The 72089-nt window shown below is 42.2% G+C and overlaps 1 protein-coding gene across 7 annotated transcripts; it reads left to right on the top strand.

The window, feature by feature from the left end:
- The first annotated feature begins 15567 nt into the window (after positions 1-15567).
- Positions 15568-30580, top strand: LOC104588966 (uncharacterized). 7 transcript variants are annotated; one of them, XM_088894301.1, is made up of 8 exons: positions 15568-15735; positions 15958-16024; positions 16099-16124; positions 16336-16409; positions 16929-17074; positions 18456-18607; positions 26346-26421; positions 30242-30580. In XM_088894301.1, the coding sequence occupies exons 4-8, from the start codon at positions 16375-16377 to the stop codon at positions 30436-30438; spliced, it is 606 nt and encodes a 201-aa protein (XP_088750427.1). In that variant the 5' UTR covers positions 15568-15735; positions 15958-16024; positions 16099-16124; positions 16336-16374; the 3' UTR covers positions 30439-30580. The 7 variants fall into 7 exon arrangements, with proteins under 7 accessions (XP_088750427.1, XP_088750429.1, XP_088750448.1 ...); XM_088894303.1 differs by having other exon boundaries at positions 15930-16024; XM_088894322.1 differs by lacking the exon at positions 16336-16409 and having other exon boundaries at positions 15570-15735.
- Positions 30581-72089: the final 41509 nt, after the last annotated feature.

Raw genomic sequence — 72089 nt, 5'->3', positions numbered from 1 at the left:
ACTTAACGCTAATAGCATGTGTTGCTGTAGTGTAAGCTGCTACTTTAAACTTTTGTCAGCCTTGAACAAGGTTGACCTGCTCAACAAGTGTCTCAATAAGTAACTTATATATATCTTGTGTCCAACACATATTTTATTTTTTCATTATTGTTTCAAGACAGAAAGCCAGAAGAGTTTATTTTCGTTTCATGCCAATCAAATGAATAATGCAATTCAAATATGTACATCCATAATACTAATTCACATAAGGTATTTTTGTATAAATAGCAATAAGCAATTAATAAATTCAAACATCATAATCTATGTTATCTCCTCAGAACATTGTTAAGAATGTAAGGGTCTAATGCAACACCCTCCCAACCAAGTAATACTTATGTGAATTGAAAATTGAAAGTGCATGCACCAAGGATGTTTTGCATGGGGTAAGATTTATAACTTTGGAACAAAGCAACATCAGCAAAAGGAACTTTCGCGGGGAGGTGTGAGCCATTGATTGCCCCGACACAATCCTACAAGTATACTTAAGTATCTTATTATGCATTATTATGGGTGTGTATGTCATAAATTATACTTTATCACTTATATTTATTTGAAATATAGCAAAAAACCATGTTTGTTTCTAATTTATGGAGGTGTTTCAATACCACTTGATTGAATTAAGTACCTATCCTCCAAGCTCAACAATAGGGGTGAGCATTCGGTTTATTCATTTAAAAACCTAACTGAATAAATAAAAAATTTCAAAACCAAAAATAAAAAATAAAAACCAAACCAAAACCGAATTATAGAAAAACAGAAATAACCGAATCAAAATTTTTGGTTATTTCGGCTAAAATCGAATTTTAACCGTATATACTCTATAATACACACACACATATATATAGTAAAGTGATAAATGATTTTACAATGACTAGAATACCTCTTTAAACAACTAAAAATGACTAGTTTTAGGGTATTTTGAATAATTGAATTATTTTCAATTCCCATAAATAGCCATATTCTCTACCCTTCTCATCACACAAATTCAACAACTCTCTTCTCATACACTCTCAAGCTCCCATACACTCTTATACTCTCAATACTCTCTCTACCATCCAATTCTCAAGTTTCGACTTTTTCAAGTTTTAACAAGAAAAAGACTTGGTCAAGTATTTCAAGTAAGCAATTTGGGAGGCTTTAAGGCTTCGACCATTGAAATCAAGTTGAGATTCTGAACTGGGAATTTGGATAAGTGCAATTAAATTATTTTTTTTATAATTAAAAAATGGTCAATTCTTTTCGAAATCAATTCCCCAGCATGTTCAATGCCAACGATGTTTAGTCGCAACTTAATAGCGTTAGCATTGATATGGTTGCTACTAAAATTGTTGGAGTTTCCACCCTTATTATTACTATTGGAGTAGGAAAAAGAAAGGAACTAGATTGACTATCTCGATTTGGAAATTATTTAAAATAGAGGAGGTTGAGGGGAAGGGAAAAATGACCATTTTCCAAAAATGTAGGAGTGACTTTAGCTATTGTAGCAGGGTGGCTAGGCGAAATTTCAAAAATTTCTTTCTCCCATTCGGAATCCTATTCCCTGATTTAAAAAACACTGCATTTTTCAAGGTTCGCTTTTGAAACAAACCGGACCAAATCTAAAACCAAGATTGGAGAGAGGAATACTTGATACGAAATCCATGCAAAAAGCTCCTCCCAACATAGGTGTTCACGCCCAAATAGAGTACCAAATCCTCCCTCCACTAAAGATGACACAGCTTAGGGTGAAGTAGGATCAACAAGTGGTTCTTCAACAAGAATCAAATAGGGTAGTGGGCACAACTTCAAAATTGTTTCTTCCACCAAGAAACAATATCAAGATCGGATCTTTATCACTCCAAGAAATGGAGATTGAACAGGGTAAGGTAGCAAGAGAAGAAGGAGAGAGAGATGAATGCAGAAAACAGATGAATTATCTAACATTTTTCCAGTTCACCCTCCTCCTTTATATAGACCTTAAAGAGTTAATCTCCTAATCTGATTAGGAGTTTCTTGATCCAAATTTTTATTTGGACCTGAACTATTAAGTGATAAAGATAATCCCTTATCTTATATGCAGATCAAAATTAGTTACTCTTAATCAAATTAGAAGTTTCCTGATTCAAATCTCCATTTGGATCTGGATTCTTTATGTGGATAAGAGTTATCCTCTTATCCTTATCTATTGATCCATACCCAGATTTGCCCCTATTTAATCAATCCAATTAACCCAGTTCGAAATGGGCTTTAGGCCCATTTAGCTTTTAGGCTCACTTCCTTTTAATGATGGCTAACTTGACTCTCTTTGTATGGCGTGGGACCCTATCATTGATCTTCACATAAGCCACATGAGTTCAGCCGATCCTCTATTACAAGGCCTGGCCGAATTCACTACTGAATACAGTGAATCACTGAGTCCATCAGTATGGGTTCTTGGGCCCAACATTTACACTAAATGGTCCTTGGGTCCAACCATCTTATGAAGGCCTAATGACTGTGGGCAGATGTGGGATTAGTCCATCAGGTTTATTATCCCTAAATTGTATTACATTTAACCTCTCAGCTCTTAATGATCAAACACTGTTCGACAAAAGAGGACCTCTCACTCGGTTGCAAGGTACAGTGTTGCACTCTCTATTCACATGGATCCCATGAATTAAAACTTTTTACAAACATTTTGTGAAACCGTAATATATATGTATATATCTATATACATATATTTTGCAAAACAAATTTCAAAAAGTTTGAAATCAACTGCCAGCAATTTTGGTTTCCATCAAAGAGAGTGCATCCCTGACGATTCACTTTGTCTGACAAAGGGGCTGATCCTGTCACTATGATCACCCACTCAGATGAATTCTCGGACAGTCCCAACATACCCAGGTTTTGACCCCCTCTAAGGATCTCACTGATTGGCATATCAAAGGCAGCCCAATCCGACACCTAGTGCAGTATCATAATCGAGTCTAGGGTGCAGGTGTAACATTATAGTTTTACCCATTTATCTCCTAGGTCCAGAGCAATACTGGAATTCTGGTCCGGTTCGGGGTTTCAAGAAAACCCACACTGCATGTACCTCAGGTCTCACCCTGGCAGCTGAGACAAGCCACCCCAACCAACTTGGCGGCACATCAGTGTCAACCTTGGCAGGATAAATCTCACCAGATCTATCCAACGACTGTGAAGATTCGAAACTAACACGAGTCTCATAAGTGTCCAGGTTAAGGGTATTACACAGAAACACAACAATATAGCATGAATCAAATATGTACTTTATTCATTTACAATAAATGTCATGATGTACATCAAACTGATTAGAGCTATGGGCATACTCTGTCTAATAGTGACACCACGTGATGTATAATTTTTTCTAAAACCCAATTTTGCCCTTCATCCCTCTCCCTTCTTCTTCACCATCCCTCACCCCAATGGCAGGTACAGTGAAGATGTTAGCCACTGCTGCAAAGCAGTGATCAAACAGGGCCAAGCTCTAAATTCCTCCACCATCTTTCGCCCCCTCAAACTCTTCTAGCAGATCCCACCTCGTCCTCACTACAATCGTCGAGCTGGGGGTTTTAAAAGGGCTATCTTCAGTTTCTAACTTCACCCATCTCTCTCCGTTGGTGGGTTTTTAGTGACCGGTTATAGTGTCGGTAGTATTTTTGGGTTTCTTACTGCAAATTAATGCTCTGACTCTCGAAGCATTCAAGAGGCATCCGAGGGGATTCTATTTGTTGGTTTTGTTGAAGTTCTGGTTTACAGAACATTCCAGCCCAATTCGTTGCACTCCACCAACTTCACCGATATCCCCATCAAATAATTTGAGAAATCCCTCGTTGTCTGTACCGTTGGTGCTTTCCACTACGCCCAACAGAAAATTGTCCTAGCATAAAATATTTGTCTTGGCTTTGGATTTCTTTTTATGATTTTCTTTATGGGATTTGCAATTGTGTAAAGGTTATGCTGGGCATGATTTTATCCTCTTTAGTATCGTTTTAGCAGCTCTAATTTTTTTCTCTCCCTCTCCCTCCCTTCGTCCCTTTGTCTCTGTATGTGGAAGATTGCCGCCATCGCCACTGATGGAGGGTGATTTGACCCGACCTCCTGAGCAAACGACACGTGGACTTGATTCGACATAAGTGACAGCACAGCACGACAGCCTGGCTACTCGATGCAGCGAGCTCGTTAAAGCCCTCACGGGCCAGCTCGCTACATGACAACTCGTTACGGAACAAGCTTACAACGGCGCAAGCTCGAACACGTCGGTATGACAAAGGGGACACTCCAAGCTAAGTCTATCCCAGCTCGTGAGCTAGGACAGTGAGCTCGTTCCAATCCTTAAGCAAAAGGGTTGTCTCGAAGACCTCAGACGGAATCACCTTGGGACGCCTCCAGTAGCTCGGTACAAGGTAGCTCGCTATGGGATAGCTTGCTACAAGGCAACTTGCTATGGGATAGCTCACTGCAAGGCAACTTGCTATGGGATAGCTCACTACAAGGAAACTTGCTATGGGATAGCTCGCTACAAGGCAACTTGCTATTAAGCGACGTGGCATTTTCAGGAAGCTTCTTATCCGGCAAGACTGTACCTGCCAGATTGCACCCACATCTCCTGACTGATGGCGTAGTCTCTGCCAGCACCAGCGGCCTGCGCCCATGTCTCTCGACAGGTGGCGGCGTGTCTGTCCTTTCCGGGTCGTGCCTTTCACTTGATTGGGCAGTACCCTGCAATGGTTACCTACGCAGCCCTGGCGAATAACGGCTGCGGCAGAGGGCTAGAGACGGTTACATCCGATTTGACAAGGCATCAGTATTAAAACGACCCCGATCCCCAAGGAGCAAAGGTATTGAACTTGCGTCATCTGCACTCTTAGCTCTCTCTTTGCATTTTCTACAGTTCTTTCAGTTCTCTCAGAGTTCTAACTTAACCATCGGAGTCTTCCCACCGGGTGAGCTCCCCGGGAATTCTTCACCTCCCTCTTCTTCTCAGGTACCGTCTGTCACCAACTAGGAGCCAGGTCTTCGCCAGTTAGGAGTGTCCGGATCGCGCAGCATCATTTGGCATCGTCTATGGGAAGCGCATCAAGAAGCTTTTCTCCAATCTCTGCAACTCTCAGAACTCATCATCCATGGCTTCCCCCAATAATGCCGGACAAGATGCCGGACAAGGTGCCGACCAGAACACCTCTGAGGAGTGCCTAAGCTTCCCACTGTCTGCATTGGACAGTTCACCGTCCCCCTCTCTGTGGATGGAGTTCTCAGCCTGAATGTGCTCAGACAGTGGCACCTGTGCACGCTCCACTTCCATCCACGATTGGAACAACCTTCACTGAACCCTCCATCATTCCTCCGGTGACCAGCCAAAACCAGTTTGAAGACTTGGTGCAGTGCATGTGAGCTATGCAAGCTCAAATGCAACAGTTCCAACAGTTTCCACTCTATCAGCAGCAAGTGCTGCATCAAGTTTCTCAGTATCAGTATCAACAGTAGTTTCCTCCACTACCTCAGGTCCAGCAGTCGCTTCCTCCTCGGCATCCGGCCACGCAACAAGCTGAGCCTCGCCATCGGAACGAACATCCTTCTCGCCGGGGAGAGACCTCAGCATCGTCTCACGGCAGGAAGGAGAGACCAACTACCCCTACCTCGCAGCCTGCAGTCAGGTTGGGGGCCTCTTAGCCAGTTAGGCCAGCGTCGCCTCAACATTCGCAATTTGAGCTCCCGCTCATAGAAAATCAGTTCGAGGTACTAGCCGCAGATTTCAGGCAAGGCCCCTCAGTTCGCAGCTACCAGCAGCAGTTCGAGCTCGGGCCCATCGAGCTCGGTATCATAGAGGCAAGCAGTACTAACGCTGAGCCAGCAAAGAAGCAGCGGAGGCACCGCCGAACTCGCCGAGCTGCCACTCACGACCTGCCCGAGCTCAAGGGTAAGGAAGAGGTAAGCTCGGGCGAAGTAAAAACTACTCCGCTTCTCTCAGTTCCATCCCCCCTATCTCTAGAACTCCTTGTTGTTCCTATGCCCAAGGACTTTAAAGTTCCCTTGTTGGATAAGTATGACGGATCATTTGATCCGAATGACCATGTTGGTACCTTCCAGTCCCATATGCACTTGGCAAGGGCCAGCGAGTCCTGCATGTGCGTGGCTTTCTCCACCACCTTCAAAGGGGTGGCCCGCACATGGTACCGGAACCTTGCGCCCGGATCAATAAGAAGTTGGGCGCAGTTCGCGCAAGTCTTCACTTCTCATTTTGTCACCAACAAGCGGTGCCCTAGAACCCAGGAGAGCCTCCTTGGCATAGTCCAGAGGGAAGGAGAGTCCATTTGGCTCACTACGGCCAAGAGGGGCATCACGCACAAAGAATTCAAGTGGCATGTGGTTGTTAATCAACCCAAGACTGTGACCGAGTTCCTCAAGCTCGCGGATCAGTTTATAGGGACAGAGGAGGAGATTAACCAGAAAGGTGAACAAGCCCTCGAGAAAAGAAAAAGGGAAACAGAGTCATCAACTCAGGGTGATAGCAAGAAGAAGAAGGACCAAGCTCGGGGGGCAAGGCCAAGTCAGCCTTTCTGAGCTCCAGTAGTAGAGAGAACGGACTACACGCCCCTGAACGCGAAGCGGGCCGAGATCCTTATGGCGATCAAGGACGCCCCGTATGTGAAGTGGCCACCTCAGTTGAAGGAGGATCCTAGTGTAAGAATAAGAAATTGTATTGTAATTTCCATAAAGACCACGGTCATAGCACCGAAAATTGTAAAAACCTCTGCGACGAGATAGAGGAGCTCATCCGTCGCGAATACTTAAGAAATTTTGTACAAAATAATAATAATAATAAAGCATGTCAGTAGGGGGAGCAGAGTAGAGACGCTCCTGAATCCAGCAGGCAAGCAGAGAAGCCGTAGAGACATCCCCCTGAAGAAAGACTAGTTCAGGGAACTATTCATGTGATCACCGGAGGTTCGATCATCGCGGGCTACACCTCGGCTACAGCTCGGACATCGGCTCGCAAGGCCGCCAGGGAAGAGCAGAATCCCCCGAAGCGGCCAAGGATGGAAGACCCGATCTTCTTCACAGAGGATGATGCGTGCGGGGTCTACTACCCCCACGATGACGCGCTCATCATCGAGATAAAAATTATGACTTTGAAATCAAGCGTGTCCTTGTCGACTCTGGCAACTCGGCAGATATCCTTTTCAAAGCAGCATTCGACCAACTTCAGCTCTGGGAGAGGGATCTCAAGCCTGCAAGCACTCCCTTGGTAGGTTTCAGCGGAGAGGAAGTCAGGCCCCTGGGAAGAGTCACCGTACCTGTGGAAGTCGGCACCTGGCCTAGCATGGTAAGGCTCAACCATGATTTCTTGGTGGTTGTGACTCACTCCCCGTACAATGCCATAGTAGGTCGGCCCATCACCCACGCCATACGTGCGGCGGTCTCCACCTACTATCTGGCGATGAAGTTCCCTACGGACTTCAGAGTTGGGGTGGCGTGAGGCAACCAGCTTGAGTCCCGCAAGTGCTACATGGCCGCCCTCAAAAGAAAATCCAAGGTGGTAGACGACCTCGAGCTGGAGCGACCTACAGAGTAGTGCGAGGAGCGAGCTGCACCCACAGAAGAGACTGTCTCCATCCTGGCATCGACAGAGGACCCAGCTCGGACACTTCAGATCGGCGCTTCTATTGAGGAGCCTATGCGATCTCAACTGGTAAGTTTCTTACTTGAAAATTTAGATGTTTTTGCATGGTCCGCGGCAGAGATGCCCGACATAAACCCTAGCATCATAACTCACAAGCTGAATACTGATCGTGTAGTTAGGCCCGTTAGACAGAAGAAATGTAACTTAGCCCCAGAGCGTTGGAGAGCAGTTGACGAGGAGGTCGGTAAGCTCCTCGCAACCGACTTTATTAGGTAAGTCCATTACCCGAGCTGGGTGGCCAACCCCGTTCTAGTAAAAAAGGCTAACGGTAAATGGCGCATGTGCGTCGATTATATCGACCTAAACCGAACTTGCCCAAAGGACTGCTTCCCACTCCCCAGGATCGACCGTCTGGTGGACGTGACCTCAGGGCATGAGTTGCTGAGTTTCTTAGACGCCTAGTTGACGAAGAAATGACTGCCTTCATAACCGAGCTCGGCCTGTACTGTTACAAGGTCATGCCCTTTGGGTTAAAAAATGCCGGAGCAACCTTTCAGAGACTTGTAAATAAGTTATTTGAGCCATTGATTGGGAGAAAAATAGAATGTTATGTAGACGGCATGGTCGTCAAAACCCAATTTTCACATTATTTAATACAAGATTTCTATTCAGTTTTTGAAATTTTGCGTAAGTTTAACATGAAATTGAACCCGAATAAGTGTGTCTTCAGTGTTACCTCGAGTAAATTCCTAGGGTACATCGTTAACCGGCGCGACATCAAGGCTAACCCGGACAAAATTACAGCTATCCTAGAAATGAGACCACCCCGGAAATTGAAGGAGGTTCAAAAATTGAATGGTCGTGTAGTCGCTCTGAGCCGTTTCATGTCCAATTCGACAGATCGCTGCCTGCCTTTCTTTAAGGCAATAAAAAGCAAATGCTTTGATTGGACCGAAGAGTGTTAGCTCGCGTTCGATGAGCTCAAAAGGTACCTCGCCAGCATCCCAGTCTTAACCTGACCCGAACAGGGTGATGTTTTAGAGTTGTACCTCTCGGCAAGTGACAAGGTGGTTAGCTCGGTACTAATAAGAGAAGTAGATCGGGTCCAATGACCCGTCTACTATGTTAGTAAAGTGTTGCAGGGAGCAGAGACGAGGTATCCAGTGATAGAAAAGTTGGCCTACGCACTAGTCATTGCAGCCCGAAAGCTTCGTCCGTACTTCCAAGCTCACACTGTCATCGTCCTTACAAACAAACCTCTGAGACAAGTCCTGCTCAAGCCTAAGGTCTCCGGTAGGTTGATGAAGTGGGCCATTGAGCTCAGTGAGTACAATCTCCAATACAAGCCGCAAACTGCTATCGAGGCCCAAGCCTTAGCAGATTTTGTCGCAGAATGCACCTTTAGCTTCGAAGTCCCCAGGCCGATCGAACACGAGGCCCCCAGCTCGGGCGAGCCTAAGGTTCCCAGGCCGGTTGAGCTCGAGAACCGTGCAGTAGCAACCAGCGCGGCATCTCTCCTAGTAAGACCAAGTGCGAAATGGGATGAGGAGCCCTGGATCCCTCATGTAGATGGCTCATCAAACCAGTAGGGCAGCAGAGCTGGGATCGTTATGTATGGGCCAAGCGGTGTGAAACTGGAGTATGCACTATGCTTCGAGTTTGCGGCATCCAACAATGAAGCAGAGTACGAGGCGTTACTAGTCGGGCTGGCTCTAGCAAACAAAGTGAAAGCCAAACACATTATCATCTGTAGTGATTCTCAGTTCGTAGTCAACTAGGTTACGGGTGGGTACGAAGCTCGCGAGCCAACCATGATCGCTTACTTAGCCAAAGTAAGAAAGGCTCTACTCAACTTCCAGTCACACTTCATCCGGCAGATCCCAAGATCAGAGAACGCTGAGGCCGATGCCCTCTCCCGGTTAGCCAGCACCAGTGATAACACCATGAGAACCGTGTATATAGAGAACTTACCTCGACCTAGCATTCTCGGGGGGAGGGGGGGCAGAGGAGGTCACTCCTGTCGTTCAAGCAGAGCTGAGCTGGATCGATTCGCTCGCGAGCTTCCAACTGCACAGGACCCTCCCTGCAGATCGTAATGCCGCCAGAAGGGTAGAGCGTCAGGCGGCCAAATACGTCATAATAGACGAACGGCTGTACCGGAGGTCTTACACGCTCCCCTATCTGCACTGCTTACGACCTTCCGAGGCCGAGCTCGTGCTCCGTGACACTCATGAGGGTCTGTGCGGCGAACACTTGGGGGGTAGGGCCCTTGCCCAAAAAGCGCTACACAGGGGTACTACTGGCCAACGATGAAGGCAGATGCGATTGAGCTCGTCAGAAGATGTGACAAGTGCCAGAAGCACGCTAACATCCACCATCAGCCCGCTGCTGACCTCAAGTATCTCACTAGTCTGTGACCTTTCACACAATCTGGGATCGATATACTCAGATCGTTTCCACCAGCGACAGGCCAGATGAGGCTCTTAGTGGTGGCAGTTGATTATTTCACTAAGTGGGTAGAAGCATAACCTCTCGTAACAATCACGACGCGAAATGTGCAGAATTTCTTTTGAAATAATATAGTGTGTTGTTTCGGACTACCTTGGGTACTGATCTCTAACAACAGTAAGCGGTTCGAGGACATTAAATTCCAGAACTGGTGCCAAGACATGGGAATTCAACAGAACTTCACCTCAGTGGCACACCCTCAAGCAAACGGTCAAGCGGAAGTCACAAATAGAGCTATCCTCCGCGGACTAAAGGCACGCCTGGCCGAGCTAAGGGACTATGGGTAGACGAGCAGCCCAGCGTATTATGGGCTTATTGGACCACAATAAAGACTACAATAGGCGAGACTCCCTTGCATTGAAGCAGTCATCCTAGCCGAGATCGAGGTCCCCACGTTACGACTAGAAGCGTATGATAACAAGGCAAATGAAGATGAGCTACTTACCAACCTCGACCTACTTGACGAGGTACGGGCCTAACAGCCTGAGAGGGGGGATACTTCATTTCCAGTTTCAAAAACAAAAAACCGGGCCTAACAGCCCGAGAGAGGGTCCATCAAGAGAAAGAAAAAAGGAGATACATAAAACCGAGTCCAAATGCCCGGGGACAACCATTCGGAAAATCCAACCAAAGAGAAAATAAGAGCAACTGGCCTCAAGGTTCCACCGCCTCGTCATCCTCCAGAGAGTCGGGCTCCTCCTCCTCTGCCATGTCCGCCGTCTCCGGGTCCAGGCCCTTCATCGTTACGCCTTCAAGGTTGAGCCCGGAGAACTTCTTCCAGACCAGCCACCAGCAGAGCTTGAAACCCGAACGGTAAGACCTCGAGCCATACTCGACCTAGAGGTCCTGGAACTTCGGGGATTCCTTGAAGTCCTCCACTGCCTTAGCCTGCTCTTGCTCCACCACGACGTCGAAGTTTCGGGTTCGATCACGTGGACTCCAAGCTCTGGACCTGCTGGCAAAGTAGCTCCCTCTCCATCGCCGCCCTCGAAGACTCCTCCTTGTAGCGGGCGCTCTCCTCAGACAGTCGGGAGATTCGTGCCTCCTGGTCCTTGACGAGGAGCTCCTGGGCCTCGCTCCCCTTCTGAGCTTGGAGGACCTTGTTTCGGGCCCGATTGAGCTCGCGTCGAAGCTTCCGCACTTCGATCTTCTGATTGACGGCGTCCCGGGAGTGGACAATAGACTGGCAAGCCATGGCGTGGATGGCGGAGTTCAGCTGCCAATAACAAAGCCGATATGAAAAAAAAGGAGAGGGAGAGAAGAGGGAATAGAAAAAGGCACTTACTACCATACAGTGGGACGAAGTCAGCCTGAAGAGCAGCTTGGAGTGCATCTCGGACCAATCCGCGATCTCCTCATTGGTGACCGCCTGTCGGATCCTTTGCGAGGCCACAAGAAAATTAGTGATGCTCTCTTTTCTCCCCTCGGTTGGGAACCGCAAGAAGATGGTGGGATCACGCCGTGTGGACGGGGCGGACTCCTCAGGAGGGGGAACTTCTTCCTCGCCGCCCTCCACGGCTACCCCCTCGAACTGCATGGGTGGGACCTCTGGCGGCGAAACAAAGGTTGGGTCCACAACAGCCTCGAACTCAGCACCCCCAGAAGAGGACGCTCGGTCAGGGCGCGACCTCTTCACCCTGCGCTTCTGGTTGCTCGACAGAAGGCGGCGTGCATCTACACCCGACATGGCTGCAAAAGACTGCAAGTATTAGTCCAGCTCGCAAAAAAAAAAAAAGAAGAAAAAGAAAAGAAGGGAAAGGCGACCTAAAGGTAACCTACCAGGGCTCAGACCAGCCTGCGCGAGCTTCTCCTCGATCAAATAATCGGAGTAGAGGAGGCCAACTCTCTCCCAGGACTACAGCGTTTCTCGAACCTTCCGGTCCAAAGTAACACCCAGATCCTGAATGACCCCCCTTCAGTGAGTTAGGAAGGGCCACCCCTCGGGGTTGCGAACCACGAAGTAACCCCGCTTCCAGGCGGGGATCTTGTTTGGCAGCTCATGCAAGAGCTTAAAGCCTGGGCGGGGGGAAAAATAGTAAGAACGCCTTTCTGGAGGAGCTCCGGGGGAGGCATTCTTAATAGACAGGATAGAAGCAAAAATATCTAGAGAGAGGGGATGACAGTACTCAAAACACAAAGAGATTGTCCCAACCACGTTCCGTATCGCGTTGGGGTAAAGCTGGTCTATAGTGACATTAAAGTGGGAAAGAATCTCCACTACCAGAGGATGAAGAGGGAACCGGAGGCCGGCCACAAGCTGCTCTTCAAAGATCACGATTTCGTCGTGATCATGCTCCCAGGGATAGTCGTCGGAGGGAAGACTGTAGATAAGATCCTCGGGGAGGTTAAAGTAAGAAACTAAAGCCTGGAGCCTTTCCATCGTCATGGTGGAAGGGCCAAAGGTGTCCAGTTCCCGCCCTCGGGAAGTAGAAGCCTGATTCTCAGAGGCTTCTCGAGCCTCCACGGATTGACCCTTAGTGAGCCCCCAAGCTCCCCTTGAGCTTAAAGGGACATCATCTTGATTATTGTCCCGGGGGAAGACACTGCGGTGTGGGTACCTAGACATGGTTGATGGAACAGAAGACTCACCAAGAATAAACTAAAACCGGAAGAACAGTGTGAGCAAAAGAAGAGCTCGAGCAACTAGACAAAGGCGCGACCTCAAATCCGAAAGTAGGGCAAGTTGGCGTAAAAGAAATTAGGCCTGGGCCCCCCCTCTATTTATAGCCTCAGTGCCCGAAAGCCAACGGCTCAGATTAAGGAAAATCCAATGGTTCGCAATCAATCTGGCTGCACGTCTTCCAGGTTTGAAGTAATGCCGGCTGCACGTCTTCCAAGTCTGAAGTAATGCCGACTGCACGTCTTCCAAAACTGAAAGCCGCTTGGCACGCCTTTTGGCGCCCAAGAAATCCAGAAATCGCCTGACATCCGCTCCTGTATTTAATGCAGTCAGCCAACCCAGTTTGAATTACGGGTCAAATCAACTTGTCGCTTCATGAACTCCCCGCGCTAGAGTAAGACCCTTAGCCCGAGGAGTGGGGGGCAATTGATGGAGGGTGATTTGACCCGACCTCTTGAGTAGACGATACGTGGACTTGATTCGACATAAGTGACAGCACAACGCGACAGCCTGGCTACTCGGTGCAGCGAGCTCGCTAAAGCCCTCGCGGGCCAGCTCGCTACATGACAACTCGTTACGGAACAAGCTCACTATGGCGCGAGCTCGAACACGTCGGTATGACAAAGGGGACACTCCAAGCTAAGTCTATCCCAACTCGCGAGCTAGGACAATCAGCTCGTTCCAATCCTTAGGCAAAAGGGCCGTCTCGAAGACCTCAAACGGAATCACCTCGGGACGCCTCTTGTAGCTCGCTACAAGGTAGCTCGCTATGGGATAGCTCGCTACAAGGCAGCTCACTATTAAGCGACGCGACGTTTTCAGGAAGCTTCTTATCCGACAAGACTGTACCCGCCAGACTGCACCCACGTCTCCTGACTGATGGCGCAGTCTCTGCCAGCGCCCGCGGCCTGCGCTCACGTCTCTCGACAGGTGGCGGCGTGTCTGTCCTTTTCGGGTTGTGCCTTTCACTTTATTGGGTAGTACCCTGCAACGGTTACCTGCGCAGCCCTGGCGAATAACGGCTGCGACAGAGGGCTAGAGACGGTTACATCCGATTTGATAGGGCATCATTATTAAAAGGACCCCGACCCCCAAGGAGCAAAGGTACCTGTGTCGTCTGCACTCTTAGCTCTCTCTTTGCATTTTCTACAATTCTCTCAGTTCTCTCAGAGTTTTAACTTAACCATCGGAGTCTTCCCGCCCGGTGAGCTCCCCGGGAATTCTTCACCTCCCTCTTCTTCGCAGGTACCGTCCGTTGCTAGTTAGGAGCCAGGTCTCCGCTAGCTAGGAGTGTCCGGATCACGCAACATCAGCCACCACTGCCAGAAAAGTTGTATTCTCTACAAACAAATTTTTACTGATTTTTATAATGAAAAAAATGATACAAGATATTATATTTGAGGAAGATTGAGAAATTGCAATTTGTATACGAGATTTTTTTACACAATTTTTATGATGCAATTAATGAATTTTCGGGTGTTTATTATCCAACTAGTTGTCTTTTAGTTAATCAATTATTCGCGATTAGTGAATGCTTTACAAAATATAGAAAAATCCACAATTTACAAGAATTGTTGAAATAATGTAAAATAAATTTAAAATATTAGGAGAACATTTCTCCTCTTTATTGCTTAGCTTCAATATTAGATATTCTGATTAGAAAAGATGGTGTACATGTTTTACTTGAATCATATTGTAAAAATATGAATATTGAAGTTGGAAATAAAAAAATAATAATTTATTGTTTGAAATGCATATCTTATATGAATCTCAAATGGTAGAGCATAAAAATCTACTTGTACATGTGCAACTTCTACTTTTGAAACAACTAGTTCTAATATTGCAAAAGATAAAGTTTGGTTTTTAATAAGAGATAGAAATCTACTACCACATTATCAACAAGTTGATTTTTTATTGAACTTAATTTTTATTTACAAACAAATTTTCTAGTTTAAGTGATTCGTTTGACTCGGAATGAATAAACATATTTTTATATTTTAGCTTGGTGGATTGGACATGAAAATAATTAGCTTGTTTTTGTGCATGTAGTAGGGTGCTAGATGACAAGAGAAGCTGCATGAATGATGAAATTTTAAAGATGTGCATCTACTTCAAACATTGATCGGATTGTGAGGATGGATTACAGGACAAAGGAGGACATAACAGTACACTTGATAATTCACCTAACGCAAATGATCAAAATCAAGATGAAGGTGGAGGTGGAACTTGAAAAAAAGATATAGACAATATATTTTTTTGTATACTCAATAATTTTCTAGCATTTTTTTAAATTATTGTAAATTTTGTTATTCAATTTTATTAAAATTATTTGTTATTTTTTTTAACAATGTAATTTTTTATTTTCAATTTGTAATTATATTATATTTTTTATATTTTGTTAAGTATTTTTTGACCATTGTATTGTTCAAATTTCAAATTTAAATAAAATAAAATTTATATATTTTTCAATTCATTTTTCATTTTGTATTTTGTTAAATATTTTTTTCATTTCTTTAATAAAGTTTTTATTTTTCAATTTATTCTCGAAGGAGAATTAAATATTTTAATTTCACAGTGAAAAAAAAAAAAAAACAGTTTGGCCGATTTGGCCCAAACCCAGTCCGGTATGACCTAGTCTCACAGTACGGTTTGGCTCTGCCCGCGTTCCGACACGTGCCTGAAAACGACCTATATCACATCCTAACCGTGTATTGGGAATATCTTGGACGCTGAGATGCGCATGTAGGGTGTTTTTGGGCGCGCTCTTTGGGGCGCAATGTGAGCTCGCATCGCATCGATATCCTGAAGCTTGCACCGAAGCCGACACGGCCAAAATCAACCCTGAAACCGACTTTGAGGTTCTGTAACATATCACAAAATGAGGCAGTTCTTATCGTCTCAACCGAGCTGCAGCCTTCAAACGGTCACAACGCCATCGTCTCCGTCGTCGTTTCCGGCGAATGTATGTCATCCTATCACTTTCTCTCTCTTTATTGTTCTCTTTTTCTTAATTATTTTACTCCCTTGAAATTGAAAACAACAGCTGACATGAATTTAAGAGATGCGAAAAAAGTAGCAGCGACTTTTTCAATATGTCTAAGTAATTTTATCGGATATGTTCGAAGAGACATATATCCTGAAGTAATTAACTCTTAGGTTTCTTTCTCTTTCCCTCGTCGATAAGGTGAAGCAGAGCGAAGAATCGGCCCTTGTCCACTCCCATAATTTCCTTCATAGAAGTCCATAAGAAGGCTTGTAAATCTTGCAAAAGCTTTGATTGCCTCTACACTTCATGGATTTTAATATTTGATTCTTCTTCTTTTAGGAACCTTCCAGATGGATGCGTTTATAGTTAAGTCTTGTGCCTTTCATTGCAATTTGTTTCTTTCATGATGGAATTAATGCGATCGAAGAAAACTTAGATGCTGTATTTCTGTCTTTCACCTGCAACCAATTGTTATTCTAAAGACAAATTGGGTTTTTTCTGGGAAATTTATTCTGGGCTCATGGATATTCTGATTTCATATTAGTTTATAGTCTTTTTTTTTTGTGCAATTTGTAGCGTGAAAACTTAAAAGGGTGTGGCTCTTAAAAGGATGGAATGGGAGTTTCTTTATATCTGTTCTGCCAATATATGTGAGAATTCTTAATCTTAATCACATCATTTCCTCTTCTTGGGTTTTGTTGATGTTTGTTTTTGGAATCTTATTATTTTAATTTTAATGAACAATAGGCTGAAAGGTGGTGAAGGATTTTAATATTTCACCGTACATAGCAATTCTTTTGTAACGTTGTTATTATCTTCCACTCGATTTTCTCTCGCAATATTTGGCTACAGGGCCAAAAATAGATAAAAACGGTTGATCATTTGAATTTTTTTCACTATCAGTCCTTTGGTTGATTCCAAAGATTCCTAGGGTTATTGGAATTCTAAAAGGAGTGTGATTTCTATTCTCATTATGTTAAGAGTATATACTGCATTTGTTTCGTATCCTTGCTCAACAAGAATGGCGTGAGGAAAGCTTGTTGATGTTGCAGTAAAATAACTAATCTTCTGAACAATTATTATTTCATTGTTTATCTGGTTTGCTTATCTAGAGAAATTATTATTTAATGTGATTACAATTTTAATGTAGAGAACTTGATATTTTTCAGGTTAACTTTGCTATTCCCAGCGATGTCTTCATTGACTTCATCAACAACAATAATTACTGCCTTGGCTATACCAGTCCAGAAGAATCTTTCTGCTTCAGATAATAGACCCCTAAGCACATGGATTTCTGTTTCCCTTTACTATTCATGTAAGGATATATTGGTAATACTTGTTTGGAAATGTGTTAGTTTTCAAAAAGGGAAAATTACTCAAATGTCCCCTATACTGTTTGAAAGAAAATGAAACTTCCTTGTTTTTCAAAAACAGGGTTATACACTCCCTATCATAGAATTTCTACTAAATTACATGTGAAAGTATGTGATGACTAGAAAAACACCTTTTTCTTATAGGTTCTGAAAGTATCTATCGTCACATCTAGGATCCAAGTATCCGATTGCTGCCTATCTTCAAACAGAAACAAGGTCAAACCTCCGAGGATCAATTTTTCTTCATAGGAAATTGTCCTTTCCTTGTTAAAACTGATCTCTGACCCTTTCTCTACACTGATTTTTTTTGTTGAAATCGATACTCCTTTTATAGTTTGTATGGATTTTCTATATTTTCAGTAACAAAGGCTCCAATAATTAATGCTTTTTACACATAGGCAAGATAAGGACATTTTGTCTCTTAAAACCTAAGCTTGCAAATACAAAGTACTTTTTTATTTATCAAAATTTCTAAAACTAACATGATGGGATTCTTTTAGCCCATGTGATGGATGGCTAACAGAAGGAGGTTAATGCTAAACAAACATACATGATAGGGGATGTTTATGCCTAGTTTTGAAGAGAAGGGAAGTTTCAATGTGTTTCAAAGGAAACAAATTTGTAATGGTCTATTACCTTTTAAATTTCCTTTTATTGGTTCTTGTGCACTAGTAATGGTCTATCAACTTTTAAAGGAAACAAAAACAAAGACCTTTTTTAAGTATGCGAGATAAGGTTAAATGAATGTTCCCTTTGGCTGCGTTTGGAAACGATGCAAATAAGTGTGAATGCAAATATGTAGAGTGTAAAACGGTTCATATAAATTGCAAAGTTGGGTTAGTTTTGTACTGACAAATTTACCTTCTTACCAAACAGACTTTTAGCTGTAATGGATGCAAACACGAATTCCAATAAAGCATATGCATTTTTTTTGTCAAAGCCCACTTGAATGCAAATTTACTTCTTTTTTATTAATGTACTTTTACATCTTATTATCAATGTAAATATGCATTGGAAAATGTGTTTTCTGTCATTTGTCAATGCATAAATGTAATGTTGCCAAATACAGGCAAAAGTGAACCAGAGTGCAAATTACCCTGAACCGGGATTTATACACCATTTGCATTGTTCCAAATGCAGCCTTTGAAATAAATAGGTCTGTGTTTATGGTTAGCAATATTATTAACATATTTAATTTAACCTGATTTTAAATGCATATTGTTTTCTGCAGTACTTAACTGTTATGTCATACTCTTATGTTTATCGAATTTGGTCCTAAATAATCTGAGTTCTCTTCTATATTGTGATGGTTTCTGAATGCAGGCAAAATAAGAAATAAGTGCAATGGGAGGATTCAACTTATTGGATCTGATCAAATAATGCCGAGGGTATGTTCAAGACCATTTCAAATTAGAACTCCCATCACACATACTAGTCAGAAGCAAAGTGCTGCAGTAGTTTGTTCTGCTGCTTTGGTAAGTTGTTTGTTCATTAATTTTGACTCATCTGCTTCATGCATTTCTGCATGCTAGATTTCCAGTTTTGATCAATGCAAGATTTTGAAGTCTGCTTTTGTTGACTTTTGACTTTCCTGCACCTTTTTTCCCAAGCTTTCTTTTGATTTCTAAACGAGTATTGTAATGTAATAGACCTATGGTCTTCTGCCAAGGCTTTAGACCCTCTTCAAAATAGCTATCTTGGAACTATTTCTTTTGGGGTTCTTTCTCAAAAGAAATAACTTCTCTAGCAGCTTCTTCACCAATCTTTGTTCTAGCAAGTGCTGTGAAGGTGATGTTTCATCAGAAAACAACATCATGTATATCATCATCATCATCTAGGCTTTGTTTCAACTATATGGGATTGGCCACATCATTCATGTTTTGCATTCCATTCTGTTCTATGCCATATTTAATTGTAAATTATGAGGCCCATCTCATTTCTTACTACTTCAACTCATGTCCGTTTTGGTCTGCCCTTAACTCTTCTAACCCCTTAAACTTGTCACAGATTACTTCTTTTTACAAGTTCTGTATTCTGTGCATATGACAAAACCATTATAGTCTACTTTCCCTCATTTTATTACTTATTACCAATTAGGGATACAAATGAGCTCATTTCTAACCTTGTCTTTTCTGGTTTTCCCACTCATCCATCTCAACATTTACATTTCTATCACTCATATTTTTGGATATGTTGTTTCCTAACTGCCCAACACTCTACTCCAAACCATAGTTGTCAAGGCGATGCCATAGTTTTCAAGGCGCCAAGGCAAGGCTGGGCGTTAGGGGCGCCTTGTCGCCTAGTCGCCTAGGCGATGGATTTTTTTATATAGAAAACATAGATCCTAGGGTAGTTCCCTAGGTACCATAGCCATATTTCCTTAATAATTATTCATAATTTTCATAAGAAAAGTATAGAGTTCATGTTAAAGTATAGAAAATGTGTTGATTAGACAAAATTTTAAGTTCTTCCTTACTTATTGGTTCAGGTTTTAAAGTCTTTGAGGGTTTAATACAGCATTTAGCAATGTTTGTATTGATTAAATCCTAACAAATAAGAAAATAATAAAAACAAGTTACTATATAAACACATAAAATGAATATTTTAGTTTAATAGTGCCTATTTTATAATTATAATGTCAAAAAATAAAGAGTAAAAAAGTATTTTACAATACATAGTACAAAACTGCTTGGCAATAGGCGAGGCGAGCCTCCAAGGGCGCCTTGTCGCCTAGGCGTCGCCTTGACACTATGGGCGACGCTTAGGTGACAAGGCGCCCTTGGAGGCTCGCCTTGCCCAATCGCCAAGCAGTTCTGTGCACTGGGTTATAAAATACTTTTATATTTTAAAATTTTTGACATTATAATTATAAAATAGACATTATTAAACTAAAATATTCATTTTATGCGTTTATATACTAATTTCTTTTTACTATTTTCTTATTTTGTTAGGGTTTAATCAACACAAACATTGTTAACTGCTGTATTGAACCCATGGTTCAAAGTATCGATACGCCTCCGTGTATTGGCAGAGGTGTATGGGTACTTATAATGATACTCCCCCTATTTTTCTTTTTTGTTTCTTTGGTTTTCAATTTCATTTTTAAATATATATGCATATATATTATTTAAAAAAATTGGTCCCCGAAAACACCTGTAAACAGGTATCGGGACCCCAAAGATACAATACAATACACCCGATATGGGCGTATTATATCGAAATTTTGATCCTTGATTGAACCCTCAAAAATTTCAAAACCTGAACCAATAAGCAAGGGAGGAACTTAAAATTTTGTCTAATCAACACATTTTCTTCTTCTTCCACCTTTTCTTTTCTTCTTTCCTATAAGAAAAGTAGGGGTTCAGCCCCTATATTTTTTTTGAATTTTCTTTCCTTTATTCTTTTTCTTCTCATAAAATGTTGATTTTCTAGACTTAAACATGAAATTTATACTTCTCTTATGAAAATTATGAATAAGGGTGCCTAGGCGACTAGGCCTCGCCTTGGCGCCTTGAAAACTATACTCCAAATGATATTACTGCCATTACAACTGTTTTATAAAATTTTCCTTTTAGTCTAAGTGGTAGTTGCCTACCTCATAGGACTCCAGATGCACCATTCATTTTTCCCATGCTGCTGTAATTCTATAGGTGATATCTGCCTAAATCTCTCCCTTGTTATGAATTTTCAAATCAAGGTAATGTAAGATATCACATTTAAGGACCCCCCAAAAAAATTTACATTCAAAAACATTATGAGAAGTCATCCAGGACTGAAACATGTGAGAGTAGAAAGCAATGCTCTCAACATGTCAACTGCAGAATTGATAACCACCTCCTCCGGATTTGATTTTTGCTAAAATATTCTCATATTCCTTTCAGACCAGATTGCCCACAACACTGCTAGGGGAACCACATCGCAGCAAGCTCTCCCTTTCCTGGACATTCCTTGCACCCTCCACCCGGTTAATAGGGCCTTCAGAGAGTCCGGAAAGCACCCAACAGATGGAACAGAACTGCTGAAATGATTCCAGATTTTAGAAGAACTACAGAATAGGAAAAGGTGCTTCACAGATTCCCTGTGTGCATTGCAGAAGGAGCTATCCACGTTTGCTAGATTGGCTCCTTTTGTGACCAGCAAATCCTTTTTTGAGGGAGCTGCATTTGCCCAAATTGCTTTATAAGGAAATGAACTATTTTGCTCACCCAACAAACCAGAATAAAAGGATCTGACTGAGAAAACCCCTGACTTGGACAATCTCCACTGCCTTAAATCTTGGCTATTCACATTGACTTGCTGGTTTCACAATAGTGACATGAAATCAACTTCTGTTTGCACTTCTCAGTCAAAAAAGTTTCTTCTAAGAGTAAGATTCCAAATACCCTAAGTTCCATTATCTTGAAAGCATTCTGTCACAGTAGCTTATTTGTTGCCAGCCAAAAATAAACAGATAAATGAACTTTTCCTTCAAAGTCAGATCATCACACCAAGGGTCAGAGTTCGACCAGAATTGTATTCTAGACCCATTGCCCAAAATGAACTTTATTCCTCTTGAGAAGGCAGATAAAGCCGTAGTTTTCAAGGTGCCAAGATGAGGCTAGGCGACAGGGGGGTGCCTTGTCGCCTAGTCGCTTATGCACCTGCCTAGGCAATGGATTTTTTTATGTAAAAAACATGGATCCTAGGGTAGTTCTCTGGGTACCATACCCATATTTCCTTAATAATTATGCATGATTTTCATAAGAAGAGTTAAAGTTCATGTTAAAGTATAGGAAATCAACATATTCATGAGAAGAAAAAGAAGGAAAAGAAAATTCAAAAAAATATAGGGGCTGAGCCCTATTTTTGTTATAGGAAACAAAGAAAAGAAAAAGTAGTAGTAGCAGAAGAAGAAGAATATATGGAAGAAGAAAATGTGTTGATTAGACAAAATTTTAAGTTCTTTACTTACTGGTTCAGGTTTTGAAGTCTTTGAGGGTTCAATACAGCATTTAGCAATGTTTGTGTTGATTAAACCCTAACAAATAAGAAAATAATAAAAAGAAATTAGTATATAAACACACAAAATGAACATTTTAGTTTAGTAATGTTTATTTTATAATTATAATCTCAAAAAATCAAGGTTTAAAAAAGTAATTTTTAATAGAAAGTACAAAACTGCTTGGTGATTAGGCGAGGCGAGCCTCAAAGGGCGCCTTGCTGCCTAGTCGTCGCCTTGACAGCTATGAAAGCTTTACAGATTCCCCTCCACACTTCACAACCATAAGACATATTGGAATCCCTTGTTCCCATCCATTATCACTTGAGCCATATTTCTCCACTATTAGCTCCCTCCACAACTCATTGGGATTTGAGCGAAATCTCCAAAACCATCTGCCAAAAGAGCATGGTTGAAACTCTTGACTTTTCTTATTCCAAGCCCACCACTAGTGATTGGCCTGCAAATGTGATCCCATCTCAACAAATGATATTTCTCTGTCTTTATTTTTTTGAAGGATAGAAGAAAAAATTTATTAAAAAGAAAAAAAATTACAAGGCATTGGATGTCAAGGAGACATCCCAGATTGAGTTACAGCTAGACAATCTGAAAATTTTCTTCATTACATGGTTGTAATATACCCCAAAAAAAATCTCTATCAAACCCTCCCTTCTAACTTGATCAAACTCCAGCAGAACCAGCACCCAGTCTCAAACCAATGAACCCACAGCAGAAACTATTAGTTCCAAACTTTTTGCTTTGTTTTCGAATGCTCTTCTATCCCTTTCAGCTCACAGTGACCAGCAAACTGCAAAAGGAATACAGCTCCACATAATTCTGGTTTTCTTGCTACCACTAATTTTTGGCCATCTAGAGAAAATCTCAGCAGGAGATGATGGCTGGAAGACAGACTTTCCAAAATGGAAGGAGTAGAAATTCCAGATGAAATTTTCCACTTGCAAGAATAGAACAGATGGAACACTGTCTCTTCATCCATTTTGCACAAATAGCAGAAATTTGGAAGGAAAAAGCCTCTTTTCTTCAAGTGATCTGTGGTTAGAATGCTGTCGAGGGAAACCAACCAAACAAATGCCTCCACTCTTGGCGGCACTGGGGATCCCCACACTCATTTCAAGCTAGCAGAAACCTGATTGTCTCTTACCAAAGCCGAGTAAAAAGGATTTCACAGAAAACCTGCCATCCTTGCAGTCTTTCCACCAAAGACCATCCTCTGAAGTTGGAGAGACATTGAACTGTTCTAGTTTGTTCAACAGTTGAATGCACTCTTCCACTTCTTGTTCGTGCAGGGGTCTTCTGAACCTTGGGCTCCATACTAGTTGCTCCCCCCTCAATTCATAGCACTGATCAATAATGACGTGATGTTCAGTCAGTCTATAATCTTGGACAGATTTCACAAAATTCCCCCACTTCAGTCCATTCGCCCTCCCAGAATCTTATCCTTGAACCTTTTCCAACTTTGAACTTTGTCAGATCCCTGAAATTCTGGTTGAATCTCATAATACCCTTCCATACACTAACCCCACAAGTCCTTGAAACTTCTCTCGTCTCCCACCCAAACCTCGCCACCCCATATTTCCCAACCACCACCCTCCTCCACAGTGCTTCCTTATCTCTTTCCTGCCCAAACCTCCACAGCCATTTTCCTAATAAAGCTTTATTAAAAGTTCTAATTCTTCTTATCCCCAAACCTCTCCTTTCCTTATGCCTACACACTTTATCCCAGCTTACCAGATCGAACTTCTTGGCCCTTCCCACCCCTTGCCACAGAAAATCCCTTTGGATCTTCTCTAATTTGTCAGCCACTTCCTCCGGACCTCATAGTTTTCTTTAACTTTTCTGCTACCACCCTTGGAATTGGAAAGATAGATAGATAATAAGCTGGAAGGCAGGACACTCTGAATTAGAGTTAATTTACCCCCCTTTGAAAGGTAGTGAGTCTTCCAGGTTGCTAGCATTTTATTGACCCTCTCCACCACTGGATCCCAAATGCTCTTGGAGAAGCATCTAGTGCCTAGGGGTAAACCCAAATACTTAGTTGGGACTTTTCCCACTTGACACCCAAGGACCTCTGTCAAAACAATCTCAAACCATCTAAGGAGATATCTCAAATTGAAAGCTTGTTCTAACTTAGCATCCAAAAAGAACAAAGTGTCGTTTGCGAACTGCAGCAAAGCAATCTTGGAACCATTACTTTTCACTTCAAACCCTTCTAATAGACCTCCTTCAATATCTTTCTCACCCATTTGGCTTAAACCCTCCAGAACTAAAAGGAACAAGAGGGGAGAGAGAGGAACCCCTTGTCTTAACCCTCTTGAGCTTTTGAAATTACCTCTTTGGAGCAATTGATTAAAATAGAAAATTTGGGAGTTGACATGCAAACTTTGATCCAATTCCTCCATTTCTGCAACTATTGTGAACCATCCTTTCCTATTCCATCATAGTGTACTCTCATATCTTTTTCTGGAAGCATTCATAGAGCTTTTCCAGCCTTGCTTTTTGACAGAATGAAGGGTGCCGTTGACGAAGCCTTTCATCCACAACACTGCTTTCCAACCAGAAAGACAATAGCTTTCCTCTCCTCCCTGATCTTCAGAGACTGCTTTCCTTGACTCCTGGCCTCTTCGAACAAGAACCTCTTGGTTTCGATCTGTTGTTCCCTTCTCCACGTCGCTACACCTATGTACCTTCTATCCGCTATGTCTTGTCCGACATCCAGTCATCTTGTGCCTCAATCATTCCATACAATTTGAGATAATACTGTAGAAGTTGGGAGAGATGCTCCTAAGCTCCAACACTTCAAGGACAAATGCCCATTCCATACAATTATAAGCTTTGGAGAGATCCACTTTTAAAACAAAATCCCCATATCTGCGCTTTTTCTTCTTAAGGGAATGAAATATTTCAGTTGCAATTACTTTATGTCTAATCCTCATGTTTTCACGATTTAAATTGAATCATAGTTTGCAGAAAGTGATACTCACCTACTTTGTGGAGCCTAGAAGTATCTAACTACCTGAAACTTGTAAACTACCAGCGAACAACAATTGGTCACTTTTGATCCACAACATCAAAATATCATCCTCTCAAAGGACTTTAATCCCTCATTGTGACACCGGGAAAACAGAAACCCTCATCTTCCATAGCATAACTAATTCTAGCATTCCTCATCAAGCAAATTTACATCATCTCCCAACCCATGAAAAACCATTCTACAAATCCATATAATTTAAGGTTATGTTTGGTACCATTGCTACTTCTACCTGCAACGTTTGAGGTTGGTCAATATACAATTTTTATGGCTTAAACCCTCAAGTTGGTAATGTTGTTCATTCATGCATCCTAATAAGATATCTTCTTAAAAATCAATTAAAATTATAAAATCATTATTTTTTGTGTGAGAACTAAGAATTTAAGACTCTAACATGGACTTGTTTGGGCTTGCCTTGAGGGGCATGACACAAAGGTGGCTCGTAGAATTAGGGGTGTAATATGTTTTACATCACATTAGCTACTTGAAGTAATACAATTGAGGAAAAAAAGAGATTGTGGGTTTTACATGCTTGAAAATGTTTTATATGTTTAATTTTATTTTAAAATTATCATTTGAATATGCTTTACATGTTATGTTTATGTATTTTAATTTTAGATAATAGGTTTTTTATTTTTTAAAATGTTTATTTTAAAAATAAGTTTATATTTTTTATTAATATTATGTTTAATATTTGTTTGTTTTTTTTTTTTTTTATTTTTGGCATTTTTTTGAACTTTTGGCATTTTTTTGAATTTCTGACATTTAAAAAAAATTTTTAGCACTTCTTTTTTATTTATTTTTTGCGTCTTGCTTCAAAAAGGCACGTGCCTTGCCTTGTGCTTCGGGCGCAAATTGACCCCTGCCCCTTTTTTGCGCCTTGCGCTTTTAAAACACTGGCCCCATATAGTTGGGACAAGGCTTAGATGATGATGATGATGATGTTTTGTGCAACTTGTGCGTGCCAACTTCTTGCTTTTTGATTCTAATGTTATGAATTGGAACCTGGAAGCCAATTCCATGTTGCCTAGATACACTGGCTTATCAAAAAAAGGTACAGTAAGTTAGCAAGTGATAGCCATGAAGCATCTAGGTTTGTGTTGTAACTATTTATTGATTTACAGTGATACAATCTTCCAAATTATCAAGGTAAACCTAAATCTTATTAGAGTTGTTTTCCTTGCAGAATGCAAGATGTGGTGCAGAGCAAACTCAAACCATTACACGTCAATCACCAACAAGTACAATAACACCAATTCAAGGTAATACAGGATTCGTGAAGTTTGTTCAATGATTCCCATTTTGAGCTATGTCTTAATTTGATTTAATTAAGATCAATGAGTTAAACCAAGTGATTAAAATCTAAATATCTTGTGCCTTTTAAGCTCCTTGACAGAATCTATCAAAGGCAAGTTACCAACTAGCTCAGTTGGTAAGGTCTTTGGTTGCTTGTAGCAGAGACTTGGGATCAATTCCTATCTTCACCCGGGTTGGGCTGTTATGGGGGTAGGGATGGGCTACCCCCATTGTGTAGCCCCAATATAGTAGTATTGAATTAAAAAAAAGATGGAATCCATAAAATGGCAGTCTGTCCTCTCATGCCGCATGCCTTCATTATTATTGGGGGTTTTCCCCTTTTAATCCTATATTTTTTTTTTGATCAGCACAGCAGTTCATTTATTAATTTAAATATTTGAAATTAAGTTACAACGATGCCCAAAATAAGCATTAGGTTACAGCAATGCCCAAAATAAGGATGGTCTATCAGCTCCCTGCTTGGCTAACACATCCACCAACTCTCTTGCCCCTAATTGTTCAACAAGTTTTAATCCTTCCAACAGTGCTTTTGATTCAGCCTGAATTGAGTCACCAAAACCAATTGGTCCTGAGAACAAGGTTATCACTACTACTTGATGGTTTCGTAAAACTCCCCCTATTCCTTCTCTTCCTAGGTTGCCAAATGAACTACCTTCAAAGTTAGCTTTAGTTTATTTAAACTTGGTGGTTTCCACTCCATTATAATTTCTCTATGTGGTTTTGAGAGAGTGCTACTGCTCTCTAATTTCTTAAGAAGTCATCTGTGGGAATACCCTTGAACAGTTCCAAGGTCTTAACCCAATGTACTGATATGATTTTAGTGGCTTCAATCACCTCCTCTAAGAATTTACTTTTTTTTTTTCATTGAAGATCCTCTGATTTCTCTCTTCCCAATAGAACAAACCACGGCTGCACGTACTGCCTTCCACATACATCTTCCCCTTTCTTTTGTCGCCTCAGGAAAGTTGGGTTGAAAAGGCTAACCATGTCTTGTGGGGGAGCCCATTTGCAACCAAAGAGAGAACATAAATAGTCCCAAATACAAGAAATAAATGAGCAGGAGAGAAGTGAGAAAGGGATTCACTACAAGCCTTGCAAAGAACACACACATGAGGAGAAATGCACGTGTTTGGCCTTTTTGTAGCATGTCACAGGTGTTTACCTTCCCTAGGAACATTTCCCAACTAAGAGCTTGTACTTGAGGAGAATTGGTTTGCACCATATTTCTCTTACAGGAAAGTTTACCCCCACACCATCTGACCGGGCTAGTATGTTGAAGAAAGAAGATCAGGGAAACAAGCCATTTGAAGCTGGATGCCAAACTCTATTATCAAGGCCATTTTGGTCCAGGTAAACTATTTCCAACTTTGACAAAAGGACAAGGAGAGAATCACACTCATTGTCTCTCAAACCCCTTCTAAACTCAAGTCTCAATTTAACCCAGTTTCTAGGGGTATAGCTACCCTTGCTATAGTTAACCTTTAGGTTTGATAAAGAATAAAGGTTAGGGAATTGCAAGCTAAGTGGTTTGTCTCCAAGCCAAAGGTCTTCCAGAATAAGATCTTGTTCCCACATCCAACGTCAAGACGAATGAGGTTAGTAAATAAAGGCAACATTTCAAAGATCGCTTTCCAAGGGGAATTTGAAGCTTGCATTAGCTGCTACTTTTGCACCCCAGCCATTGTTGGCTACACCATGAATCCTCCACAACCATTTTCCTAGTAGAGCTGTATTCCTCTTCACCAAGTTCCCAACCCCTAGCCCTCCTTGCTCCTTGGGTTTGCAAACCTGTTCCCATTTTATTAAATGGTCCCTTTTCTCCTCTCTTGGCTCGCATAAAAAATCCCTCATTATCTTCTCTAGTCTAGCTAATTTTGCCAGGATCCTAAAGGTGGAAAGTAAGTAAGTGGGCAAGATTGCTAAGGTGGACTTAATCAACGTAATCCTTCCCCCCAACGAGATGTAATTTCTCTTCCACATGGCTAACTTCTTATTCAATCTCTCTATGACTGGTTTCCAAAAGCCTTCATGTTTTGGATTACCACCCAATGACAGACTGAGGTACTCTAGTGGCCAACTTTTTACCTCACAGCCAAGTAATTGTGCCATTGATTAGATTTCAGCCTTTTCCATATTAACTCTTGCCACACAACTCTTTCCCCAATTTACCTTTAATTTAGAGGTCCTTTGAAACTCTTCCACTAAAATTTGCAAATTCCTCAGACTCTAATCTCCGACCTCACAAAAAAATGATAATATCATCTGCAAATTGCAAGTGAGTTACCACCACCTCAGATCTTCCAATCTTCCAACCTTTGGTAAGACCTTCTTGATCATCCTTCATGATTTGTCTACTTAGAACCTCAACCACAAATGTAAACAAGGAGAGAGGATATCCTTGCCCTATTCCTCTCTTTGCTGGAAAGAAATCTTTAGCCACTCCATTGATTATAATTGAGAAATTCACCGAACTAATACAACCTTTGATCCACTTTCTCCTAGACCAATTTTCTCCAACAAGCATAAGAGTAATGAACAATCCACCATATCATATGTTTTCTCTAAGTCCAGTTTACAGATTATGCTTTGCCCTCGTTTCATCTTTGTTGCCACACACTCATTTGCAATTAGGATTTGGTCTACTATTTGTCTTCCTGCAACAAAGGCCCCTTGGTTTTGGGAAACTATCAAGGGTAGAGCAGTCTTTAGCCTTCCTGCCAGGACTTTTGCAATGATTTTATAAAGGCTACCAATAAGTCATAGGTCTGTAATCTTTAGGGGTTCTAGCATCTTTCTTCTTGGGTATTTGGGCTAAGAAGGTTGCATTTGCTCTCGGTGAGGTTTTTCCCTTTTGATAAAATTCTGCAAATACAGTCATAAGTCATCCTTTACGATTTCCCGGCAATCCTGATAGAAAGCCATCAAGAAACCATCATGTCCCAGGGCTTTTGACCTTTCCATAGAAGACTGCTTCATGGACCTCATCCTCACTGGAGTCTCTAGGAAAGCAGCTCTATGAACCAGCACCTTGTCCTAATTCAAGTCCTCTAAATTCACAGTCCTTTCTTCTAGGGTGGCAAAAATTGATTTAAAATAATCCACAAAGCACTTTTCAATTTCCTCCTTTGAAGTTATTATCTGATCTTCACTCACAACGCTAGAGTTTTTATTCTTCCTTCTTCCATTTGCCAAAGAATGAAAGAATTTTGAGTTTCCATCTCCATCCAGTAACTACTTACATCTTGATTTTTGCACCCAAGAAATTTCTTCCTTAGAATTTCCTCTAGCTGGACTTCCAAATTCCATCTTTCTGATTGGTCTTCCAAACCATACTCTCTTTGGGCCTCTTTTTGGTCTATTTCCTCTATCCTTTTAGCAGTTTCCTCCTTTTTCTCTTCAAATATCCCAAATTCTTCTCTTTTTTTGGTGTATTTCCCTTTTACTCCTATATTCCTCGTTAACAAAGTTTCATTCTGATGGGTTGGTTACACATTTTTGTTTCAGCATTCTACTTTATAACTCAATTAAAAAAAAAGATGATTTAGGGATTCTTGAAGTTGATTTTCAGATAAATCAATATTGGTGGGTAAAAATTTGATTTGCAGGGATTCATGCGGCTTCATATATGTTTAAGTACCCAATAAAGGCTTTGGCCTTAATCTTGAAGTTTTACCCACTAAATGTGATTAGTTGATAATTCTATTTTTACCATGACTTGTTAATCTTTCCATCCTCCTCATGGTCTAATTTGTTGCTGAATTTCAGGCAAGGAAAAGGCACCTGAGCTTGATGATGGTGGGACTGGATTTCCACCTCGTGATGATGGAGATGGTGGTGGGGGTGGTGGCGGTGGAGGAGGAGGTTGGTCGGGAGGATTCTTCTTTTTTGGTTTTTTGGCATTTCTAGGGTTTTTGAAGGACCAAGAAAGCGAGGGGCCTTACAGGGACGATAGGAGAAAATGAGCGGATAATTTGATGTTTCTTTCCCTGTTGTATCGACATAAACTATTAGATTGTGTTATTGGACCCAAAGAACCTATATGAATTTTCCTACACTTTTTTTTTTTAGGGGTAAAGATATGAAATTTTCCTACTATTCCCTCAAGTATGGTAAATCTAATCGTTCCACCATATCCATTGGTTTGCATTATATATATCATGATATGTATCTTTAAAATTGTCATTAAATACTAAAGATACCGATATTTTGAACCTACTCTTTCTTCAAAAAGCTTATTGAAATGGTTTACAGAACCAGAGGTCTAGTAACTCCCTTTTTTGGGGTAATCAGTAGCTTTCCCTTTATTAAAGTGGCATATCTCACATTGCTTTTCTAAGTGTTCAAACATTGTACGCTTATCTATAATATTTTTCTGCCAATCTTCACAAAAAAATGCATATATTGCTAAAGATATTACATCGAGTTCAATGGTTAAAAACTTAAAATGTCATTTTACAAGGTATACTGAAATATTTCAGAAGGCATGGCATGTTATTCCTAAAATGTTGGCAACCATTGGTATTTGACTAATACATACAAAAACAACAGAATTGTAGGAGATTCTGAACAGGTGATAGATTGGCTGCAAAATGAGAATAGTAAACTATGGAAATTTGCCAATGAAAAAAGAGTTTGATTGGGTAACTTGGGAAATAGATATTCAATTTCATTGGGTGAAGAGATCAAATTCCTTTGCATATACTCTGGGTGGGAAGGGGACATTTGTTTTGGGTAAGTGTTGTAACTGTTTTTTGACTTTCTTGGGGAGGGTTAAGAGCTTTTATCCATGGTTTTCAAAACCTGACCAGACCGAATGGTTAAATCGGAAAAATTGGGAACCGGTCACGTGATCGGTTTTGTTTTACCCCAAAACCATTATTTCCCCCAAAACTGTTGATTTAGTTAGCAAACCGTTGACCCATGTGGTCGAACCGTTCAATGGTTTGGTTAGTTTCTATTTTTCTGTTAGAATGGGCTGTCCTGAATGGTTTGAATGGTTGAACCATTCAGCCCAGGAACCAGACCCTTGACTGGTTCATTTGTTTTGGGTAGTGCTGTAAATGTTTTTTGACTTTCTTGGGGAGGGTTAAGAGCTTTTATCCATGGTTTTGAAAACTGTACCAGACCGAATGGTTAAACCGGAAAAACTGAGAACTGGTCACGTGATAGATTTTGTTTTACCCCAAAACCATTATTTTCCCCAAAACCGTTGATTTAGTCAGTAAACCGCTGACTCGGGTGGTCGAACTGTTCAATGGTTTGGCCGGTTTCTATTTTTTTGTTAGAACGGGCTGTCCTGAATGGTTTGAATGGTCAGACCATTCAGCCTGAGAACTAGACCCTTGACCGGTTCATTGTCCGGGTCGATTTTAAAAACCTTACCTTTATCTCTCCCATTGTTTCCTTTGTAATCTATATTTCTATCTTTAATAAAATATTCTGTTATTGATAAAAGAATGCCCCTTCTAGCACACTAAACCCATGGGTAAAAGTGATACTAGAGGAAAAAGTGTATAGTGCAAAAAACCTTTTTTTTGATAAATGAATTGTATTTACCCAGATAAACATGTTCCTCGCAAAAGAATGAGGGCTAAATTTAGGAATCCAATTGTTTGGGTTATGGTTGAGCTGGCCCCGGATGTCATCTTATCTCTTTGGCCACGTCGGCACCACGTCAGATGGATAAGTGTAATTAGGGCAGGAGAACGTTGTACGAATAAGGAGGACAGCTCCGGAAGCCTCATCAGAGCATGACACGGATCTGAAGGGATGAGAGATCCATCATATGGATGGCCGAACCCTACAGGAAGGTTGGGCGAAATTTCAAAAATTTCACTCTCTCCCATCTGGGAATCACATTCCCTATTTTAAAAAGTTGCATTTTCAAGGATCAATCTTGAACCATACCGGACCATATCTGAAACCAAAAAGGGAGGAGAGGGATATACCTGATACGAATTAGCAGTAACTCCCAATGAAGGTGTTCACGCCCAAGGAGATAACCAAAACCCGCTTCCACTGAAGATGACACAGTGTGTGGTGAAGCAGGATCAACATGACGACTCTTCAGCAAGAACTGAATTCTTCAGCAAGAATGGAGTAGAGGGATGGTGAGCACGACTTCAGATTGCTTCTTCTACCGAGAAGCAATATCAAGAACAATTTTTGATCACTCCCATAAGTGGAGATCGAACTGGGTAGGGGCGACAAGAACATGGAAGAACTCTGCAGATTGCTGTCTTGTATCTGGTGTATTTTTCATGTCCGCCCTGCTCTCTTATTTATAGCCTTAAAGAGACAACCTCCTAATCTGATTAGGAGTTTCCTGATCCAAATCTTTATTTGGATCTGGACTCTTTAAGTGATAAGGATAATTCCTTATCTTATCTGCAGTTCAAGATCAGCTTAATCCTAATCAAATTAGGAGTTTCCTGATCCAAATCTTTATTTGGATATGGACTCTTTAAGTGGATAAGACTTATCCTCTTATCCTTATCTGTTGATCCAAACCCAGATTTTCCCCATATTTAATTAATCTAATTAACCCAGTTCGAAATTGGGCTTTAGTCCCAATTAAGTTTATGTGCTCACTTAACCTCTTAACCTGCTGCCCAGTTGGCTCTCTTTGTATGGCGTGGGACCCAAACATTGATCTACACATCAGCCACATGGGTCAGTCCAACCTTTGTTACAAGGCCTGGCCAAATTCACTGTAGGAGACAATGAACCTCTAAGTCCATCACTATGGGCTCTCAATGGGCCCAACATTTACACTAAATGGTCATTGGGTCTAGCCACCTTATGAAAACCCAAGGACTGTGGGCAGATGCAAAACTAGCCCATCAGGTATTACCCTCAATGGTTTTACACTTAACCTCTCAGCCCATAATGATCAAACACTGCCTGACAAGAGAGGACCTCTCCCTCGGTTGCAAGGAACAGTGTTGCACTCTCTACTCACATGAATCCCGGGAATTAAAACCTTTTGCAAACATTTTGAAACCATAATATATATATATATGTGTGTGTGTGTGTGTGTGTGTGTGTGTGTGCGTGCGTATCTCTATATAAATATATTTTGAAAAAACAAATTTCAATGGTTGAAATCAACTGTTGACAGTTTAGGTTTCCATCAGAGAGAGTGCATCGTCGATCATTCACTTTGTCCGACAAAGGGGCTGATCCTGTCACTATGATCACCCACTTAGATGAATTCTCGGACTGTCCCAACATACCCAGGTTTTGACCCCCTCTAAGGATCTCACTGATTGGCATATCAAAGACAGCCCGATCCGACACCTAGTGCAGTACCATAATCGAGTCTAGGGTGCAAGTGTAACATTCTAGTTTTACCCATCTATCTCCAAGGTCTTGGGCAATACTAGAATTTTGGTATGGTTTAGTGTTTCAAGAAAACCCACACTACATGTACTTAAGGTCTCACCCTGGCAGCTGAGACAAGCCACCCCAACCAACTTGGTGGTACATCAGTATCAACCTTGGTAGGACAAATCTCCCTAGATCTATCCAACGACTAAAAAGATTCTAAACTAACATGAGTCTCATAAGTGTCCAGTTTAAGAGTATTACACAGAATCACACCACAATGACATGAATCAATTATGTACTTTATTCATTTACAATAAATGTCAAAAGATACATCAATCTGATTGGAACTAAGGGCATAACTGTCTAATAACTCCTATTTGCTGCTTTTCTAGCTAACAACACACGATCCTATCGTGAAGATATAACCAGATGTAGACTTTCTTTCACCTGGATCTGACTGGAAATCGACATCAGTATACCCCTAGATCTGTAGTGAACTACCATAGAATACCAGACAAAACTCTTTTGTCCTTTGAAGGTATTTCAGTATGTTTTTCACAACGGTCCAATGCTCATGCCTTGGGTTAGATTGGTATCTGCTTACCACACTCACTGCCTGAGAAATGTCAGGACGAGTGCACAACATGACATACATGATACTCTCTACGGCTGAGGCATAGGGAATCTCTTTCATGCCCTCAATCTCTTCGGGAGTCTTGGGAGAATACCCTTGGAGAGAGTGACTCCATGCCTGAAAGGAACATTTCCTTTCTTGGAGTTCTCCATATAGTATCTCTTGACTATCTTGTCAATGTAAGCAGACTAGGATAATCCTATTATCCTCTTTGATCTATCTCTATAGAGTCGAAGACCCAATATGTAGGAGGCTTCTCCAAGATCTTTCAAAGAGAATTGCTGTGAAAGCCACACTTTCACCATAGTTAAAATTCCTACATCATTCCCAATGAGTAGAATGTCATCTACATACAGAACCAAGAACATAACCTTATCCCCATTGGTCTTCCTGTAAACACAGGGCTCATCTGGATTTTGCTCAAAGTCAAACTATTTGATGGTAGAGTCAAACCGGATGTTCCAACTCTTAGAAGATTGCTTAAGTCCATATATGGATCGGTTGAGTTTACATACCATGTGTTATTGACCTGCAGCTATGAAACCTTGCGGTTGGTGCATATAGATATTTTCAGTAAGATCTCCATTCAGGAGTGCGGTTTTGACATCCATTTGCCAAATCTCGTAGTCACGGTACGCTGCTACAACTATCAGGATCCTAATGGATTTAAGCATGGCCACAGGCGAAAAGGTTTCCTCATAAGTGATTCCCTCTTTCTGAGTGTACCCTTTTGCCACAAGACGAGCCTTGTAGGTCTCAACTTTACCGTCGGGGCCCTTCTTTCTCTTATAGATCCATTTGCAACCAATTGCCTTTACCCCAGGGGGCGGATCTACTAGAGTCCAGACTCCATTGGTCTCCATTGAGTCCACCTCAGCTCTCATGGCATCTACCAACTTTAAGGAATCTATGTCCAACATAGTTTCCGAATAAGTCACGGGATCCTCCTCACTGGTCATGGCTTTCGCCAAGTAACTTTCTTGGTCATAGCTGTAACGAACTGGAGGCCTAAAAACCCGGGTAGATCTTCTAGGTTGGTTATTTTCTGGAGTTGGTGGGACATCTCCCACTACCCCTGGGCTCTCCTCATCAAGAACAACTTCCTGATGATGATTATCCAGGATGTAATCTTCTTATAGGAAGTGGGCATTTCGACTGCAAAACACCTTTTGCTCTTTTGGATCATAGAATAAGTAACCAACAGAGCCTTTGGGGTAGCCTATAAATAGGCAACAACTGGTCTTTGATTCCAATTTGTTAGCACTAGTTCTTTTAACATGTGCTGGACAGCCCCAAATGTTCAAGTGTCTTACACTTGGTTTCTTACTGGTCCATAGCTCACATGGAGTTTTAGGAACGGATTTGGTTGGAACTCGGTTCAGCACGTAAATTGTAGTCTCTAATGTGAAACCCCAAAAGGATGTAGGTAACTCTGAGTGGACGATAAGTGATCGAACCATATATAATAGAGTCCGATTTCTCCTCTCTAACACACCGTTTAATTGTGGTGTAGCAGGAGGAGCTAGTTGTGATATAATCCCATTTTTCTTTAAGTAGTCCTTGAATTCGTCAGAGAGATATTTGTCACATCGATTTGATCGAAGGGTCTTTTTTTCTCCCCCTAACTGTTTCTCGACTTATTGTCTGAATTCTTTGAACTTTTCAAAAGATTCTGACTTATGTCTCATTAGGTACACGTAACCATACCTTGAGTAATCATCAGTAAATGTTATAAAATAAACGTGCTGGTTACGTGTCCTAACATTCAGGGGACCACATACATCAATATGTATAAGGTCAAGTGTGCCTGTAGATCTTTCAGGCTTACCGGTAAATGGCCGCTTCGTCATCTTACCTTGAAGGCAAGGTTCACAGGTTGGAAGATCTTCTACAGTTAGAAAATCCTAAGGACCATCCTTTACCAACCTTGTGATACGATCTATATTAATGTGGCCAAGTCCGTAATGCCACAGGCACGTGGGATTAACTGTATCACAAGTCCTCTTCTTGGGGATTATTTCTGACGTAGTTTCGGTAATGTTTGTTTTCAGAGAAGGATGGAGAACATAGAGACCGTTCTCAAGTTCTCCGTATGTGAGGAATTTGTTATTCCGTTTAATAGTAATCACATTACTGAATAAGATACAATAACCATCCATGCTCAATTTTGAGACAGAAATCAAATTTCTTCTTAAATTAGGTACGAAGAGACAATCTTTAACACCGAGCAAGAGAGTTTTTCTCTTCTCATTCTTGATACTCTCTTCTTCGGGCCTTAGAAGCCCTGTCACCCAGACGATCTGGAGCAGGGTTCTTAGCAATTTTATCCAATTTCTCGGACATCAGAACCAACATAAGGTTTCAGAACTAGTCAACATAATTAGGGCCCTTGAGTTTGTTATCATCCAACAATTTGGTGAAGTTTCCGTTTGCCATTTCTAATAAAGGCAAGGCAGATTTGTAAGTCCACAACCTAATTGATTCATGTCATCACATAGATATGGCTTTTAATTTATGTTCCATTTCCATTTTGAGCATCTCTGAGATTCTCTCCAATCTCAGGGATAGAGACAGTTGTGTCTGGAAATGTGGGAAACCACATGGGGTGTATGGGGCCAACTGTTTCAGCTGCAAAACCCCACTACCTTCTGTGAAGGATATCATCCACTCATCTTATGAGCTTTCCCTTTGGCCTCTGTCAGACAAGGTTCATTGCCATTTTAGGTTAAACCTTTCTGTCCAGTAAGTGCTCACCCATAATGTTCACGAACGCCAAGGTACCGTGAGAAAGTCTTCCATTTTAGGATAGGCCCCTTCCACTTCGGTCTATGACTCCCCTATCATCTTATGAAGCAATCCAATCGATTGCATTAGCAGATGGATAGCCCAATTTTTTTGTGCATCTCCACCCACCAATACAACCAACCTTCATACTAATGATGAAAGCCTTTAGAGAGTTTCATCATATGAATCTCCCTATCACATGCACTTATATTTTCAGGAGGGAATGAATAATTACGCCCTAGTTTAATTTAGGTCAAACCAAAGTGGCTCCCACTAACTTTCATAAAGCCAGATTTAGATGGAGAGGAAGCTGATGTGGGGCCCACCACACAAGGAGATCATCCAATGATCTTAAGGACACCATGGCAATGATGTGCTTTCATCCATGGTGTACGTAAGAGCCACTTATCAAATCAACATGGGCCAAGTACTTATGGCCCAGGAATGTAGCACATCACACATCCATACATCACATGCATGAAATCCATAATTGATCCAATCATTTAAATAACTGTAAAACCCATATATAAAGCCCATTTAATTTCATAATATTACCAATTAATATTATCTAGTTATATGGGCTGAACTGCAAAGAGCAGTTCGGCCCATATAGCATTTATGCTGAATTGGGCTAAAACAGTTTTAATAGATTAAAAATGGGTTTTACAGATGTGGGCCGAATTGCATCTTTTAATAACCATCAATCCCTCGGCCTATGAAGGAAATTTTTAGGGTTGAGAACAGCCCTCATCGAACAAAGCAATTTTTTGTTGCATCATTTTTAGCCGTAGACCATATCGACCCCGACAAGTTCTAGTAGATGCAACAAAAGGTAGACTAGATCTTGGAAATGATGCAAACGCTGGGACAAATGGCACAACCTTAGACCATCCCCCTCCTGCTCTGATGCTTATTACGGTCGATCCTCACCCTGAGGACCCCAAAAAGCGCGACCCGGGCAAGCATCGGGCACGGTCTGGTCAAGAAAGGCAGTAGTTGCCAAGAAGATCAGACTCCTCAACCAGGTCCCATGAACATGATGGCCGTAGCAAGATGCATCGCTCAACAAGAATCCCGACGAAAGAAAGGCTCGGCATACCGAGCCATGTACATTGCAACAACAACAAAAAAAGCGGGCAACACCAGGAGAACAAAGTGAAAGCAGTGGCAGCGGCAAAGATGGACACTTTACTCCTTGGCTGGACGCTCCTTGGCTTCCTTGGGCACCTCAACAGCAGCAGAACCGCCATCGCTAGGCGTAGCAGGGTCGTACGATAAGCCTCCGAGGCCTTGAACCTGGCGATCGCTTCCACTTCTGCCCGGACCACCCTCTTGTCGGCCTCCTTCCTTAGGGCCTCTCGCGCTCCCTTTAGCTCGGGGACACGGTCCTTCAGCTTGCGAACGGTCTTGCTCCGTTCGTTGATGCCGCACCTCAGCTCGGTGTTCTCGGCCTTGAGCTCGGTCAACCGAGCCCTCGAGCGCTTAGTCTCAGCCTCCCCTGCCTCATAAAGGCGTTGCACCATCTAAAGGTGGTCGACGAGGGAAACCGTCGAGCAGGCAACCTGCAAAAAAGAGGTCAACTATTAGCATGACAGAATTGACCAACTAAAGTGAAAGTAACCAAAGAAGCGAGAAGAGAAGACTTACCAATGCGATTTGGTGAAGCATCGCACTCTCCAAAGAACTACTTGGTGACCCAATGAGTTCGTACCTAATGGTGGGGTTAGCAAACCCCGAACGAGCTGCTCAGCAACACCCTCTGTCTCAAGCCCGTCTTCGGGCCGAACAGTCCATTGCAGCATGTAAACATTTGCGTTGCCTCTCTCTAGCATGTTCTCTTGCAGAGAAGAGTGATCGACCTGAATGCTCTCCTCTAGATCGACCACCACAACCTCTTCGTCGGCCTTCCTCAGCCTCTTCTTCTATTGGGGAGTGCGTTATGCAGACCTTTTCTGCACCTCATCAACTCAGGGCTGAGCCCCCTAGATCCTTCCAAACCACACCCTCTCCACCACGACCCTAATGTGGCGAGACAACTCCTCACGACTATCCATTTCAGCACCTGCGCAAGACAAACGACAAATCAACACCAAGTAAAAGAGACCGGAAAGAAAAAGAACTAGAAAAGCCAACATGACACACAGATTGGTTGTCTCGCTCATCAACATGACACAGATCAACATCGAGAAGGATGTGTACTCCATCACATCGATCCTCTTGATCTGACTGATCGACACCTTCTCTTCCTTGATGAGTTGGGTCATGCTCGGTGCCTTCACTTTAGTCCTTAGCTTTTGAAGCTTGGCCGGAAGAGGCCATCCTCTTGGACAAAACACAAAGAAAAACTTCCCCTTCTAGCGCTTCACCGAGACGAGGCCCCAACCAACACCTTAATGCACTACCGAGTCAAGAAACAGTAATACCTTTGCTGGTGATGCTTCAGTTGGAGAAAGTAGGTGAACATCGGTAGGGTAATCTCAAGGATGTGGACAAAATAGTAACAAAGAAGACTGACTACAAACCTAATGGAGTTTGGCATTAACTGGATAGGCAATACCCGATACCACCTGAACACTTCGACGATTCCCTCACACAAATGGAACCTGGCCGAGCCGAGGTAGCACTCTCACTAGCACTTGGGCACCTAAGTTCATACTCTTTCGGTATACAGTACAGGGCTTTGATTTGGGCTAAGTCCCTGGGCATCAGATAGCACGGGGTGATCCTGAACCAGTTACCAGCCCGCGGAGGAAGGGAGACCTCCTCCTTAGTTGACAACTTGACCTCGACCTCCTAACCTACTACTCTCTCAGGATTGAAGGCCTCAAACTCTTCGGCCTCGGCCCCCTGGCTGTCAGCGTCACAGGCAGCAAGCGCGGCAGCCTCGACGAGAGGCCCTGGCTTAGACCCACTACTAAGAGAAGAAGAGGAGGAAGAAGAGCGAGAAGAGTCAGAGGACGAGAAAGAAGACATCTTACCGGACTTTATATAGGTTTAGACCGCGGAATTGAAGCAACACTGAGCCGAAGACTACCTCTTGCCAAGCTCCACAAGAACTCCCTTCACAAATGACAAAGTGGAAATGCTCTTCACCCCCTTTTTATAGGGTTCCCAATGATCCAGATCAAGGTGAACCAACACTGTAGATCAAATGCCGCCCTTTGACATCTCGGGAAGATGAAATGACACCATTGCCCTTCGCACACATGTAGCCTTGGGGAAACGAAATGATGCCCCGTCAACCCATCTTGGAAATGGTACGAAAGTCGAGCCAACTGGTTCGCCTAGAAAACTGGTTCAACCCTGAGCCATTCGACCCAGACAACGTGCTCAACCAGACTTCGAATTCAAGTTCCTCAACTGAGAACCAAATAAGCTCTTCCATGCTACACTGTGGCCGAGCACTACACTCCTTGACTTTGGAACTGGCGGAGTGGTGTTTGGGTTATGGTTGAGTTGGTCCCGGGTGCCATCTTATCTCTTCGGCCACGTTGGTACCATGTCAGATGGTTAAGCGCGACTAGGACAGGAGAACATTGTACGGATAAGGAGGACAGCTCCGTTGGAGATTAGGTCTTATCCCAAAGACCTCGATGGACAACCTTATTCCGACAACCCCAGAAGCCTCATCCAAACAGGACATAGATCTTCAGTTATAAAAAGGTAACCTTTGCTCAAGGTAAAGGACTTTTGACTCTCTAGCACCCATATTGTCATTCTACTTGGACCAACATTGCTCTCAACTGCTTGGCCTGACCACCCACCATTTTCGACTAACTTGAGCGTTGGAGTACCTACCTGGGGAATAACTCCTTGGGCCTCTGACTGTTTTCTTGTTTCAGTTCTTCCTGCACGACTTCGTCTTTCCACCTCAGCCTCATCCAATTGGCAGGATTATTTGACCGCGACCTCGGTTCGGGACACCTTGGATCGTACATCACCAATATATTCAGGTAGGGCCCCTTCCTTCAAGGTCCTGAGCTCCTAGTTAAAACCAATAAGTTACAAGACTAGTTTGTTCTCTTTCTTTCCTCTCTTTTTATAGTAATACCTACATGGTTCCTCTTACATAAAACAAATCTGTGTTTCGTCTTCAATGACATATATAGATGATCTTGTGCTACACATCTCATATAATAATAAATAAATAAATAAAATAAAGTAACTATGAAAAGCTTATAGTTGAGGTACTGTCACACATGTTGCTATGGTGTAACAACTGAAATTCTGGCTAATGAGAAGTGACGAGAAGAAGGAAATGAAGAGAAGGGAGATCCATCATATGGATGGCCGAACCATGTAGGGTGGCTGGGCAAAATTTCAAAAATTTCTTTTCTCCCTTCAGGGAAACCCAAAGAAAGTGAGAGCAATACCTGATACGGAATCCACGTATAGCTCCCAATGTAGGTGTTCATGCCCAAAGAGGGTACCAAAACACGCTTCCACTGAAGATGGTGCAACTTGAGATGAAGCAGGTTCAGCAGTGCAGTCCTTCAGCAAGAATTGCAATCCAATGGCTTGGATCAGGCAAGGGAGGTGAGCACGAAATCAAATATGATTTTTCTTGCAAAATCAGAATCAAGAACTGATCTTTATTAGTTAAAGAATGGAGATTAAATAGGGTATATGGCGGCAAAAGCAAAAGGAGAGGGAGAATTGAGAGCAGTGTGTAAACCTGGAGCAGTTCGCCCTCCTCTATTTAAATAGCTTAAAGAGCTGCACTCCTAATCCAATTAGGAGTTTCCTGATCCAAATCTTTATTTGGATATGGACTCTTTAAGTGGATAAAACTTATCTTCTTATCCTTATCTGCTGATCCAAACCCATATTGTAAGCACCCAATTTTTGCTCGGTCCCCTTTCTAACCCACTTCTCATACTCCAAAAGCCCGATTAGACCTTGCCAACATATTTAGAGTATGCCAAAATCCTAGGTAACCAAATTTTAACTGAAATGCCCTTAAATCCACCATTAAATCCATAAGATTCCCTTTTGATGGTCCTGATTATGCCACATCACCATACCTGTTACCCAATCAGACCCCATCACATGAAACCAAACCTTGAAACAAATAATCACACCAAATTTCAGCCATAAATTCTTTGATCTTACCGTTCATCTATCGGAGATTCCATTTTGACACATCTCACATTATGGTACTTCTCGAACAAAAAACATATGATCTACACATCCTTGACATGACCAAACCCTCTTCACAAACTTGTGATTCAAATCCATGCCACTCTACCAAGCTTAAACCTAAAATTCCCTCATTTACTTATCCATGAAGCCAAGATTCCATTTTGAACCCCTTAATTATCCGAAAGACCTATGACGTAAATTCCCAAAGTTCCAACACCCTTAAAACCATCAGACGCTCCCGTTAGACCCTAAATACCCCAAGGTATCCTCCGCCCAAATTTCAGATCCAAAAAACCCCATTTTGCCCTTCATACACAAAGATTCCAAATCGATCATTTTCGTTACTCGCTACTCTCAAAATTTTAGATCTCGATCACGACATCCCTCCCAAGACAAACAAATCCCACCAAAACCTTCATCAACCACTTGACTGATCATCTGACAATTTCAAACCCAAACGTACCTATTTCATGCTTCATCTAAAAAGATTTCAAATAGACGATCCTCATTGGCTACCGCTACCCAAATCCAAGATCTTCATCAAGGTACATCATCCAAGACCCCCAAAACATACCAAAACCTTCATCAATTTCCCGATCAAGCAAGTGTCCAACATCAGACCTCAAAATGTCCATTTTGCCCTTCATCCAAAATGATTCCAAACCAACGATCCGCTACTTTCCAAATAAAAGATCTTCATCGAAACACATCATCTAAGACCCCCCAAAACATATCAAAACCATCATCAACTTCCCAATCAACCAAATGTCCAACATTAGACGTCAAAATGTCAATTTTGCCCTTCATCCAAAACGATTCCAAACCAACGATCCCCATTGGCCGCTACTTTCCAAATCAAAGATGTTCATCGAAACACATCATCTAAGACCCCCAAAACTTACCAAAACCTCCATCAGCTAAGATGGTTTTGGAGTGATCCTATGGCTGAAAATGGAAGGAGAGGGCACCCAATATTATGTATGGATGAGATTTGGGCGCCCAGAAATGGAGGGTGTAGATTAGAACATCTAGGGTTGAAGGGTTAAGATTAAAAGAATATGTGGTGCCCTAGATTGAACGACTGGGATATAAGATGGAGGGAGTGGCTGGGATTTAATGGTGGGGAGTTGAATGGTGAGGATTAGTAGAATAGGTGGCTCCTAGGGTTAGAATGCTAAAAAGAGAGTACCCTACAATGGATGGTGGAGATTAGAAGGGATGAAAGGTGAGGATTTAGTAGTTAGGGGTGGATAGGGTTGTTAAGAGTGAAAAGAATGGGTTAAAAGGTGCCCTAGGGTTTGTTAAGGCATGGGGCAATACACTAGGAGGGGCGCCAAACTGAGTTTAGTAGTTAGGAGGCGCCCTCCTGCTTTCAGTTTTTCACAAAAACACCCATCTTTCAGTTGAACTTCACACCAACTTCCCAAAATCTACATTTCAGCCCTGAAAACTTCCCAACTTTCCCCAGAATTTGCATAGAGACCCTTGGAGGCCACAATATTGCATTTAACTAGGAAAATGGCACATTTTGACTATTCTAAGGTCGAAAATACCCCTGAATTTGATGCCCGTAAGGCATCAAAATGTAGGGTTATCAGGTACACGCTACTCTGCTTCATGGATGCCTTTTTCGGATACAACCGAATCAAGATGCATCCTGAGGACAAGGAGAAGACCTCATTCGTCACCGAGCATGGCACTTACTGCTACAAAGTCATGCCCTTTGGTCTCAAGAACACCAGAGCCACCTACCAACACCTCGTCAACAAGGTTTTCAAAGACCAGATGGGGAGGAACATCGAAACCTACGTAGACGTCATGGTGGTTAAAAGCCTGAAGGCCGACTAGCACACCTCAGACCTTGGCGAGACCTTTGATACTTTGTGGAGGTTCAAGATGAAGCTTAATCCCAGCAAGTGTGCCTTTGGCGTCTCCTCGGGCAAGTTCTTAGGCTTTGTCGTCACACAATGGGGCATAGAGGCCAACCCGAAGAAGATCCAAGCCATTCTGGACATGGCACCACCTTGGTCGGTCAAGGAGACCCAACGACTCATCGGCCGAGTGGCCACCCTCAACTGCTTCATGTCGAACTCGATCAACCATTGCCTTCCCTTCTTCCGGGCTATTAAGAAGCTGAAGGACTTTCAATGGACTGAAGAATGCTAGCTCGCCTTCGGAGAATTGAAGCAGTACCTTGCCTCGCCCCCTCTCCTGACTCAGGCCCTCCTAGGAGACATCTTGTACCTGTACCTATCAACTGGGGATGAGGTCATCAGCTCGGTATTGATTAGAGAGGATGGGGTATAGAGACCGATCTACTATGTCAGCAAGGTTCTCCGCGACATCGAGACCTGATATCCCAAGGTGGAGAAGTTGGCCTTCGCCTTGGTGGTCTCGGCTTGGAAGCTCATGCCATACTTTCAAGCCCACACAATCTCGGTCTTGACCAACCAACCCATTATAGCCGTCCTCACCAAGCCTGTGACCTTGGGACGGCTAACCAAGTGGGCTATCGAGCTGTTTGAGTTCGACCTCTAGTACCAGCCGAAGCTTGCAATCAAAGCCCAGGCCTTGGCGGATTTCATGATAGATTGCACCTTCAGTCGAGCCCTCGAAGACGAACCTGAAGGACCTTGGACGGCCGAGGAAGTTCGGCCCACCTGGAAGCTGTTTGTCGATGGATTGTCCAACTCTAAAGGAAGTGGAGCTGGCCTCATACTCCTCACCTCAACCAACGCCAAAGTGGAATATGCACTGAGGTTTGACTTCTCGGCATCCAACAACGAAGCCGAGTCCGAAGCCCTCCTCTCCGGATTACAACTTGCGAAGGACCTTGGCTTACAACACCTTGTGGCCTCAAACAACTCCCAACTGGTGGTGAACCAAGTTAGCAGCGAGTACGAGGCTAGGGAATAGAGCATGGCCAAGTACCTCGCTAAAGTGCAAGAACTAGCCTGCCACAGCCTAAGAACTTGCCCGAGGAGACGCCAAAGGCACACTTGCTGGACATGGCACCGCCTTGGTCAGTCAAGGAGACCCAATGACTCATCGGCCGAGTGGCCACCCTCAACTGCTTCATGTCAAACTCGACCAACCATTGCCTTCCCTTCTTCCGGGCTATTAAGAAGCTAAAGGACTTTCAATGGACTGAAGAATGCTAGCTCGCCTTCGGAGAATTGAAGCAGTACCTTGCCTCGCCCCCTCTCCTGACTTAGGCCCTCCCAGGAGACATCTTGTACCTGTACCTATCAACTGGGGATGAGGCCATCAGCTCGGTATTGATTAGAGAGGATGGGGTACAGAGACCGATCTACTATGTCAGCAAGGTTCTCCGCGACATCGAGACCTGATATCCCAAGGTGGAGAAGTTGGCCTTTGCCTTGGTGGTCTCGGCTTGGAAGCTCATGCCATACTTTCAAGCCCACACAATCTCGGTCCTGACCAACCAACCCATTATAGCCGTCCTCACCAAGCCCGTGACCTTGGGACGGCTAACCAAGTGGGCTATCGAGCTGTTTGAGTTCGACCTCTAGTACCAGCCGAAGCTTGCAATCAAAGCCCAGGCCTTGGCGGATTTCATGATAGATTGCACCTTCAGTCGAGCCCTCGAAGACGAACCTGAAGGACCTTGGACGGCCGAGGAAGTTCGGCCCACCTGGAAGCTGTTTGTCGATGGATTGTCCAACTCTAAAGGAAGTGGAGCTGGCCTCATACTCCTCACCTCAACCAACGCCAAAGTGGAATATGCACTGAGGTTTGACTTCTCGGCATCCAACAACGAAGCTGAGTCCGAAGCCCTCCTCTCCGGATTACAACTTGTGAAGGACCTTGGCTTACAACACCTTGTGGCCTCAAACAACTCCCAACTGGTGGTGAACCAAGTTAGCAGCGAGTACGAGGCTAGGGAATAGAGCATGGCCAAGTACCTCGCTAAAGTGCAAGAACTAGCCTGCCACTTCCAACACTTCTTTTTGCAGCAAGTCCCGTAGTTTGAGAATATGTGAGCCAACGCCCTATCTAAGCTGGCGAGTACCTCGGGAGCAGTCCTTGGCCACACAGTCCGGGTGGAGAAATTAGCTTGGCCTTCCATTGAAGAAGCCCATGTCCTTCCAGTACAGGCCGAAACATCATGGATGGATCCCATCGTCAGCTTCTCATGATAGAGCAGCTGCCCGATGATAGAAATAGTGCCAGAAGAGTCCGACAACAGGCCACACACTACACTTTACTTGAAGGGAAGCTGTGTCGAAGATCATTCACGTTACTGAAGATCATCCACTAGGAGGGCAAGTACGTGCTTTGAGAGATCCGTGAAGGCATTTGTGGCAACCACTTCGGAGCTAGAACCTTGGCAAAAAAAGCACTTAGGCAAGGGTACTTCTAGCCGACAATTTAGAAAGACGCAGCCGAGCTGGTGCGAAAGTGCGAAAAGTGCCAAAAGCGCTCAAACACCTTCCATCAGCCGACCACAACCCTATTGGCCCTCAGTAGCCCTTGGCCCTTCGTGAAGTGGGGCATGGACCTCCTCGGCCCCTTCCCTCAAGCCATAGGAAACAGAAAGTACCTCGTCGTCATCATTGACTACTTTACCAAGTGGGTCGAAGCCAAAACCCTGGCCACCATCATAGTTAGGATGATGTAAAACTTCTTCTGGAAGAACATCATTTGCTGCTTCAACCTCCATCACATGCTAATCACTAACAACGGGAAGCAGTTCGATGACGCGATATTCCATGAATGGTGTGCCTCCCTCGGCATCAAGCAACAGTAACCTTGGCAGACTATCCTCAGACCATTATATGCAAAAAGGTGTTCCATTAGATGTAAACAATTTGATCCTTACAAAAAGCTTTCTTCAGCCTCGGTTCGGGGGGGGGGGGGGAACCCCTTTACAAAAGATCAACAAAATGAAACAAAAAGAAAAACAGCAAGGGGCAAGCCGCCTACGCGCCACCCTCGACAGGTGGGGCAGTGGAGTCCTCGATGGAAGTTGTATCAGTAGGGACCTCGAGAGGCAGGGAATCGAGGTCGGGGAGCATCCTCAGCTTGTCCACTCGGAAGTTCAGTATTAGGTTCAGCAGTGCCTTCTTGGTATCCTCGATCCCTTCCAGGTAGGCCTCGAGCGCATAGTCGGCAAGGCACTTCTTGTATTCTGCCGTCTCCTTCCAGACGAGGACGACGTCTCGGAATCTGGTCTCGTCCTCTGCCTCCCGAGCCTCGGCCTCTGTTGCCTGCTTTTGGGCCTCTAGTGTGACCCATCGAGACGAGCACGCTCCAGCTCAGACTTCTTCATTTGCTCTTGAAGCCGAGTGGTTCGAGCTTTCTCTGTCTTCAAGTCATCCTCCAACATTTGTCAGAGCTGCTTCTCCTCTCCCAAGGCTGAGAGGGTTTCGTCTTGGCTGCTCTCTACTGAAGCAACCCACCCCTGGAGCTGCTCTTTCCTTTTCCCAGCCTGATCCAAGCGCTCGAGGAGGAGCCCAACTAGGTCCCCTAGACCGATTTAGAGCCGGCAGACCTGCAATGAACACATCTTCGTCAGTAAGAATAGAAACCTGACAAACAAGGAAACGAAAATGAAGCAGAAACTCACCTCGACTAGATAGTCCAGGCCCTGATCTCGGACGATGAGGGGGTTTGCCGTCATCATGTCAAGGCAATCCCCATGTGGAATCATTCCCTTAACTGGGGCTCTACCGACCCCCTCGATCTCGACAGAGTACCCCTTCTGGACGTTCCATCTTGGGCAGAACACCCGAGTAAGGATCTCCCCCTCCTTGGTAGACTCCGATACAAAAGGTAGAGCTGATGAAGGCCCTGTTGCGGATCCCTTTGTAGGGGGCCCCCTCGGGGCAGCAGGGGCCTCGTTCCTCCTCCGAATGCCCTCGGCCAGCCGGTCTTTATATGCCAACTTCTTCCTCTGGCCTCCCTCCTCTTTGGCTCCCTTGGTCGGCCTCCTTTGGCCAACCTCCCTCGACTGATCTCTTTCCCCGATCACCACCTTCGTCAGTAGGGACTTGAGGCCGAGGAGTCCTCTTAGCTATAACAGGCACCACCTCGGCTAGAGTAGACATCCTCCCGACAGAGGCAGGTGTCCCCTTGGAAGGCCTCCTTGGGGTCTACCTCCCCAACGTTCCCTTGGCCAGAGCCTTTTCCTCGCTAGAGCACTCTCTAGCAGCATCCTCTTTTCATCTAGCGACATCTCTACAAAAATCCGAGCCATAGTCAGTACCTTTAACAAAAAATGAAAGAAAGCCGACGTGTGAAAATCCGACAGTAGGACTTCTCCTACTGAAAGGGGTAGAACTGAGCTCTGCAAAGACCAAGGGGACGCTCCACCTCTACTAGGGGCTTGGCCTAAAGCGTCCCCAACACAAGTAGATGGGTTATCGCGGCGACTTCATCGTTCCAGAGTAAAGGCATGGACTTCTCGGGGGCTAGGTGCATCTCCCCCCCAACCTAACCTAAATGACCAACCCTCGGGGCAGGAAACAAAGTAAGAATTTACTCTTCCGGTTATGGACGGACGAGGGGATGTCTATAGGTCAGCCTCTCCGAGGATGGAAGTAGTATATATCATTCTTGTGTGGGTGTGATGGCATGAACATGGCGGGAAATAAGTTCGGTGTTAGTTCTATGTCCTGAAGTTGAGCCACCACCAGCAAGGCAATGATGGTCCTAAGGGTGCTGGGGACAAGCTAGCTAATGGTTATCCCATACCACCTTAGCAGCTCAGAGACGAGGGGATGGAGGGGAAATATGAGGCCGAACTCCAGGAAATGCTGGTAGACACAGATCTCCCCCTTTTTCGGCGTCCGCGACCGATCACTGGTGTCGGGAACCCTAAGTCTATAGGACTGAGGGATGTAATACCTCCTAGACAGAGACTTCACCTGGTCATAATCCAGGATGATATGATGTTCCGAGCGTTGCAGACGCTCTATGGTCACCCCTCGGGCAGCATACTCGGCCATCGTCCTCGGGCTGTGCTTGGGAACCAGATCCCCCTTTACCACTAGGGGAACCCCTAGGCCTCCCTTGGCATTGTGGACGTGACACTCTCACAAAGAGTATTTGAACCCCCTCTCGGCTACACTCAGCACCTCCAGGGGTGGTCCTCTCCCTCAGCACCTCAACCTCTCATCTCGAAGCTGGGACCTCGGCTATCGAGGAGTCTCGGTCTGAATTGGTAAGGAAAGGGGTCCGGTAAGAGCTCACCCCCGTGGGGTCTGGGAGTTCATAGCACTTAGGTTCGGAGTCAGAATAAGACATGGCGGTGAGGCGTTTACCTAAGAAGAAGGAGACGAGGCCTAGGAAGTCCTAAGGAAGGCAAGCAGATGAGGGCTTTGGAAGCAATGGTCGCTCAGAGAACAAGGGCGTCTGGAAGCAAATGGTGAGAAAAACGCGACTAAGCCCCCTATTTAAAGGAAAATGACAACCCAGATCGAGCCCAATCCAACGGCTGTGCAGCGACCACCTCTACAACCCTATCTTCTGACTGACATGCGTCGCTCACCTCAAGAAGATGAAACGACACCGAACGAACTGGGCTACCCCTCGTCACAACTTGCTGGTTTGCCTAATCGATTTGAACCCGAGGACACGCGACCCGCTCACTCGAATCCTGTCTCCCACACAGCTTGCCAGCCAGCAGCAATGAGTTTCATCATGCAAGTGGCTAAGTCCCAATCTCGGACTTCCCTATCACCCCCTCGGCACCGCTAGCCGAGGCTGAGGCCTCACGGGTTCACTTGCACAACTAGAAAGCAGGGTCGGGGGTAAGACTCCATCTCACCCATTTCCAACATGAATGACGGTCGGGGCTGAGACTTCCTAGTGACAAAAACCCTCATGACGCAGATCGGGGAAGAGAACGAAAGTCAAGTCGACACCATCGCAGGACACATCATGCTCGTCCCCGGCAAGCCGAGGCCAAGAACCTTATCTAGAAGGACCGACCACACCTCCCAACTCGATCGACACACTCCCTTCATCCGAAGCCGAGGTCTTCAGCTTGAACTTCCACCACGGCCTCGGGAGTGGGGGGCAAACAATGATGTTGGTGCTTGTGGTTTGACCCAATAGGAGGCCACCACGTGTTAGGCGGCGGCGTCTAGGGCAGAACCAATCAGCACGTGAGTGCAATAGTGCTCGGTGGGTTCCCCAGGACCAATGGTGCGAGGTCATCTGGCAGCCTCAGATGGCCGTCCTCCCCGCATATGGGCTGCATCTGGACCGTCTGAGCCCACCTACCTCTAGGCGACTTCAAGTATAAATAGGAGGCGACCCCGTGAAGGTAAGGGATTGGAACTAAAAGCTTTATATCTGGTACTCGAGATCTACTATTTTCTCTCTTGGTCTCATTTGGGTGCTCACACCCCGGACCTCGTCCACTTTGCACCTCCTAGTACTAACTTGGCTGTCGGAGTCCCCGCCTCAGGTTTCCACCCGGGGCCTTTGACATTGTCGCTTTCGCAAGATCGACCTACCAGTCCTTGGGTCCCAGATACCTTGGCTTGGATATCTCTGCCTCCTCGACCTTGAACACCTCATACACCTCGGATACCTCAGTCTCACTTTGGCTTAGAAGCGAATTGACAGTGTTGTCCTTGGCCATTCCGAGCATCAACAATTTACAAATGTCTATTTTGTATATATCTATATATGTACATGTACATATATAATTGGAAAAAAGATGTTTTGTATAAAATACATCATTATTTGAAGGAATGAGAGATCCATCATATGGATGGCTGAACCCTGCAGGTAGGTTGGGCGAAATTTCAAAAATTTCCTCTCCCCTCATCTGGGAATCACATTCCCTGTTTTAGAAAATTTGCATTTTCAAGGTTCAATCTTGAACCATAAACCGAAACAGATCTGAAACCAAAAGCAGGAGAGGGATATACTTGATACGGAGAAACAGTATCTCCCAATGGAGGTGTTCACGCCCAAGGAAGGAACTAAAAACTGCTCCCACTGAAGATGGCGCAGTGTAGGATGGAGCAGAATCAGCAGTGTTCGTCCAACGAACCGAACTCCTCACAAGAATTCGTTGGAGGCTATGAGCACAACTTCAGATCAGCCTTTCTCCAAAGGCTGATATCAAGATCCAATCTTGATCGTTCCTGCTTGAAAGAGGAGATCGAACTGGAGGTTAAGGCGACGACAAGAAGGAGGCGGCAAGGAGAAAATAGCACAGTCTCACTGGGTGCTATGTTCTCTCTCTAAATTTGAGAATGTGATCTTCTAATAGGCTGCCGCCCCTTCCTTCTTTTATAACATTAAAGGGATCAACTCCTAAGGAGTTGATGATCCAAATCATATTTAGATCTGAATTCCCTTTAAGTGAGAAGGATAAACCCTTATCTTATCTGCAGATTAGATCAACCCTCTCCTAATCTTATCAGGAGGTTTCCATATCTGAATCTGTATTCAGATTTGGACTCTCAGAGTGGATATGGTAAGACCCTATCCTATCTGCTAATCTAATCTCAGATCCGCCCCTTTATTTAACTGATCAAATCAACCCAGTTCGAAGTGGGCTTTAGGCCCAATAAGTATATGTTCTCATTTAGCCTTCCAAATTGCTGCCCATTTGGGCTTCGTTGTATGGCGTGGGACCCAACCATTGATCTACACATCAGCCACAAGGGTTCGGCCCAGCCTTTGTTACAAGGCCTAGCCGAATTCACTAGAAAGCCCAGTGAACCCCTTGAGCCTATCATATGGACTCTATGAGCCCAACACTTACACTAAGTGGTCCCTGTGCCAAGCCACCTTGTAACACCCAGGGACTATGGACAGATGCAAGATTAGCCCATCAGGTATTACCCTCAATGGTCTTACACTTAACCTCTCAGCCCATAATGATCAAACATTGCCCAACAAGAGAGGACCTCTCCCTCGGCTGTAAGGAACAGTGTTGCACTCTCTACTCACATGGATCCCGAGAATTAAAACCTTTTGCAAACAATTTGAAACCATAATATATATATTTATATCCGTATATAAAATATATTTTGCAAAACAAATCTCAACGATTGAAATCGGCTGCCGGCAGTCTTGGTTTCCATTAGAGAGAGTGCATCCCCGATCATTACCTTTGTCCGACAAAGGGACTGATCCTGTCACTATGATCACCCACTCAGATGAATTCTCAGACTGTCCCAACATACCTAGGTTTTGACCCCCTCTAAGGATGTCACTGATTGGCATATCAAAAACAGCCCAATCCGACACTTAGTGTAGTATCATAATCGAGTTTAGGGGTCAAGTGTAACTTTTCAGTTTTGCCCATCAATCTCCAAGGTCCAAGGTAATACTGGAAATCTGGTCCGGTTCAGGGTTTCCAGTAAACCTACACTGCATGTGCCTCAGGTCTCACCCTGGCGGCTGAGACAGGCCACCCCAACATTTGGTAGCAAACCAGTGTCAGCCTTGGCAGGATAAATCTCCCCAGACTTATGCAACGACTGCGAACATTGTAAACTAACACGAGTCTCATAAGTGTCCAGTTTAAGGGTATTACACAGAAACACACCACAAGAACATGAATCAAATATGTAGTTTATTCATTTACAATAAATGTCATAAGTACATCAATCTGATTGGAGCTAAGGGCATACAACTGTCTAACATTATCATCATCATGTCTTATCCCAACATATAAATATAATTCATGTGTATGTATTTGTTCATGTGGGCTCAGGTTGGGTCGGGCTTGGATTGGATTGGGCTCAGGCTACTTGAGACCTCAACCCAAGTCCAACACAAGTTAAGGTCAGACCTGAATTTTCTGACCCAGGTCCAACCTACAACCCAAAATTCAGGGCCACCTGTGCAAAAGCTCGGGTTGGGCGTCAAGTTGCACCCCTACCCTCAACCTTGACCTGGACCGACCTGATAGATATTCTCTCTCTCGATTTCTGTGGTTTTGGTTTTGGTCTCATACTTCAATATCCTTGGATGTAAATTTTGTAAATTTGAATATGTAATCTGCCTATATCAAGATCTTTATGAATCATTAATTATTTGTCTTGTTTTTGCAGTCACTGCTTTAGATCACTTGAATGCAGAAGATGCATTGCTTCCAATTCCAAGGATTTCTGACTTTCACGATAAAAAGGGAAAGCGCCGACTCTCAAGCACAGATGCTGAAACCGTTGTTGATTTAGACAGTAGTAAGAGAGAAGTCAAGCCTGTGGATAGCAATGGTAAGCTTAGCATAACTAGAACAGAAGCCACATGTTATTTTCATCATTACAAGTCTTGATTGGTGGGTATTGCTGAAAGCTTTTGTTGTAGTTTTTTGTCTTTCCAACTAAGTTATTAAGAATGTAATTGTGATATTTTCACCGTATTTTCTCTAGGATTGCGTGGTGTTTGTCTTCTATTGGTATAAAACTCTGTATTCTGTGATTTATCTGCTTATTGTTTTGGTTTATACAGTTGATAAGGAAAAACTTGCCGAAGATACTGTTACAATATGCATTGAGGACTGCCTTAGGTCATTAGGAATTCTTACAAATGAAGGCTGATCTTACTAGAGAAAGTCGCCACAGAGTAATTCAGGTCTAAATTCTACCATGTTCAGTGATGCTTACTTGGAAGCCAATATCCCACGAAAGAAGGTTTATGTATTAATTCAGGTCTAAATTCTACCATGTTCAGTGATGCTTACTTGGAAGCCAATATCCCACGAAAGAAGGTTTATGTATTAATTCAGGTCTAAATTCTACCATGTTCAGTTCTGCTTACTTGGAAGCCAATATCCCACGAAAGAAGGTTTATGTATTAACATGAATAGGACAATGAATAGTTTGGAAGTCATCATTTCTTTTTCTGTTTTGTTTTTGCATTTCTTGATCACTATATTTTAACTTCCGATGACCAAGTTCAATTGGTTAGGTTTCATTATCCATTGCTGATTATATCTTCTTCATAGTTGTCAAGGCGATGCCTAGGTGACAAGGCGCCCTTGGAGGCTCGCCTTGCCTAGTATCGCCAAGTAGTTTTGTACACTATGTTATAAAATATTTTTATATTTTTACTTTTTGACATTATAATTATAAAATAGCCATTATTAAACTAGAATACTCATTTTATGTCTTTATGTACTAATTTCTTTTTATTATTTTCTTATTTGTTAGGGTTTAATCAACACAAACATTGCTAACTGTTGTATTGAAATTTGAACCCATGGTTCATAGTATTGATACACCTCTATGTATCGGCAGAGGTGTATTAGTACTTATAACGATACTCCTATTTTTTTTTTATTTCTTTGGTTTTCAATTTCACTTATATATATATTATTTTAAAAAATGGGTTCCTGAAAACACCTGTAAACATGTGTATTGGGGCACCAAAGATACAATACAGTACACACCCGATACGGGGCGTATCGTATTGAAGTTTTGATCCTTGATGCTCAAAGACTCCAGAACCTGAACCAATAAGCAAGGGAAGAACTTAAAATTTTGCCTAATCAACACATTTTCTTCTTATAGATCTTATTCTTCCACCTTTTCTTTTATTCTTTTCATATAACAAAAGTAGGGGTTCAGCGGCTTCAGCCCCTATATTTTTTGAATTTTATTTCCTTTGTTCTTTTTCTTCTTATAAAATATTGATTTTCTAAACTTAAAACGTGAAATTTATACTTCTCTTATGAAAATTATGGATAATTATTAAGGAAAGATGGTTATATGGAATCTAGGGAACTACCCTAGGATATATTGTTTTATTTAAAAAAATTCACAAGCACCCCCTGTCGCCTAGACTCGCCTTGGCACCTTAAAAACCATGATCTTCTTCTTCACCAGATTAAGGCAATTGTTTTGTCCATGACACCTCATGATGCATACAAGTTGCTGACAAGCCTGGTGGCCATGTGAAAATGATGGTTTATTAATTTTTTTTCCTTGCAAAGTACTCAAACATAAAGTATTTCCAACGTACTCAACTTTATGCACCAATCATACTGAACTTTTTTTTTTCTTCAGCCAAGGACAAGTTCTTAGGGGCCATTTGACAATCTGAAGTTGCTAAACTGAAAGTCTTATTTCTTTGTATTTTAGTTAATAAAATAATTAAGTAATAAAAATTTCAAGGGTATAGTGATTTACCCAATTAAGAAGCTAACAACCGAGTTCGGATCTCCTATTCATAACTACCCACGCTTCACTACAGCTATTTAGAACATTTCCCATATTTGCATGTTACTAATATACAGTAATATACAGCTGTAGTGTCGTGTGGGTAGGAGATCTGAATTCCTCACAATCTTCTTGAAAATTTATTCACTAAAAGTTTCAACTCAGCATCTCCAGGTGTTAGGAAACAACACATTTATTATTAATACATGGAAGATGATCAAATAGTTGCTTTTCTGTCATTCTCTTTTACATGCTGGTATCCCAGTAGTAAATCGTATCACATTTTATAAATTACTTTCAATATCAGCTTCCGGATAACTGTCAACATCTTCTGCAGGTTTGGCAGTGGAAAGTATGTCCTTCCATGGATTTGTAGTATATTAGTGAATTATATAGTCACTATGTCATATCTCAAGAACCGCCAAACCAATTGCTTGATTCCTTGTACAAGGTAAATGTTTGCTCTTTTGAAATTATTTCCATCGATCTACTAATTTCTGTATGAAAATGATATTCATATAAACGTTTTTCTTCTGTACAGGTAGTATCTTAACTCTTAAATTAATGGAATTTTTTGGGAGTTCCTATTGTTGTAACAGTATGTAAATTCTATGCCTGCTATAAGTTGAAAACTTGAAATAGATGAGAATTTTGGTAATAATGTTGTTTAAATACTATAAAAAACAAGTCTTTAAGAAAAAAAGGAAAAGATTTTAAGCCTTGTACTTGAGAAAGATTCTTCAATGTGCAAAGATTGTGTCTCCTTCCTTCTAATGCTGAAAGCTGTGACTTGTCCTTTTGGCTCTTCTAGCTTTGTCTCATTAATTTTTTATACCTAACATTAATATTCTATAATTGTTATTTGGGAGACTACCTGTAAATAGCAAGAGATATTGGACCTACCTTCAATATAACTAAGATTCCGTAATCACCCACAATCTAAGGAACTTGACAACACTTGTAATTCAGTAAAGACATTCTCTATTCCATCGTTATATAGATTACACAAAGAAAAAATTAAGCTGATTAAAAAAACATAAATATGCAGTTAAAGGATTTGACTATAATATTAGAAAAACTTAACCACGGGGCACATTTTAGGGTCTGTGCCTCACTTAGGTCCTAGGCTAGCACATTCAAAAGGTGCATGCCTTGCATTTCATCCTAGAGTCTTAAGAATTTAAGACTCTGATATGGACTTGTTTGGGCTGGGCTTGGTAAGGTGGTTCGTAAATCAAGTATACATAATGGTTAACATCACATTAGCTATTTGAAATAATGCAATTGGGAAAAAAAATAAAGAAATCGAGAGTTTTACATGCTTGAATGTGTTTTATATGTTATGGTTAGTTTATTTTTAAAATTTTATTTTAAATATATTTTTCATGTTATGTTTATTAATTTGAGATAATAGTTTTTTAAAACATTTATTTTAAAATTTAAGTTGATATTTTGAATTAATATTATGTTTAACTTTTTTAATTCTTTTTGCATATCTTGAATTTTCTGGATTTTTTTTTGGAAATTTTATCTTTCTTTTTTTTTTTTGCATTTTGCACCTTGCTTTAAAAAGGCACGTGACTTGCCATGTGCTTTGTGCTTCGGGCACAAAATGCCCCTTGTGGTTTTAAAACACTGGGTTTCATACCTTTTCGGCATCATAGATTTGTAAAACTATTCAGATCTAAAAATGGTAAGGGTTGTGTTTGGTACCATTGCTACTTCTACTTGCAACGATTTAGGTTGGTCAATATACAAATTTTATAAGAATATATATATTTTTTCCATTACATGCTTTGAGTTATCAATACAACATTGGGTTCCATTGGTGTTTCTTGGGGTAACACCAAATTTGGTGTTTTCTACTATAAATGCAACACCTAATCCAATGCCCTATAATTTTTTAGTGAAAGTGGTTGTCTGATGTGATGTGACAAGACAAAACATTACAAGTAAAAGTGGCAATGATACCAAATCCAACCTAAGTTTAAAATTAAGCAGCCCTCCAACTGAAATGGCAAATATAAGGCCCCAAAAAATTAAAAATAAAAGGAGAAAGATATACTTGTTCAATGGAAGCTCAAGTGTGATACAAAAGCTGGTTAGAGTTATCAAGCTACCCAAGGATGGAGAGAAGGAAGATCTATTCAGAAACAGACACACAAATAGTGTGTGTGCCTAAGAGGGGTATTTAAGTCACTGTGTTTATATTTTATATTAAGTGTTTATTCTGTCCTATATAAAGTAGGGTGTCTCATACTAGACCTGTTCATGGGCCAGGCTCAGACTTGGCTTTTGCCAAAATTTTAATGGGGTCCGGCCTGAAGCCCGAACTCAACATAGTATAAGTTAGGCCCGAATGTTTTTTTATCCTCTATATAAAGTAGTCGACCGGGACATGTATAAGAGGTTTTCCCCCAATGTTCTTATCTTCTTCTTTCCTCTACTTCATTCATTCATTCATCGCATTAGAGCACCTGGGAAACTGTTAACTGTTCTAAAGAAGGCTACCTACCAATGTCTAATGCATCCAAATAAAGTGGTGACAAAAAATGCATCCAGATAAAGGCATACCTTCTTCCTAGGTTCTTTAGTCCAACAAATTTTCTAATCAAAATAGCATCTCATAATGGTAAAAGCAATCTCGCTATGTCTTACAGTTGTAAAATCCTTGCCAAATAGGGGTTCTCCCAAAAATCCCTGATTGATTTTAGCTTCTTTGTTAGTGGATCTACCTCTTTACCCGACAAGTGTGTAGTAGTAATAGTTGGTATGCTTTCTTACCTAGTTGATTGTGCATATATTTTAATTGCTCATTGTTGTAATTCTTCTTATTGATTTTGTTCCATCCATTGACATTAAAAGTAGAAGAGATCAATCTACTTTTGGGCCTTGATGTCACACCATGGAGGATGAGCATAAGATGTTGAAATTGAGGAAGAAATATTCTAATTATATGCGTTTTAAAATAGAATATTACAAGGTTGTGATAGCACCTACAAGTCCATCTAGTGAAAGGTCTTATTGGCATCTCGAAGTCCAACTGTTGTAAAGGTTTTGTTGGGTTTGGCTGAACTTCTATAAAACTCTATTTGTGCTCTTTGATATTCCTACACTTTATCTTGATAACTCTTGTTGTTTTCATATTCAATGTTGTTATCCTTTTACACACACTACACTTTACATTATTGCTCTTATTCGCTCTTATCCTGCATTAATTTATAGGAGGCAATAGTTGGGGAAGAAACTTGTGGAGCTCAATTCACCCCCTCTTGGGATAGGCTACCTAGGCAACATTTTTGTTTTTCACCAATAAATTTTACTAAATGAATCTATCAAACATTTTTAATAATATAAAATCCATGTTCAAAATCAACACGAAAAAAAACCACCTTTTCTTCTGGGTGGTGGGGAAGTAATTCAACCATTTCCATCAAACGGGTTAACAAATGGCCTCATAGTTAAATAAAAAATGTTAAAATAAATATTACAAAAATTTTGTAAAAAATTTTAGACACATTTCTAATATTATATAATTATAGTATTAAACAACAATTAAGTATGATAAATATGAGGTATTTTATTAAGGGAAAACCTATGATGTTGGAATATGATTGGTTGCAAGTTTTTTCAGTATCATGTCTTCCGGCATTATAGTCCAACCCTTTTATTAATGATGAAAATTAAATGCAAGATTTAAAACTAACCAGAAATGAAACCATTTTCCTATTCAAGTGGTGTGGTTCAATGGTTCAACCTTTTGGCTCACTTTGGAAGGAGTACAAATGCAAATATGTAGAGTGCAAAGATATGTATTTTGTATGTATTTGTACTATACATATTTTGTATGTATTTTGTATTATAATGCTAAAATTAAACAATAAAATTTTTGAAAAAGATAGAGACACAAAAAATTATTCAAAATATACAAATTTTGTAAAAAAAAAACCATTTAGGTGCGTCTCTAATATTATGTATTCATCATATCAAACAAAATAAATGTTGCTTTTATTAATGGTAAAAATAGAACAAAAAAAATGTAAAGCAAATTGAAAAGAGAACTTATTTTGCATCTAACCAGTTGTCAATGGTCCATAAGGATGCAAATTAGGTTGGCTTAACTCAAGTCTGGATTTAATCCATCTCGCAATTTTAGAAATGTTGGCTTGGATTTTTTGTCCTCAAGCTAGGTGTAGGCCTAGGCTCAAAAGTTTGGGAATTTTTATTTTTGGTTGGGCCCAAGCCTAACCCTTAGGTAGCTCAATTACCTAGCTACCTAGCAACCTACCTACATACATACATACATGGAGATATTTGCATATATGCATGCATATACAATTATACACATATATTTATGTTAAATTTAGTTGTGGAACTGATTGGCAAATCCAAATGCATCAAACTTCCGTGTGAGTTGGGCCCAGGTTGGATGGTTCAAGATTGACTTTGGTGTCAAGCCTTAACACCCAATGAGTACGGTTGGGCCTAGGTTGAGCTTGAACTTGGCCCAACCTACTTGACTTGCAAGATAATGGTCCAATCGTTTTGGTAAAATGGGTCAACCAATGGTACAAATACAAAAATTTGTACACATTTATAATATTATATATTTATCATATTAAACAAAAATAAATATGATAAACCACAAGTATTTTTGTTAACAATGAAAATGAAATACAAAACCTAAATCCACCAACACACGATACTTTGATTACTTTTATTTTTAATAGGGTCTAATAAGGATTTTGAAATTATTATTATTATCTAAAATTAATATGTGCAACGCTAAAATTCTAAAATACCCTTATCTAATAAGCCTAAAAATGTTAAGGCCCTTCGATTTTACTTTTACAACATTAAAGGTATAATTTAATTTACTCTATATCTTTCAAATGCCTCTACATTTTTTTATTAGGGTAAATTATAGATAAGTACCTTGTACTTTGGGAGTAGTGACAGATAGGTACCTGAACTTTCAATTGCAACAGTTGAGTACCTTGAACTTTCAATAATAGATACTTGGGTCCATTCATTAGTATTCCGTCAGTAAAACATTACATAATACCAAAAATACCCTTCTCATGTGTTTTTGAGATTAGCCTTACAAAATGAGGAAAAAATATATAAAAGAAACCACAAAGGCAATAACAACCTTAGCCATGAAACAACAAATTAGATCAAAACCTATAAGGGAATAATCTCAAATCTTCCCCCAAGAAAGAACTATTTTTACCTTATCTGTGTAGTTATGCTCAATAAATTAAGGTTGTGTTTGGATAAGCTTCATTAAGGAGGATATATCCCTGTAAATTAAAGTGAAAAGAACAACTTGACTGTGCCAATGTCATTGCAAGTTCTTTGGATGGTTGCTTTTCAACCGCGCACCTCTATGGTGGCATTTGGTAAATCTGAAAAGCAAAAATAAAAAAAAAAAGCTCTGAAAAAGCTTTGAAAGCATTTAGAGGAAGTTTTGCTTTTCTGCCTTTGTAGACGTTTGAATATAATGGGGTTGTTCAGTAATATGAATGTTGTAATGTTTGAGAAGTTTACATTTTACAAATTTACCCTTCAAAGTCATTATGTAAATAAAAATAAATGAAAGTGATTAAAGTAATAGGATATTATAAAAATATTACAAAATATAAAATATGATAAGAATCAATAAATAGTATCAATAAAAAATAAAAATAACATAAAAATGGTAAAATAGTAAAAACTATTATTAATATAATAAAATGTAAAAAATAAAACAATGATGGTAATAAAAAATAATAATATAAAATGGATCTTTTAATGATAAAAATAATATAGAAATAGTAAAATTATGTAAAGGATATCAATAAATGATAAGATAATGTAAAAAGAAAATAATAATAATAACAATAATAATAATAATAATATAAAAATTCAAGAAAAGGATACATTAGTGAAAATTTTATTAAAATTATAATAAAACTCTAAAAGAGACAATAATAATGGTAATAAAAATTTTAAAAGTATAAAAAATCATTAAATATTATTAAAGATAATATAAAATTAAAATAAAATATTATAAATAGATTTTCAAATATTAAAATAATAAAGAAAATAAGACAATAAAAATCAATATAAATATAATAAAATGTAAAAAATAAACGATAATAATAAAATATTGGATAAGTGAAAATATTTAAAATATTTTCAATAGTTTTAAAAATATTAAAAAAGCAAGTTATTATTAAAAAAATGAGAATAAAAATGCATTAGCCTAATTATTGGAATTAACATAATTCAATAGCAAATATTACTTATAAAATTTTAATGAACAACACACTTCATAAGTACTTGGGAGGGAAGTCATGTTTGTGAAATTATTGAACTAGGCAATGGATGGATAATCAAACAACAAAAGCCCATGGAATGATGAAGGAACAAGAGGGAAAAAAATAATAAAGTCAAGTAGACAAATAGAGGTTTCTCAAAACAAGAAAAAGATTCCTAGAACGTGCAACGGTTTCTCACACCGTTAAAGTTAAGCACTGATTTCAGAGAACAAATAACAAAATAAAAACCCAGCACTGGTTTCTGAGAACAAGTGACAAAATAAAAATCAAAATCCAAGATTGTACATGGAAGAACACACCATTGTTGAATAAGGTTGACGAAAATGTTCCTTTTGTCTGCAATATCATTTATAAAACAATAACCATGGGAAACAATGAAAAAAGAAAACAAAAAAGGGGATGGGAGAATGAGGGAAAAACAGTGGTGTAAAAATAAACAAAAGAACCTCACCTCTGTCTGATGAAGATTGCCGACGCTGCTGCTGTAGAGTGGGAGAACTGTTGTTAGAAGAAAGGGTTTGTGTGGACTTGGGATGATTCAAGGTGCAGGGTAATTTTGGGTTTTTTGAATTTTCAAAAGGACACCACTGGAACAAAATTTTCGTGTGCTATCTTTGGACGTGTTTGGAGGTAGCTTGGAGTCTGAATAAATTGGAGGAGTTTTTAGATTCCGATTGCTCTATTCAGATGTGCAGACGAGCACCACCGAGCACTGAAAAAACAAGTTTTTTTATTGTTCGATGGTGTATTCGGTGCTACCAAACACAACCTATATCCTCGCTGTATATATGAATATAAAATTATGTTAGTTGATTGAGCATTACTTCCCCTCTATCCTTGAGTCAGAATCTCCTTCCAACAAAAAAGTGTTCAAACATAGTCTGCATTTGCATATCTCACCATAAGACTGAGACCCACCACAAGACTGAAACCCACTATGCATTCCGGATCTGCTACCCACATATATACCCATGCAACATGGCCGCCGTGTATTGGGAACATCTCCCTATGAATGGAAAGGGAGATATTCCCAATGTGCAGCTGTTATGTCCCAATCTAGATCTCCTACCTCCTACCCACACCTACCCACAAAACACTTCAGCTGTATATTGGGAACATCTCACATATTTGTACTTTTCTATTCATGGAGAGATGTTTTCAATATTAAAGTGGAGCGATTGGATTTGGAACAAGTATTTACCCACCAAAGTTTCTTTTTTTTTTTTAATTGGAGGATAATGTGGAATAGGTTGCTGGTGGATGAGGGAATTAAATCTTTCGGGTTGTCTATGGCTAACTTCTAAGTGTGTGCTGTAAATAGAGGTGTAAAGTGGGTCGTGCCGGGCCAGCATGGCATGACCCACGGGTGGCTCGCGGGCCATTACGGGCCGTGCTGCTCTCCTCGGTGAAAAATTTGGGGGTTGGCCTGGCATAGCTCACGGCTCAGGCCCATGCAGGCCCATGTCGTGTTGCGGACTGGGTTGGCTTGTGGGCCTAGCCTTGGGCCAGGTCGGGCTATGCATTGGGCCAAAGCTATTTATTTAAAAAAATTGACAAAAAACTTAAAATTTTAATTTTATATGAATTTTGTGTATGCAATTGCTTATAAATACAATAATTAAATAAATTAGTATAATAAAATTAAAAAAAATTTATTTATTTTATTAATATATTATATACTATATATTATTATATAATTATAATTTATAGAAATACATACATACATACATACATACATACATACATACATACATACATACATACATACATACATACATACATATATATTATGGGCCGCATATATATATATGTATGGGCCATGTCGGGCATGCAACAGGCTGTGTATATATACATATATATGTCGGGCATGCAACTGGCCCTAAGGAAGGAGGCCAGCCGAATGGACCTCCTCGACCCTTTTCCACAAGCGGCAGAGTGCAGGAAGTACCTCATCATTGTCGTGCACTACTTCATGAAGTGGGTCGAGGCCGAGCCCTTAGCCACTATCACGGCTCGGACAATCCAGAACTTCTGGGAAAACAACATCTGTCACTTCGGCCTCCCCCACATTCTAGTCACCAACAACAGGAAGTAGTTCGATGATGCCAAATTCTGAGAATGGTGTGCCTCCCTCAACATCAAGTAGCAGTACACCTCGATGGGTTACCTCCAAACAAATGGCCTAGTTGAGGTCACCAATAGAACCATCCTAGATGGACTAAAAACAAGGCTAGACCGAGCTAAAGGACTATGGGTTGATGAACTGAACATCGTACTCTAGGCATACCGAACCATACCTCGGACGGCCACGGGAGAAACTCCCTTTGGCCTGAGAGATCAGCCAGCTGACTCTCCGATTCGAAGCCTACAATTAATCAGAAAATAGTGAAGCCCTTAGAGCCAACCTAGATCTACTAAAGGAAGCCCGGGAGTAGGCACAGATCAGGGTAGCTGCCTACCAGCAACGTGTGGCCCGCTACTACAACTCGAAAGTAAAGGAAAGACACTTCTGAGAGGGAGACCTAATCCTTAGAAAAGTCATGGTCCCCGAACCCGGAGTAGGAAAGTTAGGCCCCAATTGGGAAGGCCCCTATAGAATCAAGCGAGTCCTCGACCCCAGCACTTTTCCCTTGGAACATTTGGATGGAAGACACGTCCCCCGGACATGGAACTTGGAGAATCTTCGAATGTATTTTCAATGAATGTAGTTGCCTATGGCTAAGTGATGAATGAATGAAGCAAAAAAGTTCCTCTTCACCTTAGATGATTGAATAAATGTGTCCTAAGTCCGAAAAGACCTGCAGCCTCAGGACCTGTCGACGCGCGAAGCCCACCTTTGAGCGACGCGCTTTTGGCATAGGCCGATGCGGAAAACAATGATGACCCTAGGACAAGCACCTCGCCAAGAGCATACACGCTAGGGCGAGAGAGGCCTTTTACGCCTCATCACCTCCTTGATGGATGTGGCCCCCATGGCATGCCTGGGCAAAAGAGGCCCCTACACGCCTTGTAACCTCGGAGTGTAGTGACCCCCTCGGCTACCTATAGTTAGCGCAATGAAAATACTGAGATCGAGCCCCCGGCTTCCAGGTGGGACACCTCGGCCTCCCTTGAGGAAACACTTGGTGAGAAACAAGCTAGGTGAACTGCACCCCTGGTGCTGCTCCACCTCAATTCCTCGTCTCCCCAAGTATCTCAGTGACATACCTCGGCCACGGTGCCAATCACCTCGGCCTTGCCTAAGTTGACACTTAAGGAATTCGGGAACCGGGTGAGCCTCGTTCGCTCATGTCGCCTCGCCTCGGCTCCCGATACCTCAATTGCTTGAAGCGAGCGTGCAAATAAACTACGCACACTATGAACAAACCATGCTTGCTTTGTGTGCTGTGGTCCCGTTGTTCGGAGGGGCAAGGACCTCTCAAAGAAGAAGAAAAAAGAAGAAAGATAACATACACAAAGCACAATGAATACAAAAAATGACTTCATTCGTCGTTTAATCTTTTGTATTGCCTATACAAAAAGAGTTTGTTAAGGCCTCATAGGCCAAGCATATGTACATTCACAAAAAAAAAAAACAACAACAACACAGTAACTAAACAAAAAGGAGGGGGGAATCTACGCCTGAGCCTCGCCATTGGCAGGAGGAGGAATGGAGTCATCGGTAGGCTGGGATTCATTGGGAGCATCGGGGATCACCTGCAGCCCCTTGACATCAAAATCCGGCATCAATAGTAGGAGCGCTTTCTTCATGTCTTCAATACCGTCGAGGTAGGAGGACGAAGCATACTTCGAGAGCGCATCCAGGTAATCGGAGGACCTTTTGTACACCTCCGCCTCGGCCGCTACTTTTTTTGACTACTCTGCCGACGCCATGGCCTCAATAGCCTTCTTCTCTGCCTTGGTTACCTTCTTTTCAGCTTCGGTTTCCTGTCTCTCTGCTTCGGAGATGATGCTCTCCAACCGGACCCGCTCTACCTGTTCCTTGGAGAGTCCTTTCCGTGCCTCCTTCAATTGAATCTTGAGGCGCTGCCGAACTGACTGCTCGTCCAAGAACACCTTTTGGAACTTCTGGTACTTGTCCTCGACGGTGGTAGCTGCCTTTTGGAACTTCTCCCGTTCCTTCTGGAGCTTCTCCTCGACGGACTTCTTCTCCTTCTCTGCCTTGTCAATGCGAGACATGGCCAGCCTTGTTTAGTCCCCCAAACCGACGAAATGCAGATAGGCCTACAACAAAACTAGTAGCAAACAAAAAAGTAGGGAGAGAAGGAAATACAAAACCAAAGAGCATCTTACCTCAGATAGGTGGTATAGGCCCTCGTCGTAGATGGCCTTGGGGTCACTCTGCAATAGGCGGTAGCGATCCCTTGGTAGGATGGCCCCACTCACTAGCACCTAGTTGACTCCCTCATCTTGGATGGAGTCCCCTTCTCGGAGTTGCCACTATGGGCGGAAGATCTTCCTGTCCCCTTTGGCTCTCTCGGGGAGCCCCTGTACAGATAGAGGAGCTAATGAAGGCCCGAATGGGTGCTCCCCGGGCATGGACCTCCGTGCCACCTGCTCTGCCTACCGCTCTGTGTTGGCCAACTTCCGCGGTGGCTCCTCCCTTGGCGTATCTATGGCGGGCCTCTTTCGACCCGCCTCAGCCCCGTTTGTGGGTTTCTTCAGCGCCTTGGCTGTTAGACAGTTTTGTATGCCCTTAGCTTCAATCAGAATGATGTACTTTATGAGTTTATTGTAAATGAATAAAGATACATATTTGAATCATGTTCCCTTGGTATGTTTCTGTGTAATACCCTTAAACTGGACACTTAATGAGACTCGTGTTAGTTTAGAATGTTCACAGCCAGTGGGTCGGTCTGGGGAGACCTATCCTGACAAGGCTGGCACTGTAGTGCCACCAAGTCGGTTGGGGTGGCTTGTCTCAGCTGCCAGGGTGAGACCCTAGGCACATACAGTGTAGGATTAATTGAATCTTTGAACTGGACCAGATTTCCAGTATTGCCCTGGACCTTGGAGATTGATGGGCAAAACTGGAAAGTTACACCCGACCCCTAGACTCGATTATGATACTACACTAGGTGTCGGATTGGGCTGTCTTTGATGTACCAATCAGTGAGATCCATAGCGGGGGTCAAAACCTGGGTATGTTGGGACAGTCCGAGAATTCATCTGAGTGGGTGATCATAGTGACAGGATCAGCCCCTTTGTCGGACAAAGGTAATGATCGGGGATGCACTCTCACTGATGGAAACCAAGACTGCCGGCAGCCGATTTCAACCGTTGAGATTTGTTTTGCAAAATATATTTTATATAAGATATAAAAGTATATATGTATGGTTTCTAAATTGTTTGCAAGAAGGTTTTAATTCCCGGGATTCATATAAGTGGAGAGTGCAACACTGTTCCTTGCAGCCGAGGGAGAGGTCCTCTCTTGTCGGGCAGTGTATGATCATTATGGGTTGAGAGGTTAAATGTAAGACCATTGAGGATAATACCTGATGGGCTAATCTTGCATCTGCCCACAGTCCCTGGGTGTTACAAGGTGGCTTGGCCCAGGGACCACTTAGTGTAAGTGTTGGGCCCATAGAGCCCATTTGATGGGTTTCAGGGGGTGCACTGTCATTAACAATGTATTCGGCCAGGCCTTGTAACAAAGGCTGGGCCGAACCCATGTGGCTGATGTGTAGATCAATGCTTGGGTCCCACGCCATACAAGGAAGCCCAACTGGGCAGCAATTTGGAAGCCTTTTGAGTACATAACCTTAAATGAGCCTTAAGCCCATTTCGAACTGGGCCGATTTGATCAGTCATTTAAAGGGGGCGAATTCTAAAAAGGGTCAGCTGAAAGGATTGGGCTTGGACCCTATCCACTCAGAGAGTCCAAGATCTAAATGGGATTTAGATCTGGAAACCTCCTAATTAGATTAGGAGACAGCTGATCTTATCTGCAGATAAGATAAGGGTTATCCCTTATCACTAAGGGACTTCTAACCCAAATATGATTTGGATTAGCAGCTCCTAATCTGATTAGGAGCTGATCCCTTTTGAGATTATAAAAGGGGAAGGGGGCAGCAGCCTACTACACAACAACATCCATAGCATTCTTCTCTTTGAAGAAAGAGAGATTGAGAGATTTCCTGCATACTGCGAATTCTCTCCTGCCGCCACCTTCCTGCTTTTGCCATTCCTTCAGTTCGATCTCCAGTTCTTGGGAGCAATCAAGATTGGATCTTGATTTCAATCTTTTAGGGAAAAGATTGGTTGGAGCTGTACTCAAGTCGTCCAGTTGATCCTTAAGAAGGGTCAAGTTCTTTTGGAAGAACGTTGCTGATTTTGCTCCACCCTGCACTGCGCCATCTTTAGTGGGAGCAGTCTTTGGATTCTTCCTTGGGCGTGAACACCTCCATTGGGAGATATTACATCTCTGTATCAGGTATATTCCTCTCCCATTATTTTTGTTTCAGATCTGGTTTAGTTTATGGTTCAAGATTGATCCTTGAAAATATGATTTTCTAAATAGGGAATACGATTCCCAGTTGAAGGGAGAGAAAAATTTTTGAAATTCGCCCCTTATTCCGCAATCTTTGGGCGTCCATAGGATGGATCTCTCATCCCTTCAGTGGTATCAGATGCCTGTCATTTTTGCAAGAAGACCGGCCACTGGAAAAGGAATTGTCCTGCCTACCTGGAATCCAAGAAAGGTAACTTCAAAACTTGTGTTATAGAAACCAATTTGTTGGTAGCTTCTGCGTCCTGGTGTATTGACTCCGGAGCTTCAACTCATGCATGTAACTCACTGCAGGGGTTCAAGGTAAGCAGAAGGCTGAGTGAAGGAGAAGTAACACTTTACTTGGGGACTACTGCAACTGTTGCAGCCGCGGCCATAGGAACCGTGGAATTATGTTTCAGAGAAGGAATAATTGTACTCAAAGATTGCCTTTATGTACAAAATTTAAGAAGAAATTTGATTCCTGTCTCAAAATTGTGTGCAGATGGTTATTCTGTCTTCTTTAGTAATACGATTACTATTAAAAGAAGCAACAGATTCATCGCATACGGGGAACTGGAGAACGGTCTCTATGTTCTACATCCTTCTCTAGAAACTAACATAACCGAAACTACGTCGGCTGAAATCCCCAAGAAAAGAGCCTGCGATACAGTTAATCCCACGTGTCTGTGGCATTACCGACTTGGCCACATCGGTGTTGACCAAATCACAAGATTGGTAAAGGATGGTCCTTTAGATTTTCTAACTGTAGAAGATCTTCCCACTTGTGAGCCTTGCCTACAAGGCAAGATGACGAAACGGCCATTTAACGGTAAGCCTGAAAGATGTACAGACACACTTGACCTAATACATACTGATGTATGTGGTCCCCTGAGTGTTAGGACACGAAATCAACACGTGTATTTCATCACCTTCACAGATGATTTTTCACGATATGGTTACGTGTACCTAATGAGACACAAGTCTGAATCCTTTGAAAAGTTCAAAGAGTTTAGACAAGAGGTCGAGAAATAGTTAGGGAGAGAAATTAAAGCCGTTCGATCAGATCGAGGTGGCGAATATCTCTCTGACGAATTCAGGGACTACTTAAGGCAAAATGGGATAGTATCACAATTGGCTCCTCCTGCTACACCACAACTTAACAGTGTTTCAGAGAGGAGGAATAGGACCTTATTAGATATGGTCCGGTCACTTCTCATACACTCAGAGTTACCCACATCCTTTTGGGGTTACGCATTAGAGACTGCGATATACGTGCTGAATCGGGTTCCAACCAAATCGGTTCCGAATACTCCATATGAACTTTGGACCGGAAAGAAACCAAGTGTCAGACACTTGAAGATTTGGGGTTGTCCAGCACACGTTAAAAGAACGAGTGCAGACAAGTTGGAATCCAAGACCAGCCGTTGCCTATTTGTAGGCTACCCAAAAGGCTCTGTAGGTTACCTTTTCTATGACCCAAGTGAGCAGAAAGTGTTCTGCAGTCGAAATGCACAATTCTTGGAAACCGACTATATCCTGGACACCCATCGTCAGGAAGTTGTTCTTGATGAGGAGAGCTCAGGAGCAGTGGGAGATGTCCCACAAGTTCCAGGTAGTGACCAACTTAGAAGGTCCAGTCGGGCATCCAGGCCACTAGTCCGTTATGGTTATGACCAGGATAGTTACCTGGTGGAAACCTTGACTAGTGAGGAGGATCCCGTGACTTACGCGGAATCTATGTTGGACATAGATTCCCAGAAGTGGGTGGAGGCCATGAGGGCAGAGATGGACTCAATGGAGACCAATGGAGTCTGGACTCTAGTAGATCCGCCCTCCGGGGTAAAGGCAATCGGTTGCAAATGGATTTACAAGAGGAAGAAGGGCCCCGATGGTAAAGTTGAGACCTTCAAGGCTCGTCTGGTGGCGAAAGGGTACACTCAGAAAGAGGGCATCGATTATGAGGAAACCTTTTCGCCTGTGGCCATGCTTAAATCCATTAGGATCCTGCTAGCTGTAGCAGCATACCATGATTATGAGATTTGGCAGATGGATGTCAAAACTGCATTCCTGAATGGAGATCTTGCTGAAGATATCTATATGCAGCAGCCGCAAGGCTTCGTTGCTGCAGGTCAGGAAACCATGGTATGTAAACTTAACAGATCCATATATGGACTTAAGCAAGCTTCTAGAAGTTGGAACATCCGTTTTAACTCTGCTGTCAAAACGTTTGACTTCGAGCAGAATCCGGATGAACCCTGTGTCTATAGGAAGTACAGTGGGGATAAGGTTACCTTCTTGGTTCTGTATGTAGATGACATTCTATTCATTGGGAATGATGTAGGAATGTTAACTACGGTGAAAGTATGGCTTTCACAACAATTCTCCATGAAAGATCTTGGAGAAGCCTCCTATATACTGGGTCTTCGACTCTATAGAGATAGATCGAAGCGGATAATAGGATTATCCCAATCTGCTTACATTGACAAAATAGTCAAGAGATACAGCATGGAAAACACCAAGAAATGAAACGCTCCTTTCAGGCACGGAGTCACTCTCTCCAAGAAGATGTCTCCTAAGACTTATGAGGAGATAGATGGCATGAAAAACGTTCCTTATGCCTCAGCCGTAGGGAGCATCATGTATGCCATGCTGTGCACTCGTCCTGACATAGCTCAGGCAGTGAGTGTAGTAAGCAGATTTCAGGCCAACCCAGGGCAGGAGCATTGGACTGCTGTGAAAAACATACTTAAGTACCTTCGAAGGACAAAAGTGTTTTGTCTAGTATTTGACGGTAGCTCACTACAGATCCAAGGGTTTACAGATGCCAATTTCCAGTCAGACCCAGATGATAGAAAGTCTACATCTGGATATGTTTTCACGATAGGATCGTGTGCAGTTTGCTGGAAAAGCAGCAAACAGGGGTCCACTGCAGACTCCACGACCGAGGCCGAGTACATTGCCGTAAGTGAGGCTGCCAAAGAAGCCGTGTGGATGAAGAAGTTCGTTCACGAGTTGGGAGTAGTTCCGTCCAGCACATCACCCATCCCATTGTTGTGTGACAACAATGGAGCCATTGCTCAGGCTAAGGAGCCACGAGCCCACTCGAAGTCGAAGCACATCGAGAGGAAGTACCACGTACTGCGGGAGATTGTTGGTAGAGGGGACGTCCTGATTCAGAAGGTAGCGTCAGCGGAAAATGTAGCAGACCCATTGACAAAGCCACTATCACAGAAAGTGTTTGAGAAACACGTGGAAAGCATGGGACTCCGGCTAGTACCTGATTGGACCTAAGTGCAAGTGGGAGCTGTTAGACAGTTTTGTATGCCCTTAGCTTCAATCAGAATGATGTACTTTATGAGTTTATTGTAAATGAATAAACATACATATTTGATTCATGTTCCCTTGGTATGTTTCTATGTAATACCCTTAAACTGGACACTTAATGAGACTTGTGTTAGTTTAGAATGTTCACAGCCAATGGGTCGGTCTGGGGAGACCTATCCTGACAAGACTGACACTGTAGTGCCACCAAGTCGGTTGGGGTGGCTTGTCTCAGCTGCCAGGGTGAGACCCTAGGCACATACAGTGTAGGATTAATTGAATCTTTGAACTGGACCAGATTTCCAGTATTGCCCTAGACCTTGGAGATTGATGGGCAAAACTGGAAAGTTACACCCGACCCCTAGACTCGATTATGATACTACACTAGGTGTCGGATTGGGCTGTCTTTGATGTACCAATCAGTGAGATCCTT

The sequence above is a fragment of the Nelumbo nucifera genome, chromosome 1, assembly GCF_055504915.1.
Source record: "Nelumbo nucifera cultivar China Antique chromosome 1, China Antique-T2T, whole genome shotgun sequence".
Classification (NCBI taxonomy): domain Eukaryota; kingdom Viridiplantae; phylum Streptophyta; class Magnoliopsida; order Proteales; family Nelumbonaceae; genus Nelumbo; species Nelumbo nucifera.
This window is presented reverse-complemented; position numbering and strand designations above follow the sequence as displayed.

Coding starts and splice junctions, on each gene's coding strand:
- LOC104588966 (XM_088894301.1), top strand. CDS start 16,375: ATGGGAGTTTCTTTATATCTGTTCTGCCAATATAT. Junction 18,608..26,345: donor TAGTTTGTTCTGCTGCTTTG/GTAAGTTGTTTG, acceptor TTTTCCTTGCAG/AATGCAAGATGTGGTGCAGA. Junction 26,422..30,241: donor TACAATAACACCAATTCAAG/GTAATACAGGAT, acceptor GCTGAATTTCAG/GCAAGGAAAAGGCACCTGAG.